The 66,171-nt window shown below is 49.7% G+C and overlaps 4 protein-coding genes across 4 annotated transcripts; 3 read left to right on the top strand and 1 right to left on the bottom strand.

Annotated features, from left to right (window-relative positions):
• Nucleotides 1-14,430: 14,430 nt before the first annotated feature.
• Nucleotides 14,431-21,741, top strand: RNF222 (ring finger protein 222). Its single transcript, XM_032321594.1, has 3 exons — nucleotides 14,431-14,551; nucleotides 18,486-18,681; nucleotides 19,470-21,741. The coding sequence occupies exon 3, from the start codon at nucleotides 19,494-19,496 to the stop codon at nucleotides 20,112-20,114; it is 621 nt and encodes a 206-aa protein (XP_032177485.1). The 5' UTR covers nucleotides 14,431-14,551; nucleotides 18,486-18,681; nucleotides 19,470-19,493; the 3' UTR covers nucleotides 20,115-21,741.
• A 4,473-nt stretch (nucleotides 21,742-26,214) lies between these two features.
• On the top strand, nucleotides 26,215-31,588 carry RPL26 (ribosomal protein L26). Its single transcript, XM_032321081.1, has 4 exons — nucleotides 26,215-26,329; nucleotides 27,256-27,428; nucleotides 29,001-29,141; nucleotides 31,417-31,588. The coding sequence occupies exons 2-4, from the start codon at nucleotides 27,261-27,263 to the stop codon at nucleotides 31,543-31,545; spliced, it is 438 nt and encodes a 145-aa protein (XP_032176972.1). The 5' UTR covers nucleotides 26,215-26,329; nucleotides 27,256-27,260; the 3' UTR covers nucleotides 31,546-31,588.
• Nucleotides 31,589-32,679: 1,091 nt separating this feature from the next.
• Nucleotides 32,680-39,955, top strand: KRBA2 (KRAB-A domain containing 2). Its single transcript, XM_032321080.1, is given in 6 exon segments — nucleotides 32,680-33,242; nucleotides 34,720-35,326; nucleotides 35,328-35,365; nucleotides 35,368-35,424; nucleotides 35,427-35,513; nucleotides 36,266-39,955. Coding segments are annotated over 5 exon segments (1,500 nt in total). The 5' UTR covers nucleotides 32,680-33,242; nucleotides 34,720-35,264; the 3' UTR covers nucleotides 37,522-39,955.
• Nucleotides 39,956-55,082: 15,127 nt separating this feature from the next.
• ODF4 (outer dense fiber of sperm tails 4) lies at nucleotides 55,083-58,679 on the bottom strand. The gene is made up of 4 exons (XM_032321907.1): nucleotides 57,989-58,679; nucleotides 56,067-56,240; nucleotides 55,665-55,799; nucleotides 55,083-55,461 (listed from the first exon to the last, which is right to left on the bottom strand). Exons 1-4 carry the CDS (start codon nucleotides 58,437-58,439, stop codon nucleotides 55,277-55,279), a joined length of 945 nt encoding a protein of 314 aa, XP_032177798.1. The 5' UTR covers nucleotides 58,440-58,679; the 3' UTR covers nucleotides 55,083-55,276.
• Nucleotides 58,680-66,171: the final 7,492 nt, after the last annotated feature.

Here is a 66,171-nt window from a genome sequence, read left to right as displayed (position 1 = left end):
CTCTGGGGGCAGAGCCCTCCCCCTGCTCCTAGAAATGGGACTGAGAGCGGCTGGGCGCGAGTCATCACCAGGGAGCTGGTTAGAAATGCAGAAGCTCGGGCCCCACCGCAGTCCTACTGAATCAGAACTTTCATTTTCACAAAAGACCCAAGTCATTGGTTTGCTCTTCAAAGTTTTGGACGCACAGTGGTCCAATGTGAAGTGAATAGATGTGCTATACAGGCACCCAAAGGGAGAGCAATCATAGGAAAAACAAAATCCACGGGGCTCTTGATCTTGGGGATTTCACCTCTGGAGGAAGCACAGAACAAAAAAGTTAGGGCTTAAAGTTCCCTATGCCTCACTTTCCACTTCTAGGTGCTTGATCAAGATCTTGGCCCCCTGCAAGTCTGGAGGGCAACGGCGCGTCTTTAGAGCGCCACCTGCTGGCTCTACTTAGGTATGAGCCTACGTTTCTGCTTCCAGCATCCTGGCCAAGAGCCCCAGCCCTGGCTGAGCTCTTTCTCCGGGTTTCTCTCAGTTCTCGCCCGCCTGGGGGATCCACTGTTCACTACTCACTCCTCACTACTCCTGCCACCGGTTCAGATAACTCCTCACTCTGTACATAGCAGTAATGCAGTACCCCATGTTTGACCAATAGACATTTCTTGAGCTCCTACTGGATGCAAACCCTGACTTCAACCGGCCAGTCCTCTTCTGCCCAACATCAGAACAAGTGGTCCAAACAGGTGCTTAGTGTTCTGACGTCAAGGTTTAAAACTTGACTTAAAGCAAGGCTTAAAGATTTAAAACAGAAAGTATTCACAATATTTACAGGCATATGTTTCTATTTGCCTGTATTTATATCCGTCTAAAATCAGTAAGAAAAGGAAAGCATACAGCTAGAAAACTGGGCAAAAGATACAGATAAGATCATAGCAGAAGAAATTCAAATAGGTAAATAGAAATATAAATAGGTAAACCTTTCTTACATTCTCTCTTCTTTTTTTTTTTAAGTTTATTTGTTTATTTAAGTAATCTCTGTACCCAAGGTGGGACTCGAACTCATGAATTCTAGATCAAGTGTCACACGCTCTTCCAACTGAGCCACCCAGGTGCCCCAAGCTTTTCTTTCTTTTTTTTTTTTTTTCAAAGATTTTATCTATTCCTTTGACACAGAGAGAGAGAGAGAGCCATCGAGAGAGGAAACACAAATGGGGAGTGGGAGAGGGAGAAGCAGGCTTCCCACAGAGCAGGGAGCCCAATATGGGGATTGATCCCAGGACCCCGGGATCATGACCTGAGCCAAAGGCAGACGCTTACAACCAAGCCACCCAGGGACCTCTTAAATTTGATTTTTTTTTAAAGATTTTATTTATTTATTTGACAGAGGGAGAGATCACAAATAGGCAGAGAGACAGAGAGAGAGATGAGGAGAAGCAGGCTCCCCGCTGAGCAGAGAGCCCCATGCGGGACTCGATCCCAGGCCCCTGGGATCATGACCTGAGCCGAAGGTAGAGGCTTAACCCACTGAGCCACCCAGGCGCCCCTTAAATTTGATTTTTAAAATGATTCTCTTTTCCCCGTTAGTTTCATAATTATACATTCTTTTATTATTCTTTTAATGGCTATCAAGAAATTATGTGCATCTTTGAATTATTAATCCACTATAACTTCTGCTTTTCCCACTGCCCAGACAAATTGAGATTCTTACAATTTTACTCTACTTATTGCCCTCCTACCTTATGGTTATTATTGTCAGTTATTTTAATGTTTCACATATTTTTAAACTCCTAAGATATTGGTTTTTTGCACAGTCAATATTCATGTATTTTTTCTACACGTGTATCTCTTGTCATTCATTCATCCCTTCATTCTTTGCTCCCAGTGGGATCATTTTTATTCTGCATAAAGAGTGTCCTTTAGTAATTTTTATTTCAGTTCTCTTGACAAAGAGTTCTCTCTGTTTTCATTTGTAAACCTCTTTGTTCCCCCTCTTCATTTTTGAAGAATATTTTTTCTATATAAAATTCTAGATAGGCAGTTATTTTCCTTCACTCATTTAAAGCTTATAACACATAGCTTTGACTTCCACTGTCTCCTGGATCCCCTCACCTGTCTTGCAAATGAGCTATCAATAGTGTTATTACTCCCCTAAAAGTGATGTGTCTTTTTCTCTCAGCCAATTTTTTAAAATTCTCTTCATCTTTGGTTTTCAGAAGTTTTACCACAATGTGCCTATGTGGGGATTTTTTTATATTTATTTTGCTTGAGATGTGTCATTTGTTGAACTTGTGATTTAATGTCTTTCATTAAGATCGTAGAATCTGTAATCAGTAACTCTTCGACTGTTGCTTCTGAACCGGTCACTCACTCTCCTTTACTTGACTGACTCCAGTTAAATGTATTTAGAACTTTACACCACATTTCATATTCTCTGATGCTCTTTTCTTTTCGTACTTTCCATCCTTTTTCTCCCCACACCATGCTCCAGACTATTTTCTACTGACCTATCTTTCAGTTTACTAATCCTCTCTTCTGTTGTATCTAACCTGCTGTTAAACTCATCTATAGTTTTTTTTTTTTTTTTCAGTAATTGTATATCTCAGTTTTAGAATTTCCATTCAGTTTCCCATTCAATTTAAGAATTGCTTGTGGCGGGGGTGGGGGCACCTGGGTGGCGCAGTGGGTTAAAGCCTCTGCCTTCGGCTCAGGTCATGATCCCAGGGTCCTGGGATCAAGCCCCACGTCGGGCTCTCTGCTCGGCGGGGAGCCTGCTTCTCCCTCTCTCTCTCTCTCTGCCTGCCTCTCTGCCTACTTGTGATCTCTGTCAAATGAATAAATAAAATCTTTAAAAAAAAAAAAAAAAGAATTGCTCGTAGGGGTAGGGGAATGGGCAAAATGGGTGAAAGGGGTGGGAGGTCCAGGCTTCTGGCTATGGAGTGAATAAGTCATGAGAATAAAAAGCATAGCATAGGAAATAAATAGTCAATGACATTGTAACAACATTGCATGGTGACAGGTGGTAGCTACACTTGTGCTGAGTAGCATACCACATAAAGAAGTGGAGTCATTATGTTGCACACCTGAAATTAATGTAGCATTGTGTGTCAACTATACTCAGGTTAAGATAAAATTTTTAGATGCATCTCAGTGGTTCAGTTGGTTGAATGTCTGACTCTTGATTCCGGCTCAGGCCATGGTCTCAGGATGGTCGGCACCACACTGGGCATGGAGACTGCTTGGGATTCTTTCTCCCTCTGCCTCTCTCCTTCTCAAGATACATACATACATACATACATACATACATACATACATACAAATGGGACTACCAAAACCTTTAAAATTTTTTTAACTATTTCTAGTTAATCTTCTACTTTCTTGAATACATCGGAGTCCATGTAGAATAATACTAACTTTTTCTCCTTCGGGTCTGCCTCTACCATCTTATTTTTTCCCTTGGTTTTTGTTTATATAGTCTTGTCTTCTAGTGTATCTGTTAGTTTTTGTTAAATGCTGGATGCTGGGTAGAATGAGAAATTGCAAAGTCTCTGAATGATGTTATTTTTCCAGAAGAGATGTACATTTCTGGTTGGCATTTTTTTCAGGCAGCTAGAGTAGGGTCAAATTGTTTGATCCGATCAGGATTGAGACTTGCAGACTCTGTATGGACTGGCTGATGTCTGGATTGTCCTTAGTTCTAGGTCATAGCCCTGCAGACATCTCAACTGAAACCCCAGGGTGTCAACCAGATTCTTCTTTTTGCCAGTTCCTGAACTCCAAATTTTGAGCACTGACAATGTCAAGACATTAGACCACCATTTACTGCTCATCCATGATGCCTCCCAAGCAAATCAGCAAATTCCTTAAGGAATTTTTTTAAGAAAAGCAGTAGAGACAATGCCCCTCACCTCAAAGTGTTTTCTTTCTCTACAGGATCCTGACTACTTAAGTTCTGTCCACATTGGCTACTCTCTGAAGTCCTTAAACAACTGTGTGTGTCAGTGTGGGTGAGCATGGGTGCTTATGCAAGTGATCTAATTTTTACATTGTTCTCTAAAGGAATTCTGGTCTGATACAAGTCAGTCTGTCTTGAACAGAACCAAAACTCAACTAGTACACATTTTTTTTAAAGAATAATTCAGGGGTACGGGGGTGGCTTAGTTGAGCATCTGACTTTTGATCTCAGCTTAGGTCTCGATCTCAGGGTCGTGGGTTCAGAGCTTCATGTTGGGCATGAAGCCTACTTTTTTAAAAAAAGGATAATTTGGACTACTCTGTGGAACAAAGACCATGTGGAGCTAGGTGAGGGAGGGCAGGGGTAGCAGGAAGGAAATGGAGAGGCTATTTTTCAGGGTTCTGAACAAGTTACTGATAGTGTCATGAGGTAGGATGTTGATGGTGGCAACAGAGAGGTGGAAAATTTCAGATTTTTTGTTTTTTGGTAAAGATAAAGTTAGAGTAGACAAAGCAAGGTGAGTGAGGATGACAAGGCAATTCTATATGCTGCTGGAGGGAGTCTAAACTGGTACATTTACAGAATGAAATTTGACAATATTTATCACAAGTATTTAAAATTATATTATACTGGGGCACCTGGGTGGCTCAGTGGGTTAAGCCTCTGCCTTCAGCTCATGTCATGATCTCAGGGTCCTGGGATTGAGCCCCACATCTGGGCTCTCTGCTCAGCAGAGAGCCTGCTTCCCTCCAACCCCCTGCCGACCTCTCTGCCTGCGTGTGATGTCTTTGTCAAGTAAATAAATAAAATCTTTTAAAAAATCATATTATACTTTGACTCATCAATTCCATTTCAATAACTACTTTAAGGAAACAGCACCAAGATTTTTCAATAAAAACACTGCCTGGAGCACCTGGTTGGCTCAGTCTGTCGAGTGACAACTTCTGGTTTCAGCTGAGGTCATGATCTTAGGGTGGTGGGATCAAGCCCTGGTGATGGGTTCCACACCCACTGAGGAGTCTGCTTCCCCATTCCCTCTCCCTCTGCCCCATCCCTGCTCACGCACACACACTCTCCCTCTCAAATAAATAAATCTTGAAAAGAAAAAATCTTTGAAAGAAAAATTTTTCCTGCAGAAATTTTTTATAGTAAGGGAAATTGAAAACACCTTAAATCAGTAAATTAAATAAATGACTACATCTATCAAAAATGAGGACATGGGGCATCTGGGTGGCTCGGTCAGTCAAGCATCCAACTTTTGATTTCCTCTCAGGTCATGATCTCAGGGTGGTGAGTTCAAGCCCCGCCTCAGGCTCCATACTGGGTGTGGAGTCTCCTTAAGATTCTCTCTCTCCCTCTCCTTCTGTCCCTCCACCCCTCCCTTCCTCTCTTTAAAAAAAAAAAGAAAGAAAGAAAGAAAAGGGGGGGGGCATAAAAGACTATTGGAGACCACAAGGTAACCACCAAAGAAAATCAGGTCCTAAAAGTATACAATGTGATCCCACTTATTATCTTATGATAATCATATATTATATAATACATCACTATTTCAACATCACCATATATGGTAAATATTACATGTAAATAGTCTGGAAGAACAAACCCCAAAACATTAATGGGCGCTCTCTGGAGAAGTGGCGTAGACTTTATGTTTTTCTTCTTCATGTGCGCGTTTATGAATTTTCTACATTTTTCCCCCAATGGCAAGTTTTTTGGTTTGTTTTTGTTTTTTGTTTGTTTGTTTGTTTTTTAATAATCAGAAAAAAATGTAAAGTTTTTTCACTCCCAACTCTGTCCCTGACTCTGGCCTTACCTTTCTCAAGTCCCAAGGACTCCCAACCCTCAGGGAGGCTTTAAGTTCCGAGATAAAGTGTGAAGGCTCAGCAGATCCTCCATCAAAGCCTCCCTTTGAACTCTCTTTCTCCTGCCACCGACCCCAGGAAGTGGGGAGAGGTTTCTTTTACACCTAGGGCGCCCTTCCCACACCTGTCCCAGAGCGCCTGCGCACCTGCGGTCGGTGCCCCGCAAGGCAGCTGTGTCAGTTTCGTGCCCCGCAAGGCAGCTGTGTGAGTTTCACATCTGCGAGAGGCAAGGGGGCGGGAGCACTCGCAGACCAGGTGCCTGGCAGGTGCACAGTCTTGTGCGCAGGCGCAGCCCGCTGGGACCTGCCTCCCAGCCTTCCTGCTCGCCTAGTCCGCTGCCCCACCCCTGCTTCTCCTCGGCAGGCACCTCTCACCCCACACCCCTGTCCTTGCCAGTTTCATCCTCGTTTCCAAGGTGTCTCCTCTCAGGATTCTTTTCATTGATTCCATTCTGTGGCTTCCGGGCCTAAGGGCTCTCAAGCATTTAAACTCAGCCTCGGGCTCAGCCTCAGGCGCCTTCTTTCCTGCTCTAAGATCTCAGGCCTCTGTCTCCCCCTGCCCGCCACTCCCGTGCCCCCAACCAGCCCGCCCTCCAGGCCACCATCCCTCATTCCTCTGTCCCGTCTCAGGGCATCATTATCTATGTGCATGACTTCAGGCGGTACGCAAGGAGAAACTTGCGGGGTCCACCGCCCCACTGTCTCAGTCCATGGAGCGTTAGACTCTGGACCTTTGGGTCATGAGTTTGAGCCCCATGCTGGGTATAGAAATTATTTAAAAAAAAAAAAAAAAAACTTTTTTCCAAAAAAAAAAAAAAAAAAGAAGAAGGATATTGTGTTAGAAGTGTGATTTCAGGGGTATGGGTGCTTAGGAGGCAAGAGTCTATATTTAAGTTTAAAATGTGATTCTAGGGGCGCCTGGGTGGCTCAGTAGGTTAAGTGTCTGCCTTCTGCTGAGGTCTTGATCCCAGGGTCCTGGGCGAAAGCCCCGCATAGGGCTCTTTGCTCAGTGGGGAGCTTGCTTCTCCCTTTTCTTCTGCCTGTCACTAACCCCCTGCTTGTGCTCCCTCTCTCTCTCTGTCAAATAAATAAAATCTTTTTAAAAATGTGATTCTCTATTTTTCAAGACAAATCAAGTAAACGGCTGTCCATGGGGCAGTTTGGTACGGCAAAAATCACTGATGACAAAATGCTAGGTAGTGAAGCCTTCCTCCCTCGTCCCCAGACTCACCTCCTGCAGAACCTGCTTGAGACCAAACTTTTTCAAAGACAGCATTGGTGAACAGTGGCTAAAGTAAGGCTCGGACACCCTGTAGTGGGCTCAGTCACCTGTCTCCAGCCAGATGGGAGGGTCTCAGCCCATCACGACTTTGAGGAAGGGACTTCTGTGTGGATTCCAAAGGAGTGTTGAGCAGAAAGTGTTAAAACCATGTTTCCTGAACTTGCCTGGAACACTGCCCCAGCCCCCAGACCCATGCCCTTGAGCTAGGCTTGTGAAGGTAGATTTATTCATTAACAAACATCGATTTATTGGGCTTGAAGGATACGGGGCCCCTGGGCTACAGAGAGGAGCCAACACCCCCTCCTTCAAGGTCTTAAAAGAGAGGGATGCAGGTGGGAGTGGCAGGTGATGAAGGAGAAAGATGTTCACACTGGGAAGGAAAAAAAGCATGAAAAAAATCACAGAGCCCCCAAGGCCCAAGGCCCTCAAGGGATCTGAACTGAAAGCGGCCTCATGGCCACGCTGCATGGTATGAGACAGCCAAGGAGAAAAGCAGTGCAGGCCTTGTGGGCTGGCTGAGCGCGGGCTTTGCACGGAGGGCAGTGGGGAGCCATGGAAGACCTCAGAGGGAGGGCGGGAAGGAGGGATGGGGAGAGACCTGTGAAAACACTCAGTGACTGCTGCCTACCATGCTGCAGTGGGGCTAAGGGGGCTGAGGGCCCATGGGGGAGCTGGGAATGCAAAGCAGCCCCTATTCCACCTACCAAGCCTGGGGCCCTGGCAGGGGACTGGACAAGGAGCATCTTTGTTTTCTGTTCAAAGGCCCCAGGTTTCGCCTGTGCTACCAGCAGCCCCAGACTATGTAGTAAATGGGGAGAGTCGAAGGGGTTTGATGAAGGGAAAAGGGGAAATAGAGATTTCAGAGGCTCCCGGGCGGGCTTGGGGGGAGGAGGTGAGCCCGGGAAATGTATAGGAGCAAGAATAAATGGAAACCCCAAAGCAGGTCCCAGAGCTGGCCGGCACGAAACAAGGCCAGGGTCCCACCATTGCACAGGGGTGCGTAGACCATCAGGGCTGCACCCCATTCTGAGTCCTCCCCGGGCTGCATGGTGTGGGGTGTGACCTCACTGAGGAGCCCTATGTGGCCGGACTCTGCTGGCTGGTGGCAGGGAGGGGAGCAGGGCACCCTCAGGATCACTAATGCCTTAGTCTCTGCGTGAGCTTCCCCGGGGACCAGAGGCTCCTCTGCTCCATACTTCGAGGGTCCTCTACCCTCCCTGGCTGGGCTTTCCCATCTGCCCACATTCCTCAGGCCAGTCAAGATGCTGATGAGTGGAGGCAGAGCGGGAGGAGGGTCCAAGATCCTACACACACACACAGACACACACACACACACTCTCAAGCAAAGCAAGGAGATACTTACCTCCTTCCTGGTCCACAGGCATCATTTAATTGCAACCTCCATGAGCATGCACAGGGCACGGCCCGCTCAGCCCCCATCCTCCACCCTGCCCCAGCCTCACCCAGAGCCTCCACTGCCTGAATATGGCAAGTTCAAGGGCCCCCACAGGAGCATGGTCAGCGGAGGATGATCATTGTCAGGTGTCTTCTCTCAGGACAGCAGTGCTAGCAAGACCAAGAGCCTCTGCCCCAGCACAGATCACCTGGATCACCTCCTTCCTTCCCCCTGCACCCCTTCCACTCCCCCCCTCCCACGGCCTCAGGATGCAGCCTGCAGCTTCTGGCTCCAAGTTTGCCACCCCGTTGCCCACCCCCTGTCCCTTTTGGCTTTCAATATTTGGGATGACTCACTTTTACTCTTCTTATCAAAGTTTTGGCCCCAGCACAAGGTTCTGAATGGCAGGAGTGACCCCATCCTCTTAGGGTGGGCCCTGCCTCGTGCCCCCCACCCCATCCCCACAGCAGGTGGAAAGATTGTGTGTGCCCCTGCTACTGGACACCTGACATCTCTCCGGGGGAGCAAGAGAGCCAGGACCTTCGGGAATCCCAGTCCCCTGGGGATGCTCCGGAGGGATGATGGGGACGGAGGAGTGTCTCTGAAAGAGCCACCCCTGCTCCCGGTCCCCGTACATGCAGCCTGGAGGAAAGAGGGAGCCCAGCTCCAAGTTGCCCAGGACCCTGGCCTCCCTCTCCCAAGCCAGAGGGTCCCCGACATTCCTTGGGTTAGTTGCTAAGCTCTTGGATGCCAAAAGCACACTGTCCACGTATGATCGTGGAGCTGCAGATTCAAGTAAGATGTAGATCCAGGTAAGACAGGCATGAGGCAGAAGCCTGTGTACAGTGCGCTATCTTTTGGGGGGAGGGACAGAGAAGGGATACAAATCAATTTCTGTATTTGCTCACGTAGGCATAAAGATAAAGAGGATTCGCAAGAATAACCACTAACAACAAGGGTCAACTCTTCTAAGAATTGTGGTAAACCCCCTAAGACATAAAACTCACCATCTTAGCCATTTCTGAGCATTCAGCACGTTCACACTGCCATGCCACCGACCGCCCCACAGTCCGTGGGCAGAACATTTTTCTTTCCCCCACACTGAGACTCTGGACGTGTTAAGAAATGACACTCCATTCCCTTTCCTCTAGTTTCCGGCCGCCACTGTTCTACTTTCTGTCTCCGTGCATCCAATGATTCTGGGAACCTCCTATAAATGGAATCCTGCAGTATTTGTCCTTTAGTGACTGGCTTATTACACTCATCGTCGTGTCCTCAAGGTGCACCCACGAGCGTGGGGCAGAATGTGCTTCTTGATGAAGGTTGATACTGTGTTTCATGTAGGTATCACACTGTGTATAACCACTCACCTGCTGGGGGACATGGGCTGGTTTCGCCTTCCAGCTCTTGTGAACTCTAAAGATGTTATTTATTTATTTATTTATTTGACAGACAGAGATCACAAGCAGGCAGAGGGGCAGGCAGAGAGAGAGGAGGAAGCAGCCTCCCCACTGAGCAGAGAGCCTGATGCGGGGCTGGATCCCAGGACCCTGAGATTCATGACCTGAGCAGAAGGCAGAGGCCCTAACCCACCGAGCCACCCAGGCGCCCCTCTTGTGAACTCTAAACACAAGTGTGCCAACATCTGTTTGAGTCCCTGCTTTCAATTATTTGGGGGTATAGACCTGCAAGTGGGATTGCAGGCTCCCATGGTAAGTCGACATTTGATTTTTTGAGAAACCATCATAATGTGTTCCGTGGTAGCTACCCCACTTTATATACCCCCGCCAGCAGGGCGGAAAGGTTTGAATTTCTCCACATTCTCAACAACACTGGTTATCTTCTGGGTTTTCTGTTTTGTTTTGTTTTTTAAAACAGCCACTCTAATGGGTACAAATTAGTGGTTACCTTTTGGGATACGCAGAACATGGTCAGTCAGGAAAGGAAAAAGGAGGGGAGGGAATCTCTACAGCAGGACTTTAAACTTTTTCTTTACTTTTTGTTTTTTGATTTTTTAAATATGTATTTATTTATTCTAGAGAGACAGGGAGGGCAAGAGAGAGCAAGCAAGCAGGGGTGGGGGCGGGATAGGCAGAGGGAGAGAATCTTCAGGAAGACTCCCCACTGAGCATGGAGTCTGACGTGGGGCTTGATCCCAAGACCCATGAGATCATGACCCAGACTGAAACCAAGAGTCGGATACTTTAACTGACTGAGCCACACAGGCGCCCCACATTTTTTAAATCATCTGAATGTATTACTTACTCAAGAAAGTAAATACTTTTTCCAGCATTTATTATGACAATTTCCAAATGTATGGCAAAGTTTAGAGTTTTACAGAGAACCCATACACACAATACCTAGATCCCACCATCAGCACGCACTATCCGCACGTTCTATCTATCCACTCATTTATCCATCCAATTTATTTTTTTTAAGATTTTATTTATTTATTTCGATAGAGAGAGACACAGCAAGAGAGGGAACCCAAGTAAGCGGAATGAGAGAGGGAGAAACAGGCTTCCTGCTAAGCAAGGAGTCTGATGTGGGGCTCAATCCCAGAACCCTGGGATCATGACCTGAGCTGAAGGCAGCTGCCTAATGGCTGAGCCACCACCCGATCCACACAATTCAAAAATTAATATAGACTATTGGGGCTGGATGGCTCAGCTGGTTAAGCTTCAACTCAGGTCATGATCCCAGGGTCCTGGGATCGAGTCCCACATTGGGCTCTCTGCTCAGCGGGGAGCCTGCTTCCCCCTCTCCCACTCCCCTGTCTTGCATTCCCTCTCTCGCTGTGTCTCTCTCTCTGTGTCAAATAAACAAATAAAATCTTTAAAAAAATTAATTATAGACTCTATTTTCCTAGGCCCCTCCCAAGACCTGCTACATCTCAAGGCAGGACCTTGGAATCTGTATCTTTCTTTCTTTCTTTTGTTTTTTTTAATTTCTTTTCAGCATAACAGAATTCATTGTTTTTTGCACCACACCCAGTGCTCCACGCAATCCATGCCCTCTCTAATACCCACCACCTGGTTCCCCCAACCTCCCACCTCCCGCCCCTTCAAAACCCTCAGATTGTTTTTGGAATCTGTGTCTTTAATCAGTTCTCCAGGTGATTCTGCCCCTGGAGACCCTCTGTCCTGGACCAGCCATTCATCTCCTGCAAGAACTATACCTCCAGTCATTCATGGGGCCACCATGGTCTCCAGACCCATCCTCCCATCCAGCGGGGCTCTTCCCCGGAACACGTATCAGTCCCCCAGCACCACCACCCCCACAGTGTGGCCCCAGACTTAGACACAACTCTCCAGTGTGGCCTGACCGGAGTGGAGGCCACCGGTCCCGTCCCTCCCTGAGCTGAAAACTAGCCTTCCAGTCTTTCGCCTCCATTTGTCCTCTCTGCTGAGAAGGACAGGACACTATAAACTGGGGTGGCGAGACTGGCAGGACCGGATTGACAAGGCCCCTTGAAGTAGGAAGTCTTCACGTTGTCCTCACCTCGTCAGCGTTCTCCTTTTGCTAGGACGATGACAGTGATGATAGTGGGAGGTAACATACAAGAGGTGTGGTTCCAGGCACATCACTTGCCCCCATTCACTGATCGTCACAATCCTACAGAATCGGTACTATTATCCCCATTTTTCAGATGAAGCAACCAAGGCACCAAAGGATTAAGCAACTTACCCAAAGGTACATAGCACATGCTATACTCTCTAGGTGGACCCAGAGCAAGTGTGAATGCTTGTGGAGGGAGTGGTCTTTATTTCCCAGAGGTCCTGCTATCAAATCCTACAGTGCAGATACTTCTGGTTCATGCACCTGTGATCTCAGTCTTTCCTGATGGCTAATTCCCCCCTCCCCATCAACACTTAACAGTCCTATGCCCCACGCTCTCGGGGCAAGACAGCTGGAGCCAACCTAAGAAAGTAGAGCTAAGGTTTCTCTGGTTGATACATTTACTCTCCCAGGCGTGTGTGTGTGTGTGTGTGTGTGTGTGTGTGTGTGTACATGCGTGCATGTACACATTTATGTATACACAGGTGTATGGAATTTTAAAAATTGCATTCTTATTTTGGAACATAAAACCATGAGAGACTACGGTCATAAATATCTATACATTCAAAGTAACCTTCAAAGACAAGCTTCATGGCAGGTCCAGTGGAAGAGATCCGGGGGCCACGGGAACTAAACGTTACCCCAGGGTCACATCACATTAGTCTAAAGACAGCCCAGCCTGGGTCAGTCCCCTCCCCTGGGGACACCCAGGGTATGGAGAACCCGTATTTGAGTCCCCTTTTTGGGAACCCCCAAAAGCCGTAGGCAGAGTCATGAGCCAAGCTACTGAACAGCTCCTCGAAGTGCTGATGGAAAGAGAAATCCGGGGAGCCCTCTGAGACTGGAGAGGCAGAATGAACTATCTAGAATGTCCAGTGCAATTGGGGTTTTAGATAAAGAACGAATCATTTTTTAGTATGTCAGTCCCCATTACTGGACGGAGCACACTTAAACTCAAAGTCTTTGTTACTTATCTGAAATACAAATTTTCCCCCGGGGCAGTCTGCATTTCCATCTGTTAAATCTGGGACTGCCTGGAACTCCTCCCCTTCCGCTCCTGGGGAAAGAACACGAGAGACTGTCTCGACAGTTGGCACTCAGCCGTGCCCGTGTCCATGGGTGAGGTGGCGGGGTGCACCACCTTGACTGTCCTCCCCAGCCAGCCTCAGGGTGCCCCTGGAGCCAGGCCACGACGGGACAGGTCAAAGAGGGGCCATCCTGGGGCACCCTACTGAGTCACACTCAGGCCTGACTGTGCCTTGGATCAAGAAGCTCCTTTTTTCAGAAGAAAACCAACTTCTTGAGAACTGGCCCTCCAGTCCTGAGAAAACTAGGAGGGCAATCCCTCAAATGGTTTCCCATTGTCCCCACCACCGTCCCCCTCTTTGTTCCTGCCTTATTCTTGATTTTTTTTTTTTTCTGATCACAAAGAAGCACACAGAGGCTGCTGGGTGGCTCAGTTGGTTAAGCGTCTGCCTTGGACTCGGGTCATGATCTCAGGGTCCTGGGATCAAGCCCCGCATCGGGGGGCTCCCTGCTCAGCAGAGAGCCTGCTTCCCCCTCTCCCTCTGCCCCCTCCTCCCTGCTTGGGCATTATCTCTCTCTCTCTTTCTCTCTCAAATAAACAAATAAAATTAAAAAAAAAAATAAAGACGCACACATCCAGAGTGAAAATTCAAATACCACAGAAATGTCTAAGTTAGAAAGTCCCACCAGAGATAACTACCAGTTGGATGTGTCTTATTCCAGATTTTTCTCTTGCAAAAGACTGTGTAATTTCCATAGATAGGATCGTATTTTACAGACTGTTTAGAAGCTTACCCCTATATCCCATGATGTCAGGGATTTCTTTCCAGGCGGGTCTGTGCTTCTAATTCATTGGTTTAATTCAGCCCTGTTCTTTATCTGCATGGTGTTTGGTCTTTGGGAGCTCTGAGCCCCTGTGGGTGATGGATGAATTGCAAATGCACGCGAACACAGCACCCAAATATTGGTATGCGACGTTGGGTGCCGTAGCCTCGCTGAGGGTAATGTGACCCCTCCCCCTGGGCATGGCAGGGGAGCAGGGGTGTAGGGGGAGGATCCCTGAAATGAGTCCCGGAGGGTTAAGGACGTGAGGCTAGCTTTCTTATTGCTGGAATGCAGAGACCCACCTGCGGGGAGCCTCGGTCAGAGGGGTCCTGGGTCACTGCCTCCATTGGGAGACCCATCCCTGGGCTCCCCCTCAGGCAGGGGGCCTAGCTCTGAGCATCCCCAGTCAAGATCACCTGACTCCAGCAGCCGCCGAACCCCTGGGCAACGCCAAGAGCCTCCTGACCTCAAACGGGTTGGGCGACATTCACTTCCCTTCGCTGTCCTCCCGACCAGCTCAGTCATTAGGAAATGCCTCGGCGGCGGCTGTCGCGGTGACAGCAGCAGGAAGACGTGCTGTCTGCCCAGCACCCGTGGGCGGTTCAGACCTGCTCCGCGGAGGACGCGGCGGCCAGGTGGATGCTTCTCTCCCTGGTCCCAGCCAAAGTGAGTCTGGGGGCCTGGCTTGGGGCGGGGAAGGAGCGGGATCCCACCAGCGTTTGGCTGAAACCAGAGTGGCACAGGGTGTGTGTGTGTGTGTGTGTGTGTGTGTGTGTGTGTGTGTGGTGTCTAGGGGAGTAGTCACAACCGAAGCTATGGGGCCTTGCTTTGGGAACCCAGGAGGGAAGCCCAGCTGCCTAGAAGTGTCCCTGCCCCGTGGGGCTCTCTGTCCCCGGGTTGGGGGGGAAGGGGAGGGAGGTGGGAACTGCCTGGGCTGCGGATACCCCCTAACCAGTCCTCACGGTGGGCTACTGTTCTGGGGGGGCATGCTGGGGGCTTCATGAGGTCAGCCCCCACCTTGAGCCAGCCTGGTCGTCCCCCTGCCTCCCAGGTGGCTGTAGTCACAACCCTGTTTAGTGTCACTCTGAAGAGGGACCCGACCAGGGTGAAGCAAGTTTCATGTAGTCCTTTTTTTATATACATGTATAAACCCCTTCACAAGGCACGCTGTACAAATTTAACATATCTAGTTGGATTCTGGAGCTCCTGTAAGGTATTTTTCTCCATGGATGCTTGTTGAATCGGGGTCTACACACAGGTATGGGGGCTGGGATCTCCTATTCCAGCGTCCTGCTCTCAGTGACCAAGGTCTGGACCGCCCTCCATGGAGACACATCCAAACCCTCACCAGAGGCGGCAGTCCCTAGCTCCCTAGGTCTCCCCTGTCCCAGCCGTGCAGCTTTGAACAAGTTACTTAAGCCCCGAGCCTCAGTTCCCTCATCTGTAAAATGGGAATAATATCTACCTCCCGGAGTTGTTGTCAGGGTTTTATGAGGAAGGATGCCAACCACATAATTAGTGTTCAATAAATGGTTGCTGTTATAATCATTTATTATTAGCTCGACTCTGGTCCCACCCCAGCTAGGAAGGCTTTCCAGGCCTCCTCTCCCAGTTTCCCAAGGCGCCAGTGGGGGTGTACCTTTCAGCACATAATGTCCACTTTGTCACTGAGCTAGAGTGAGCCCGAGCCCGAGCCCGATCCTTGCATTTCTCCTGCTGCCCTCACACCAGCACCCCAGACAGAGGCTGGCCCATGAGAAGATCTCAAGGATCAAGAACGAAATGGAATCAAGAGAAAGAGAGGAACGCGAGGAGGGAGAGGGCAGGGAAAGCCCAAGAAAGGGAAGCGAGAGAGGGAGGTGAGTGGAAGGTGCGGGAGGGTGACACTGTCCAGGCATGAGTGACATGTTGCTCCCAAAGCACAGGAGGAAGAAAGGTTTGCCCAGGGAGGCCACCAGGAGGGACCTGGGATGTCTTCTGCATGCCTGGATCCCTTTTACTTTTCTTCCACCTCCAGAATTAGAGGCTCTGCTCCCCCTTCCCCTGCTCATCCCAAGGAGGGTAGTGTTCCCTGACTCAACTAAATAGCTACCCACAACTCTTCCAATATTCTCTACATCACCTATGAAATCTCCTCTCTCCCTCTCTCTCTCTGCCGTCTCCCACTCTGTCACCTTCCCAGGTAACCTCAATCAAGCCTCTCTGGATCTGGTGGGTCTGCTCCCCTATAAAACTAGATTTAACTAAATGACCTCCAAAGTCCTTCCTTCCCCTAGCATTCTGTTAACGATCTGCTTTAATTCTCTTGTCTACCTTGATACCTATTTTTCAATTACCCAAAAGACTTCAGCTACTAACCACCATTCCTCCTTTAAAAAAAAAAAAAAGTCTTTTTCAAAAACAGTTACACATGTCCACTAGGCTTTAAAGCTGCTTGTCTCCAATGTCAAAGCTTAGTAGCTAGTACACAGCAGGAGCTCAATAACTATCTGCTGAATAATTGGATGGATGGATGGATGAAAGGGTGGGTGGATGGGTGGATGATGGATGGATGGATGGATGGGTGGATGGACGGATGGACGGACGGACGGGTGATAGATGGACGGGTGGATGGATGGATGGGTGGATGGATGGATGGATGGACGGACGGACGGACGGGTGATAGATGGACAGGTGGATGGATGGATGGGTGGATGGACGGATGGACGGACGGACGGGTGATAGATGGACGGGTGGATGGACGGATGGATGGGTGGAATTGCCATATGCCTGTGGGACACTGAAATGCAGGGGGACATGTTAGCCATGGGCTTAAGAGAATCATGGTCTCCTTGAGAAAATCCCCATTTAGCTGAGACACCTGCCTGTGTGTTATGAAACAGAAATGACAGAAACCTTGGAATCACCATCTTAATTGTTATCTATTGCCCATCGCTTATCTAATCTCTCCTTGGAACTCTTGCCAAGTCTGCCCCAGGAGCCACAGATCTTCATCATCTTGTACAGTTATTCTAATACGAGGGGAGCTGCCCTCTGTCGGTGTGTGTGTGTGTGTGTGTGTGTGTGTGTGTTTAGTTATCTACATAATAAGGAACAACTGGGAAGGAGAGGGAGGGAGAGGAGGGTGAATGCTAGGAGGGGAGAGGCTTCGGCTGGTCTTAACAGTGATACCTACCATTTGTCGAGCATGTACTGTGTGCCAGACTCTTCCTTCATTAAATTAAATTAAATTAGCTCATTTAATAGCCTGAACACCTCCAGGGCCCCCTGATGGCTCAGTCAGTTAAGCACCCACCTTCGGCTCAGGTCGTGATCTCAGGGTCTTGGGATGGAGCCCCGTGTCGGGCTCCCTACTCCGTGGGGAGCCTGCTTCTCCCTCTCCCTCTCTGTCTGCCCCTCCCCCTTCTCATGCTAACCATCTCTCTCAAATAAATAACAAAATCTTTTTTAAAATACCCTGAACAGGGGTGCCTGGGTGGCTCAGTGGGTTAAGCTGCTGCCTTCGGCTCAGGTCGTGATCTCAGGGTCCTGGGATTGAGTCCCACATCGGGCTCTCTGCTTGGCGGGGAGCCTGCTTCCCTATCTCTCTCTCTCTGCCAGCCTCTCTACCTACCTGTGATCTCTCTCTGTCAAATAAATAAACAAAATCTTTAAAAAAATAAAATAAAATACCCTGAACAACTCTGAGAGGAAAATGATATTATTAACCCCACCTGTAAGGTGGGAAACAGGCTCAGGTTAAATAATTTGCCTGAGGTTATACAGACGATAACGGGTGTATCTAGGATTTGAACTCATTTCCAGAGTCTGAACCCTTGAAACCCTCAGCCCCAGCCTGGAGGGCCACACTGAACACCCAGAGACCAAAGCTTGAAAAGCTCTTGGTGTTGCCTCCAGGGTCCCAGGTCCGCTATCCCCACCTTTCCATATTTTTGCTCCTTATTCCTTATGGGACATTTTCAACTTGGCAAAATGCATTGAGAACCAAGCCAAGAGAAGAGAGAGATTCCAGGAAATTGATGATTTGAGAAGCTGTGGTCTTTTCTAGTAACTGGCCCTGTTCCCATTGGGTCATCTCTTGGGTCTGGAGGCTGGCCCAGATTTCTGTTCATGCTCAGGGGTCTTTTGTCTTCCTCCTTGATGGAAGAGAATATCAGTGACAGGTGATCACTGCTCCTTCTAAAGAGGCTGATCTAGAGGAGTTGAGGCCACACAGTTGTGATAAAGGGGACTTTTAGGATTTTATTTATTTGAGAGAGAGAGAGAGAGCACAAGCAGGAGAAGCAGCAGGAAGAGGGAGAGGGAGAAGCAGGCTCCCGGCTGAGCAGGGAGCCCAATGCAGGACTCGATCTCAGGACCCCGGGATCATGAACTGAGCCGAAAGCAGGCGCTTAACAACTGAGCCACCCAGGCACCCTGATATGGGGGACTTTTCAGCGAGGACACTTGGACCTCCCAAGCAGGTGTCTGCCTTCAAAGTCAACTCCTTGGGCAACTGTTGGACTTAATCCAACAATTCTGCCCTTGCTGAGAAAATCTTTGGGGTCACTCGTTTGCTCCCCGATCATGTTTAACACTCACCTGGTAACTTTCCCACCAGGCTTGGCTCCAAGTGACCTGGGCCATTTCCAGCACACCAGACATCTCCTCGAAGGATGAAAATCTGCCTTTACCAAGGTTAATCAGCCTTGGGCACCCAGTAAGAATCTGAAGAATGAGCCAGCTGGGGCAGGTGGAGGTCCGAGCCCACAGCTCTCGGCCGTGACTGCACAGAGGGCCAGCAGGCGTTTGGATGTGTAAGTTCTGAGCTTTGTTTTCAAAGAAGTCATTGCTTTATGGCCACGCTTAGCACAGAGGAATGTGATCCACGGCTGGATACCATCCAATGGACCAGCCGGTCCCTGAGTCAGGATTGGGGGGGAGGTAGATAGAGGAGGAGCGGAGAATCTCCTGGAAAATGACTACTCCAGGGCACCTAGGTGGCTCAGTGGGTTAAGCGACTGCCTCCAGCTCAGGTCATGATTCTGGAGTTCCAGGATCGAGTCCTGCATCAGGCTCCCAGCTCAGCAGGGAGTCTGCTTCTCCCTCCGACCCTCCCCTTCTTGTGCTCTCTCTCTCTCTCTCAAAACAAACAAACAAACAGACTCACACTGGAGACCAGGCTGAGTCTGGGGGAGCATCTGCTTCGCTGCCTGCTTCCCAGGGTGGGGTGGTGGGGACACCTGGGTCCTCCTGCCTTCACTTCGGCCATCAAAGCAGGAAGAGGCGAGGTGGTGACCTCACCCAGAGGTCCCTGTCACGGCTGAGGGGAGGGTATCCGGCAGGCTACACCGGCAGCACATTCCATGCGCCTTGATCTAGAGTCTCAGAGGGGCTGGGGTTTCTCCTTATCGGTCTCCCAACCCCCCTTCCAGAAGCACCCCCTCATCTCCTCCCAAGGGGCCTGGGCCCAGGGGCCCCCGTCTTGGTGTAAGTCAGGGAGGCCCCCCGGAGGAGATGCAGGGAGGCAGGAGATGGGAGGTGCGGGAGGCCCTGGGAAGGAGGGAACGGCCTGGCCACGGCTCACCGCCCTTCCCTCCCACAGCGGAAGGGCCTTCGCAGCGTGGCCATGTCCGAAGGGGAGAGCAAGGACAGCTCCGGCAGCGAGTGCCCCGTGTGCTACGAGAAGTTCCGCGACCTGGAGGGCGCCAGCCGCACGCTGAGCTGCGGCCACGTGTTCTGCCACGACTGCCTGGTCAAGTACCTGCTCTCCACGCGCGTGGACGGCCAAGTGCAGAGAACCATCGTCTGCCCGATCTGTCGCTATGTCACCTTCCTCAGCAAGAAGAGCTCCCGCTGGCCCTCCATGCTGGACCGCAGCTCGCAGACCCTGGCCGTGCCCGTGGGCCCGCCCGACACCCTGGGCCACACGAACCCTCTGGCCGCCGCCCAGCAGGTGTGGAGGCCGGCCCCAAGCCAGGGCGCCCCGCTGCCCTTGGACCTGCCACCGGGCCTGGCCCGGGAGCCGCAGATCTTCGTCATCAGCCGTCATGGGATGCCCCTGGGGGAGCAGGACAGCGTACTGCCACGGCGCAGCCTGGCTGAGCTGTCCGAGGCCTCCCCAGCCCCCAGCTCCGGCCGGGCCTTCTGCTGCCGCTCGCGGGCCCTGCTGCTCATCACGCTTGTCGCCGTGGTGGCCGTGGTGGCCGCCATCCTGCCCTGGGTGCTGTTGGTAAGGAAGCAGGCCTGAGCGCCGCCCTGGGCTGAACTGGGGTACGGGGCGGCGCCTGGGAGGGGTGAGGCCCCTGGGGACGGGCGGCCTGGACGGCGTCCTCACCCTCCACTCCACATGCCGGCTCCCGTCAGGTCAGGGAGGCTGGGGTTTGACGATCCCTGCGGTGGAGCTGAGCTCGGGGCCCAAACGCCAACTCTACGCTCCAGACCAGGGTAGAAAATGGGGTGCCCCCCCCAGAAGCAACAGCTGTGCCCCTGCCCTAGAGGGGCTGGTATCTTCTACAGATACTCTCCCTTCCTCCAGGCAGGAACTGAGCAAGGTGGGAAGCTGGGTGGTCCCCTCCTTCCTGTGGGGTCGCCAGCCCCAAGGCGCCGTCCCTATCTCCTGGGTGACCTGCCTGAAGCCAAGTGGGGCTCTGTTGTGGCTGGAGGGGGGCCCAACAGCAGGACTCATCCAGGTCAGAATTCCCACCCAGGCCTCTCTAGCTGCCTCTCCAGAACCAATAAAAGGGGCGGCTCAGGGGCCAAAAGCCCCTTGCCCGTGATCTCAGCAACCATCCACGACCCTCACCGTTGGGCCAGCATATGTCTTCCCACCCCAAGTTACCAGCCTGGAAGGTCTTCACTGGGGGAGAAGCTGATCTCAGAGGCTGTGGTCCAGGATCTCTGAGGGACGTAATGGAAAAGGGTCATCCTGGGGAACAGGGGGCTGAGGCTAGCAAAGTGGCCCACAGAGCCAGAGGTCTCCCCCAGCCTCAAGGAATGGTTGAGAATTTGAGTCCTGGGTTCTCAAGGATGCACCAGCAGTCAGGGCATCAGTGGGGAGCCTGATGGCCGAGACTTGAGTCAGTGGAGAACTATGTGGGCACAATTAAGCCCTGGGGGCTCCCACTTCCCTCCCAGCCCAGGTCCTCCTCCTTCTCATGACCCAACCACTCATTAGAGGTCACACCAGTTGGGCCAGTTTCCCTGGGGCGGATTCCCAGCTGGGCTGGGCGAGGAGGGTGGGGAGGGAAACAGCTGCACTTGTCAGGGACGCCACTGTCACCACACAGGCTGAACCCCAGGTCCTGCCGACCCCGCCCTGGACGGTGCTGGGGCTAGGCGAGGAGGGCCACTCGAAGAGCCTCGGATCGGGTCTGACCTGGGGGGGGCGAGTCACTTGCCAACAGCTGTTTTCTGTTCGCAAAGGCCCATAATCTTTATTTGGGGATTAAAAAAACAACTAAAACGTCCAACTCCTCTCTCAGCTAGGTGGTTTCTCACCACCTCCCCGGGGGGGGGGGGGCTTGCCTCTTAGCTGTTTCCCAAACCCCCATAGTGGTGCGCATTTGGGGACCCCTGGGGGAGGGGATATTTGGGACCCAGAGAGGGCTGATTTAAAACACTTAACTTCTGGACTTCTTTATGCTCTTTTCAAGACCAGAGAAGACCATCGGTGCTATTGGGGGGGGGGGGTGAATACAGGTGGATTCGTGGAAAACATATTTATTACAGGACTAAAATGTTACACTTACAAAGGACTAAAAATGTTACACTTACAAAGACTCGAATGAGTCCTGCAGCGTTTCCATATTGTCGGGTGGTGAACTGTAGATGGTACTTCTTTTATTTTCAAAGGATGCCAAGCAGCTATTTTTTAAATAAAGCTATCTATTTTCTCAAAGCTTCCAGAGACATCGCCAAAGCACGTGGGAAGCCCTGAGCTCTGACATTCTGGATAATTCACATTCGATGGGAGAGACAGCTCCCAAAGACACAGGCAAATGGGTCTTAAACATTTCGTCAGTCACACTTGTGAAAGAAATGCAAATTAAAACTTCTGCGGGTATACCATTTTTCACCTCTTTTCACCTCAAACGCTGAAAGATTCAAAACCCACTCTGGTGCCAAAGCTAAGGGAAAGTAGGGGAGGTGGTGGGGATGTATACGGGGAAAACCCCACAAAGGGAAATTTGACATTAACAATCAAAACTTCCACTTTGATCCAGCAAGTCCTGTCCTAAAAGTGTATCATCTAGATAGACGTGCATATATCCCCATAGAACGTCTCCAAGAGACAATGGCCAATGGGATAAATGTGGTGTGGAACATTGTGGAAGAGAGGGGGAATAAAAATTCATGTTCTTATGTGCTTATGTATGCATTAAGAAATTGGGTAGAGCACGCAAAAAATTAATAACAGTGATTAACCGGGTAAGGGGACGAGAAACTGATGGGACGGAACGGGGATGATTTTCCCTTTCCCTTTGAAACTTTTTAAAAAAATTCATTTGAGGGGCGCCTGGGTGGCTCAGTGGGTTAAGGCCTCTGCCTTCGGCTCGGGTCATGATCCTGGGGTCCTGGGATCGAGCCCCGCGTGGGGCTCTCTGCTCAGCAGGGAGCCTGCTTCCCCCTCTCTCTCTGCCTGCCTCTCTGCCTACTTGTGATCTGTCTGTCAAATAAATAAATAAAATCTTTAAAAAAAATTCATTTGAGAGACAGTGTGGGAGAGCACTAGACGGGGGGAGGGTCAGAGGGAGAAGGAGAAGCAGACTTCCCACTGAGGAGGGAGCCCAACTTTAAGCCTGATCCTAGCAGCCCGGGATCATGACCTGAGCAGAAGGCAGACCCTTAACCTGCCAAGTCACCGAGGCACCCCGTCCCCTTGATACTTTTTGAAACAAGCAAACGTCCTATTTATTCAAAATTTAAACTGAAGGGGCTCCTGGTTGACTCAGTCAGTTAAACGTCTGCCTTTGGCTCAGGTCATGATCTCGGGGTCCTGGGATCGAGCCCCACATCAGGCTCTCTGTTCAGCAGGGAGCCTGCTTCTCCCTCTCACTCTCCCTCTGTGCTCACTCTCTCTCAAAAATAAATAAATAAAATCTTTTAAAAATTAAGCTGAAAAATGCTATTAGATGCTAAAAAGAGATCTTCAGTGAACACACCTGTTGCCCTGTGAGGTTCTGGCCCCGAGAACATTCGGGAGCCGCCCGCCTACCCATCGTGCTGAGAGTGTCAGCTCTTGGCTCGGTGGGGCTGGTTTGTCTGGTTAGTGCTGTGACATCGTCTGCTAAACAGGCACACCAGGAAGGAAGGTAGAAAGCTTAATACTTGACTCAGGGTTTCTCAGTTCCTCTGGACTTCTCTTTGAGCCGGATCATTTAATGTGATAGTTTTGGTTTTTCTCTACCCTTCCTTTCCTTCATCAGGTAAAAGCTTTTACTTTGAACAACCCCCCTGACATCATGATACTGCAGGAAGATACCGTTCATCAAGAGACAGACAAACAGGGGCACCTGGGTGGCTCAGGAGGTTAAAGCCTCTGCCTTCGGCTCAGGTCATGATCTCAGGGTCCTGGGATCAGGCCCTGCATCGGGCTCTCTGCTCAGCAGGGAGCCTGCTTCCTCCTCTCTCTGCCTGCCTCTCTGCCTACTTGAGATCTCTGTCTGTCAAATAAATAAATAAAATTTTAAAAAGAGAGACAGACAGACGGAAGCCTGGGATTAAACATGAACTGTTGCTCCTCTCTTCTGCCCCTTGTCCAAGGGCATGGCACTTATGCACACTTATTGCTACCTCACAATAACCTTTTCTTTTTTAAATTAATTTATTTATTTGTCAGAGAGAGAAAGAGAGAGAGAGAGCACAAGCAGGAGGAGCGGCAGGCAGAGGGAGATGGGAGTCCCCCATTTGGAACTCGATCCCAGGACCCTGGGATCATGACCTGAGCCAAAGGCAGACACCCAACCAACTGAGCCACCCAAGCATCCCGCTGTGGCACAGAATACCAGGGTCCCATCCTCACTTTCCCGCATCCTCCTTTCACCTGGTACGAAATAATTCTCAACACAAACTCTTTGTAGATCCAACAGGTGGTGCTGGTACAGACCTCTGGGCCTTGGCTTGGGTGGATCTCTGCCTACAGAACTCCTCCCTAGCTTTCCAGAAGCAGTTCAAGGCTCACGGGTGAAGAGCTCCCCACGCCCCACCGCTGTCAGAGTTGACCCATCCCGCCGTCTTCCCAGTGACACTTTGCTATCCCTATTTGTCCAGTGGGCTATTTCTCCCTTCTAGACACTGTGCTCCTTCAGGGGGAGGCTAGATCTTCCTGATCTCTGGATCTCAGTGCCTGGCCTACGATTTGGTAATGAGTAAGAGTTGGAGAGATATATCAAGAACACCTGCATGAAGGCGGGCAAGCAGGAAAGAAGGAAGAAACAAATGGGATGGTTTGGGGGCCAGGGACAAAGTTGAGTCCGAGGGACTTAGGTTGTGGTACAGCTGGTTTGTCTTAGGGCTTCACAAAGACCAGCCTTGAGACAACCCCGAGGAGTCCAGTTAAAAAGACGTGTTTCAAATCATGTAGGAGGCACGGAAGGAAGAGAGAGGGAGCAGCCCGGCTAGGTGGCCCAAGGGTCGCGCAGGGCGGAGATGAGACATTTTATGCCGGTAAAAATTCCACGAGGCTACTCATACTTTGCACCTGTGCGTACGATCTGTACCCTGGCAATCTTCACACCATATAAAGTGGTTGTGCTCTCCAAATGGTGGCCTGGAGGTTTAATTTCAATGACTCAGTGTTGCATGGGGGAGGGAGCTCAGGAGTCCTCCGGAGGGAAGGGTGACAACAGAGAATGATGGGCAGATTGAGGGAACAGAGCAGGCCTTTGTGGGAAGAGAGGAAGAGGATAGGGGAGACCTAGAAGAGGGGCTTAGCCAGAGCCTGGCTCGCTTGGTCGGAAGAACCCTTGACTCTTAATCTTGGGGTTGTGAGTTTGAGCCCCATGTGGGATGCGGAGATTACTTGAACAAAACTTAAAGAAAAAAAAAAAAAGGCAAGAAAGAAAGAAAAGAGGGGGTTGGGGGAATTAATAAGAACAAGAAAGAGGATAAGTCTGCGAGGACCAGAAAGAAAGACAAGGTTAGGAAGGCAGGGGCAATCAGCGGCTCCCTGGAACTTCTAGCAACCCAAGCGAATTCAGCTCAGCCCGGAGCCCCACGGGCTTCTCCCTGAAGGTTCTTCCCTCCAGCCGCAAGGACCTGGCTCCTGGAGACACTACGTCAGGCTGTTTCCCATCTCCAAGCCCTCCCTCCAGCGATTCCCACTGCCTCATGGAGCTAATTTTAACATTCTTCCAAACTCAGCCAAGGGTGATCTCACCCCAGAAGTGTTCCCTGACCCCAAAGCTCTCTGCTATTCCTGCCACACAGAAGCACCAAGGGCGGGGCGCCTGGGGGGCCCGGTCGGTTTAGTGGCTACTACTAGGTTTCAGCTCGGGTCTTGATCTCAGGATGATGATGAGATCCCGCCGAGCAATGGGCTCAGCATGGAGCCTGCATAAGATTCTCTCTCTGCCTCTTATGAATTACAACGACGTGCGTGTCTTTGCCTCCAGGATTCCGCATCACTCCGTCAAGGACAAGGCATTATTCATCCGACAGAAACGGATCCCCCACCAGGTGCGCGGCCAGGCAAGCCGCGGGAGCTCACCGCCCTCCCGCACTCCCCGCCCTGCCCCGCAGCCTGCCCCCGCGTCCGTTTGCGGGCGACCCCGGCCCGCGCCCCCGCTTCCATCAGACCCCGGACCGCAGGGCAGCGGGCAGTAACGATCGGAAAGGGACGCAGCTCTCTGCTTGCAAAGGCCTCGCTCCGAGTGTGGTCTCGGACCCGGACCCGGGGCATCACTCCCGAGCTCGTTAGACAAGCAGGTGCAGACCTCCTGGCGCGGGGCGGGGACGATCTCGGGTCCCCGCCCCCGCAAGGCTGGCGGCCGCTGCGGGGCGGGGCGGTGGAGCGCTTCCAAAGACCCGCGCACGCGCGGAACCGGTGTGACGGGCGGACGCAGGCCCAGCGCCACCTGGCGGCCACTAGTAAAACCTGCCCTTTCCCGGCGAAGGAGGCGCCGGCTTCTTCACCACGCACCGGAACAGCCACACCCTGAGCAGCCCCCGCCACCACCCGCCCAGGAACGACCCTTTCCGGAGCACCCACCTGCAGAACCCAGACTTCCCAAGGGAGGCACCAGGTCCTGGAGAAGGCGGTTTTGCCGTTTCCTGCAGTTCCCCTCCAAGCCGCCGGGATGCACTAGTTATCAGTTTCTTTCCCAGTTTCCTCCTCATGTTCAAACCCCGCGCCTCTCTCGCGCCAAGAGATGATCGGTCTCGCGAGATCTCTCGGCAACTTACAGAACCGGAAGTAACGTGTGGATCTCTTCCCTTCTGCGGCCATCGCTGAGGCTCCTGTGGGTGAGTTTTGGCCGTGCAAGCGCGAGAAAATCCACGGCCATCCGTTGGCGGGCGCGATGTCTTTTAACCCCGGGGGTCCGACACTCTCCCGGCGGATGAATAGCACCCAGGGAAAGGGGCCGGGATGGCCTCCATCTGTATTCCCGCAAGCCTGAGGGCCGCCGAGCTTGGGAATGGCGGAGGAGAGGGGGGTTTGGGAACCCCGCATATCGGTTCCTGGAGGGGAAGCGTTCTCTGGGGATGGAGACAAGTCTACTAGGTGTAGTTCCTTAGAGATTGTCTGGAAATAGTTACCTGGTAAAGCCAGGGAACTTGGCAGGCCGCGCTCGCCCAGAAGAAGGCTTTTTGGACCCGAGATGCGCAGCCCTGCCCAGGCTTGGGGACGGAGGAGCCGATGGGTTTTGTGGGGAGCTAAACGCGCTCGCGCCCGGGTCTGTAGTGGGTTGACGGTGGTCGGTCTCTGCAGAGTGTGATGTTGAGTGAGTGAGTTGTGGGTCTCCGTTGCCTTCACGCATCAGGGGTGCGAGTCCCGTCTTGACTACCCGGTGATGCAGGAGTTGGAGGGTGTGAGCTAAAGCAGGTGTGTTACTGATGGGGAATTACTATCGTTATTATTTTAGACTTTATTTATTAGCACACGCGGAGGGAGAAGCAGACTCCCCGCTGAGCAGGGAGCGCTCCGCGGGACTCCATCCCAGGACCCTGGGATATGACCTGAGCCGAAGGCGGATGCCTAAGGGACGGAGACCCCGGGCTCTCGGGAATTCTTTATCCCATCAACAAATACAGAAAATCCCGCGGTAGACTAGGATCGTTCCCGGGGCTTTCTGACCTGCCCAACTGGCAGTGGTGCCGTTACCGGTGTGGAAAGTGGACTCGACCGTGGTCCCTTAAGGGCTGACGCGGCTTCTGACTTTCCTCTTCAGCCGAGATGAAGTTCAATCCCTTCGTGACTTCCGACCGGAGCAAGAACCGGAAGCGGCACTTCAATGCGCCGTCCCACATTCGCAGGAAGATCATGTCCTCCCCTCTTTCCAAGGAGCTGAGGCAGAAGTACAACGTGCGGTCCATGCCCATCCGGAAGGATGACGAAGTGCAGGTCTGGAGCGCGCGGGGGTCTCGGCGGAGCCCGCACGCCGGGCCCGGGAGAGGGATTGCGCTCGGGCCGCGATGCGCCTGAGACGCGGCTCCCAGAGCAGGAGGGCAGGAGGGAGCCGTAAAGTCAAACGGGAAACCGTGTCAGTCGTCCCAAGCACCAGAATCTGGGCCAGGTAACCGGAAGAAGGGAGGTGGTTCCGAACCAACGCACTACTTTGTGAGGCGCTTTTTCTCGGTGCGGTTGGTCAGCAGAGATGTGAGGACCAGTTCGGGTTCTGTCCGAGTTAAAGCCCAGATAGGGGAGCCCTCCCTGGATCGTAGTTTTACGTGGTGGTTTTATGTTTGCCGGTGGACACCTTGTCAGGTCGATTCAAGTGAAAATTTCTGTACGTGTTTACTTAGCTGTAACCTGCAGCTGGGGATGACAGGATCGAGGCCCGGCTCTAGAGCAGCGTGTGCCTGTCGCCAGTATTGATGGGGTTAGCGGGCGTTTAGGTAAAAGGCCAGTCTCCAGATGGCCATGTGGGTTGACACCCACCGTTGGTTGCCACTGTACTAGTGCGGGATTTGTCGGTGCTTTCAGGACGTGGTCTTGGCTTTCAAGATTTTTTTTAAAGATCTTATTTATTTATTTGATGGACAGAGATCGCAACTAGGCAGAGAGGGGGAAGCAGGTTCCCTGCTCAGCAGAGGCCTTAACCCACTGAGCCACTCAGGCAACCCTCAAGGTCTCTCTCTTTTTTTTTTTTTTTTAACATTGACAGACTTTATTATGGGGGTTCCCACCTGGGAACCCACCCTCAAGGTCTCTTAATGTGAGAAAATCTGCAGCTGGAAAGAAACATCTGTGCAGAAGCACTTTGGGTTACTTCCAGAGTGACTGAGCATCACTGGGACTCGGGGGTGGGAAACTGGACTTTGGGAAAGAATTGGTTCCCACACATCCTTGCTGCTGCCTGCCCTGACACTGGGTTGGACACGTTAATGGGTTGTAAAATTAGTCTTGTGGCCTCTTGCCTCCTTCGATGCGGAGTAAAGTTCCTTGTTGTCCACCTGCTACTAAAGCCAAAGTGGGGTCGTGTTTTAACCTTTCACGAAGCTCGCAGCTGCTTGTGGACCACCAGTTGATGGATGTGCTGTCCATCACTGGATTTATATGGGGACATGGTTTATTTGCAGGTTCAGGCCAGAGAGAATTATTGGCACGTTTCCGCTAGCCGTCCTGTCTTTGAAAATTGAAAGGTCTCACAGATCTCGTCGAGTCTGTGACGTTTCCATGATCTGTAGCTTTCCTAGATCCCAAGGTTGTTTTTTGTTTTTGTTTTTGTTTTTTTGTTTTGTTTCTGTTTTTAAGATTTTGTTTATTTATTTGACAGAGTTCACAAGTAGGCAGAGAGGCAGGTCGGGGGGCAGGAGGAGCAGGGAGCTGAGCAGAGAGCCTGATGTGGGGCTCGATCCCAGGACCCTGAGATCATGACCTGAGACAAAGGCAGAGGCTTAACCAACTGAACCACCCAGATGGCCCCCAAAGGTTAATCTTAATATTTCTGTTATTTTTGAACATAACGTTTAGGTTGTGCGAGGACACTACAAAGGTCAGCAGATTGGCAAGGTCGTCCAGGTCTACAGGAAGAAATACGTCATCTACATTGAACGAGTGCAGCGAGAGAAGGCGAATGGCACAACCGTCCATGTGGGCATTCACCCTAGCAAGGTAGGTGTTTCTTAGAGTGCCCGAGAGAAGAGAAGGAATTTACAGGAGGTGTTGGCAAATGTGGTTGCTTGTTCGCAGGGCCCTCCCAGAGAACTAGAATCCCTGATTTTAGAGGTTCTAGAAACCAGTCTTAAAAGCCAACACAGTATTTGAATGGAGTTCTAGAAATCAGGCTGAAATTTTTTATGAGATCAAGGCATCTTGACCAGTCATGATGTATATTTAATGTATCTTCTCCTCAAAAGCTATGGTGAACAAATCTTAAAATCTAGGAAATAGCGTAATTTTTCTATTAAATGGAGCTGATGCCCTGTTCATTCTCAGTATTAAAGCTGAGTAAGCAGGGGCACCTGGGGAATTCAGTCAGTTAAGTGTCCAACTTTTTGGTTTTGGCTCAGGTTGTGACCTCAGTGTCCTGGGATTGAGGCCCCCAAGTGGGGCTCTCCACTCAGCATAGAGCTTGCTTGAGATTCCCTGTCCCTGTGCCCCTCCCACTAATGCACTGTCTCACTCCTGCTCGCTCTCTCCCCACTCCCTCTAAAATAAATAAATAAATCTTATAAAGTAAATAACGCCGGATAAACAGGATGTCAGTTCTACAACCCTGTAAAGTATTAAGCCATTTACAAATGGGGAAAAAACCGAAGCCTACAAGCTAAGATCTCCTGGATAGTGGTAGTGTCTGAGCTAGCATAGAAAATCTGGTCCGTTTCCCATGCAGGTACCTGTCTGGAACTTGGATGTGAATTCTCAGATACTGTAACTTCTCGCTTCTGGTTTTTAAAAGATTTTATGATGCTGCCATAAATCTGTTTCCAAACTACAGGAAAGTTGGAAGGATTGGTGTGGCAATACTCCTGCATCTTTTTCACTTGGAATTCACTATTAGTGTTTTCCTGTGTTTTCTTTACCTCTCTTCCCTACCCCTAGTGGATTACCAGCGTGGTGATGCTTCCCTCTAATTCCTTTAGTATGTGTCTCTTGAGAGCAAGGACTTTGCTGTTCTCTGGCCTTCACCAGTCCTGTGTCTGTCCCACCAGTAGATCGGCTACTATCCAGGTCACCAGCCCAGTGATAGCTTCTTGGTCTTTTCCAGGTAGCACAGTGTAGGTAGGATGTTAAGTTTCCTTCACTGTGGCTCGGTGATTGTCTTCATCTCTTTATTTCAGTCTAAGGACTCAGACCTCTAAAGGCAGAGGACTCTGGCCCGGACCTCAACACCCAGTTGGCTGTTTTGCATTTTAGCTTGAATTTCTGATGGGTAACATCAAACCTAATGTGTTCAGACTTCTGATTCTGTCCACGGTTTGCCACCAAGACAGCAGCTTTGTCCTCCCAGTTGCTCATTTTAGTAGTGGGAGTAACAAAGTTGTAGTCTTTCAGCAAGATTAGTGATTATGATGCAATATTGTCTATATATCACTACTGCTGATCATATCTGTAGGACTTAAAAGTCTGTAAGTTGCCTTTTTTTTTTTTTTTTAAGATTATTTATTTATTTGACACACAAAGTGAGATCACAAGTAGGCAGAGAGGGAGGCGGGAGGCGGGGGAAGCAGGCTCCCCACTGAGCAGAGAGCCCGATGCGTGGCTCGATCCCAGGACCCTGAGATCACAACCTGCGCCGAAGGCAGAGGCTTTACCCACTGAGCCACCCAGACGCCCCAGTTTGTAAGTTTATACCTTAACATCTATCCTGTCTGCCATCCCTGGCTGACCATTTTAATCTTGTGACAAGTTTGACTTTTTACAATAGTACCTATCCCTGCCATCATACAGTATTGGTCTGTCTGATGTCTCTCACCATAATGTGCTCAAGGTTTCGGGTGTCTGAGTGTAGCCTAACTGTAGGGCCTTATTTGATCACCCTATAGGATTTAGCCCCTGCTCACCAGCAGTCCTTAGTCTCCCCCGTATTGCCTGTTTTTCTGTATATCAGAGTCTGACATGTATCCACGTCTTTTGTTTTCTCACTCCCCATACCAAAGTACAGGCTCTGTGATGGCAGAGATTTCTTTTTGGTGGTTTTGCTGTGTTCCCAAACCTGGTTCAGTGCTCTTTGCCCCTGTTCCTCGCCTTCCTTCACAAGACCTAAATTACCATCACCTGGAGACCTTTAATTATTAGATTTGTCTCAAGAAGAATCTATACTCTGGTTTTGTGAAACTACATTTATACTCCAACTTGATTCTCAGGTTACGGTAAAAACAACAATGTGTATGACTTGATTAGCTTGTGAAGCTGGTAACTCTAGAAGTGTTTTGTTGCTCTGCAGGTGGTTATCACTAGACTAAAACTGGACAAAGACCGCAAAAAGATCCTGGAACGGAAAGCCAAATCTCGCCAAGTAGGAAAGGAAAAGGGCAAATACAAGGAAGAAACAATTGAGAAGATGCAGGAGTAAAGTAGTCTTCTTTGTGACTTGAAATAAAAACTGTTAAAATGAAGAGCCTTTGCTTTCTGTGTGGAGCTTGGGGATAACACCCCCCTGCCAGCCGGTGGGTTTTCCGGGAAGTCGGGTGGCATTTGCTACTGGAGGCAGGTCTCCCATCCTGGGCCTTGACTGTGCTAAAGAAAAATACTATCTAGGTAGAGAGGGCTTTCCCATTTGAGCACCAACTCTTTAGTCACCGAGAGTAATGAGATTCTGCTAACATAGTGGGGGTGTCTCCCTTATTAGAGCAGGCGGTAATTGGGGGGCATCATGGCTCACTGAGGAAAGCTCAGATAAAGAGACCTGTGGGCTACGGCCGAACCTGCTATCTCCCTGCTGCTGGGCGACGACTATGTAGGTGTGCTTGTGGCGTGCTGCATGTAAGTGACACTGCCCACGTGCTGGGGCTTGAGTACAAGTGAGGAGCCACCGCCCCCAGCTGTGCTCATCCTTTACCATAATCTCGCGGGCGCTGGTGCCAGTCGCGCCAAAACCTCAGAGCGCAAATGCTTACGTTGCAGTTCGAAGTAAACGTTCCTCTGAAACGTGGGTTCCCGGGGCTCCGTGAAGAGGCGACCGCAAGGGACAGCCCTCGCGCCTCCGGCCTCGTTCCTTTCCCATGAAGCTTCTAGATGCAGAATGAGGGATGCAGCTCACTTTCCTCACTTCCAGACCGCGGGCTTTGCAACAGCGCGAGGGACGGGGTCAGCGGCTCGCTCTGCCAAGGTCACGCGTGGGCCGGCCGCAGGTAGCCCCAGCCCCAGGGACCGCGGAAGGACAGGCGGCGAAAACCCCTAGCGGGACCCCGTCCCTCCGGGAAGTTAAAAAGATGCCCGGCGGGGGCGGGGCTTCCGGCCGGCGCGGAGTGGCTTCCGGTGCAGGCGGCGGCGGCAGGGGAGGGGAGGTCGGGCCCCGCACGCCGCGACCCCCAGCGCATCCCCCTCACAGCCCAGGCCTCCGGCCTGGGTTTGGCGGCCGTTGATCCTCCCCGCGTCTCCCGGCCTCGCTCATTTGTTCATCCCCGAATTCGCCGTCCTCGCGGGGGTCGGGGGCGGCGATCGGTGGGCGGGGCGGGGGGGGGTGCAGACGAGCCTGGGAGGCGGGGCAGAGGGGGCCAAGCCGGAGGGAGTACAGGGAGGAAGGCCACGCACGCAGGGGAGGTGGTGCCCGCGGCGGGTCTCCAGGAGCGGGCGGGACGTCTGTCGGGGGATGCGGGGAGGCTCTGCTAAGTGCTTCACCTGCGTTATCCCCGCGTCTGCATCAGGAAACCAGTACGTCCCCCTGTTGTGGCTGAGGGAGCTGAAGCCCAGTAACTCCGCCCGGGGCAGGGACACACCCCTCAGCCCTCCCCTTGCCGGCCTCGCCCCTGCACCTACACGGGAAGCGTCTGCCTACGGTCCTCTGAGCATCTTTTGTCTCGCCGGATCCTTGGCCGTCTGAGGGAATACCGCCCGGTAGAGGGATCAGCACCTACCTACCTGCGAGGTTGTGTACGCCCGAACCAGTCGACGACGAACACAAAATCAAGTGCTCCAGAGACCGGGCTGTCCAGAGGACGGAGAGGTGGCAATCGGCTGGAGTCGCTGGACCCATCAGGAAGGCGGCTGAGTTCACAAGACCAACGAAAGGGCCTTCCAGGTCTGGGACGCCGAAGCAAAGACTCACAGGTGGGTGAGGACGGGAGATGGCTCCAGCTTTCCCTAACCAAGGTCATGTATCCGTAGTTACCCCGCCATCACAGACCGCGTCAGGAAGCTTGACACGGTTCTATCCTGCTGCTATGGAACAGGTGCTGAAAACCGAGACGACCGCAGGGAGGGGCAGATAAGTTGGACACGTTTGTAGAGCGCTTAGGGACGCTGGGAAGCAGGAGAGTGCGGGCTCTTCTAACCCGACCTGCGGCAGTTGTTGCCAGGCAGCCAAGTTCCCAGGATGGCCAGATCCTCCCCTTTTCCAAGAAGGGCAGCCAAGATTCCTCTATGAAATCCCATCTGTACCTTTAGGTAAATCGTTCTCATTTCTCAAAAAACAAACACTGATGGACTAACCAAAATAGGCCCGTTAGCAAACTGTAGCGTTTCCTAGCATATTGTGAGGACCGTATCTCAGATTAAAGGCTGAAATTTTGAATCTTTTCGCTATAAATTACTTCCAACCTGTCTTCATTCTTTTATAGGATGAATTTGCAGCTTTTGCTTCCCTTGCAGTCCCCTGAAGGGCCTCAAATAGCAGCCAGGGCAGCCACTCAATTAGAGCTGCTGGTTTCAGGGTGGAGTCTGGAAAGTGCTTTTCTGGATCCTGCTGAATATCTCGTGGTCTCTTCTGAGGACCTTTGGCTGTGGGATGATAACATATTCCTTTTAAATGTGATTAAATGTGACTGGTAGGGGCGCCTGGGTGGCTCACTCCATTAAGCATCTGCCTTCAGCTCCGGTTATGATCCCATGGTCCTGGGATAGAGCCCCACGTCGGGTTTCCTGCTCAGTGGGAAGCCTGCTTCTCCCTCTGCAGCTCCCCCTGCTGTGCTCTCCCTGTCAAATAAATAAATTCTTATAAATAAATGTGACTAGTAGATGAAACAAACTGGTTTATGTACTGCAGAACTTCTCAGAGCCTTTATTTTTAAAAAAATATTTATTTGAGAGACAGTGGGCACTTGTGAGCAGGGAGAGGGGCAAATGTAAAGAATCTCAAACAGACTCTGCTGCGGAGACCCACGTGATGGACCCTGAGATCACCACCTGAGTTCAAAACCAAGAGTCAGATGCTTCATCAACTGAGCCACCCAAGTACCCCCTCTGAGCCTTTAAAATGTCCATTTACACTGAGGATCTTGAGCTCACACTTAAACAGCATTTGCAAACATTCTATTTCTTCAACACTGAAATGTATGTTTTCCACATATATTAATCTGGATGTGTTCATTTAACGTAGGTCCTCTGTTTTTCCCCTCAAAAAAAAGTCATCAGAAAGTCAGCGGTTTTACAGTCAGCAGAGTCTTAGAATCAGGAATGTTCTGTGGTCAGCCAGTGATGCTGAACACGAGAGTTTGAAGCCTTTTTAGTGGAGAATCTTCCAGACCTCAGCTTAACTAAGACTGTTGCTCAGAGCTTTGAAGCCTTTTCAACTTTCTCTGCTTTCCAGGGTTCTGCCCTGCCTCTCAGCTCTCCCTCCGATGGTGGCATCCCATGGATTTTGTTTTCCCCCCTATTGCCATTACTCCTGTTTTCATCACGTGAACTCTTCCCCTGGCCTCATCGCCATCCTACAACCCGGAGTGGTTCTAAGGAGTCTTAGTTGACTCTCAAGTTCTCTCCCTGAGGAATTCTCCCATCTTGGTGGGGTGTGGACCAACCGGAGTACCTCTTTTTGGCATAACGAGCCCCTAACAGACCTCTCTGCACATAGGTGGAGTTTTTCCATTTCTGGAAACAGACAGACCCTGCCGCCTCTAGTCAGAGCCGTCAAGCCCGTACTGGAAGGGGTCTCCAGTCTTGGAATGCCCAAGTTCATTTGGACTTTCTGCTTTGTTCTGGAAATATGTGCCTCAGTTCAGGCAGAATCAAAACTAATCTAAGCCTGCAGACCTCCCAGGAGGGCAGAACTTGTTTCCTCACCCACGAAGCTGGACTCCTCTGGTTGGATAGGAGACCATTTATTACTTCTTCTGCCTTCCTTGTAACAGTCACATGATCACACTCCGAGTCACTGATGCTGGCGTGCCTTCATTCCTGGTACCCTCTACTGTCTCCCCCAGTCCTGCTGCAGCCACTCCTTAGCCCAGGCCCCGAGAATGGTCCCTGTGGCACCAGCTGGTGTCATTTCAAGCGGTAGCAACATCTGAGGATATGCCAAATATGGCCAGTGTTTGAGAGCCTCTGGGAAGGCCTGCTGCATGGACACGATGCTGGACGGTTATGAGACCATGGTCCCTCAGGGTAAGGACTCAGTCTTCACTCACTACTCCTGTGTGCTGTCACCAGGGGGAAACTGTCATTCAAAAATTTCCCAGCACTTTCTCCTTCATTCTCCTAAAATGCAGACAGACTCTTCGGCCCCAAGAAATCAATTACATTGATTGTGGGAAAGCTAAAAAAGCCCCTTCCTGGGGCTCCTGGGTGGCTCAGTGGGTTAAAGCCTCTGCCTTCGGCTCAGGTCATGATCCCAGGGTCCTGAGATCGAGCCCTGCATCGGGGTCTCTGCTCGGCAGGGAGCCTGCCTCCTCCTCTCTCTCTCTCTCTCTGCCTCTGCCTACTTGTGATCTCTGTCAAATAAATAAATAAAGTCTTTAAAAAAAAAAAAAAAGCCCCTTCCTGGTGCTAACTTCAGGTTCAAGTTTGTGGTTATCATGGTGCCTTCCAGCAACATTCTCCCATTTATTTATATTATTTTAAAAGTTACTGAATGCCTGAACGCCTGAAGCATTTCCATGTATCCTCTCTCCTACTCATGTAATAAATAAAGACCAGTTAACTAGGTTTCACTTTATGAGCGAATAGTTTCATTCACTCTGCCTAAAGTCTAAAATTACTACATATTTCTATATATATCTTAGTAACTTTATTCCTCTGTGATCTTCCTTTTCTGTGGTGGTCTTCAAAAATCCGATGAAGAATGAGGAACTGGCAGGGAAAGTCTCCCAGAGGGAATATCGGGGATTTTAACTCTGTTTTTTCTCTCCCTGTCTTAGGCTCCTTCTTACAGTTGTCCACGATGCCCCAGAAACCTGGAAACGACCCTCCTCATGTGTTCACTACAAGTGACACGGAAACAGAGATACGTCACATGAGAGAAAAATTTCTTGCAAGTGTGACCAAGTTAGTTGAAAGCAAAAGTTACAACAGTAAGGTATTTTCCAAAGAAAAGTACTTTCAAACGATAAAGGAAGTCAAAGAAGCTAAGGAAAAGGGGAAGAAGTCCTCGCGTGACTACCGCCGTGCGGCAAAATACGACGTGATCTCTGTGCAAGGCACAGAGAAACTGATTGAGGCGACCCACGGAGAACGCGACCGAATTCGGTATTACGTGCATAAGGAAGAGTTGTTTGACATTCTCCATGATACACATCTCAACATTGGACACGGCGGGCGGACACGCATGCTCAAGGAGCTACAAGGAAAGTACGGGAATGTCACCAAAGAAGTCATCGTCTTGTACCTGACGCTCTGTAAACAGTGCTACCAGAAGAACCCGGTACCCAAGAGAGGTCTTACTCCCAAGCCCATGCCTTTGAAGGACACTGACTCCAGGTGCCAAGTTGAGGTCCTGGACATGCAGTCAAATGCCGACGGTGAGTTCAAGTTTATCTTGTATTACCAGGACCACTTAACCAAGTTTATTATTTTACGGCCGTTGAAAGCAAAGCGGGCCCGTGAGGTGGTCATTGTTCTCTTGGACATCTTCACGATTCTTGGTACACCTCACGTGTTAGACTCTGGCAGTGGCGTGGAGTTCACAAACCAGGTTGTGCATGAGCTCAGTAAGGTATGGCCAGACCTAAAGATTGCCTGTGGTAAACAGCGCCCTGGCCAGGGCCCAGGCTCCCTGGAGCAAGTCAGCCACGATGTCAAGAACATGGTAAGGGCCTGGATGCAGAGTAACCGCTCACGTTGCTGGGCCGAAGGCCTGAGATTCGTACAGATGGCGAGGAATCAGATGTTTGATGTGTCCCTGCAGCGAAGTCCATATGAGGCAATGTTTGGTTTTAAGGCCAAACTCGGGCTGTACTCTTCGCACTTACCTCGGGAAACTGTGGCCATCTTACAAACAGAGGAGGAGCTGGAAATTGCTGAAGAACAGCTAGAGAGTAGCCTTTGGATGGGGCAGGAAGAAAGGACTGAGGTCGCAGCAGACAGATCTGATGTGGACGAGGACCTCGATCCCACAGCTCCAGAAGCAGCAGAGCCCAGCACCTCACAGGGGGCCCCACGTCTCTTTTGCTGGTGACCAGGCACCTGCTGAGTGGGCGCCATATGGCCCTTGGGGAGCTATCACCAAATTCCCTGGGGAAAGGAGCTCGAAGGGTAGACCTTCCCATCAGTCAAATTGTCCATGGAAGTCCTTGCTTGAAGGGACAAACCTGGTGAGGTCTGTGACCTGGGGCCACCATGACAAAGGACCGCAGTCTTGGCAGCCTAGAACAGCAGGAATTTACGCTATCGTCCTTCTGGGGCCAGAAGTTCAGAATCGGGGTGTCGGCAGAGTCTGCCTCTCCTGGAGGCCCTGAAGGAGAATCCATTCCGTGCCTCTGGCCTTTCTCTGATGGCTGCTTGCAATCCTTGGCTTGTACAAGGCCAGTCTCTGTCCCATCTTCCTGTGGGTCTCCATATGTGTTCTCCTTTTCCTTCTCTTAGAAGGACCCATTGGATACCAAATCCATGTCATTGGGTTTAAGGCCCACCCCATTTGAGGGTGATCTCATATCGAGAGCCTCCCCTAAATTATATTTACAAAGACACTTTCCCCAAATGTGGTCAGAGTCTTAGGTACTGGAGGTTTGGCCCTGGGCATAACTTTCTGGGGGACAGAGTTCTACCAGCTACCGAGTGTGCTTGCCTGCAGGATGTGAACTGATGGGGTCTTACCAGTGAAGCTGGTGGGGGTGCCCTCCCTATTTCTAGTACGCATTCCTTCTGCCAAATCCTGCTCCTCAGACAATATCCGAAAAGACAGGGCACAGAGGAAAAGATGGAGATGAAGGACAAGTCATGAGAGAAGATGTTGACCCAGCACACCCTGGGGACTGGCCACCTCAGCACCTGCTCTCTATTTCCTGCTTCAAGAAATACCATAGGTGCCGTCCCACCTCTCTGAACAGCATGTGCAGGGAACAGTGTGACCTGCCTGGAACATACTTTAAAAGTTGGCCAGAATTAAGACATGGCTAGGGTTTCAGTCTGAGTCTGCCAGTTGTCTATGCCTTAAGAATAGCAAAGCATGTCTTTCTGGAACAGGTCAGTACATTCCAGGAAGTGACCAGTCGCCAGGGACTCTGGAGCAAAGGGCAAACATGGGCCAGATGTCCCTGCTCTGGCCAGAGGAGACTAGAGCAAGGGCCAGTCTGGGTCATGGTTCAGGGTAAGGAGAGCTGACTTGGACAAGGAGAAGGACAGTGCCTTGGATCTGGGTTCTGCTGTGTTCCTATGGCCGAGACCAAAGCCTAGCCCACTGGAGATGTTCTGGGAGGATCTGTCGTGGGAACGAATAGTTCTGCAGAGGTGACCACGGGAAGGAGAGGGATCTGGTCTTTATTCCCCCGTGCACTCTTCCTGCGTATCCTGGAGCCATTCAAGCCCATTCTGATCACTCCCTGAGCCAGTTCCCTCCTCCGTAAGGGGCAGTACCCACCCCTACCCACAGAAGGGGCAACACTGCCTGCCTCACAGGGTGTTGTGAGAACCAGAGAGAAAATGTGGGAAGGGCTTTGTCTAAACGCTGAATTAGTTGTCCTTGCTACCAGTGGAGCCCATCCCCCACATGAAAGTTGGAGGCCTCTGCCCTTCCTCTGCTGGTTAAACAGTGGTACCTGGAGGCTACATAATTATTATTAGAAAGGAGGTGACAGCACCTTCCAGCTTGTTCCGGGGGAGGAGGGGAATCCTGTTCCATCCTTGGCAGGGACCTCACTCTGCACTGCTTCTTTGTCACTCACCCTGGCAGGGTCTGGGAGGCCCAGCTTGACTCATGTTACCAACGCTCTTGCTGACCTACTGCCTCGTGGTTGCCAGGCAAACCAGGAACTGCATTGTGGACCCAGGCAGGGGAGAGGTGAGATGAGGCACAGCGTCCCAGCCTGTCCCAGGGAGGGGCTGCAGAGAACCCAGGTCTCCCGAGCTGCTGCATCTCCACTCTTCCTTCCCCTTTTCCTTCTTAATGCTGGTGGTGGGAGAAGAGTTAGAGGTGTACACTGAGACCTGCTGTGGCCTTACTCTGCGTTTCAGCATCTGGAACAGAAGCTTCCAGGGTCCCACCAGCTGCTTGCAGCGTGCAAATGTAGTTCGTGTGCGAAACTGAAAACTATCACCACCATCACTCTAGGAAACCAGGTTTCACATACATCTCTGGAAAAGCTGGAAGATCTAGCCACACCAGGCCTGCATCTTTGCATCACAGCGGAGTGGAGCTCGGTGGCAGCCCCCAGGGGGCAGTCTGTGCATGCGTCCTTCAGTCCTCCAGGTGGCCACTGTCAGGCCCCCACAGAATATGGCCAGGTGCATTTCTGTGGCCGTTGCTGGACAAAGACACGTGAAGTCAGAATATGAACCAAGGCCAGAAACCGACCTCTGTTTGCTTTAAGAATTTTTTATAAAAGTGGCATTCCAGGGGCGCCTGGGTGACTCAGTGGGTTGAAGCCTCTGCCTTCGGCTCAGGTCATGATCCCAGGTCCTGGGATCGAGCCCCACATCTGGCTCTCGGCTCAGCAGGGAGCCTGCTTCCCCTTTTCTCTCTGCCTGCTTCTCTGACTACTTGTGATCTCTGTCTGACAAATAAATAAATAAATAAATCTTAAAAAAAGAAAGAAAGAAAGAAAGTGGCATTCCACATCAGTGAGAGGGGTGGCATTACTCCATTAATGTGTTTAAGGAGGGAACACATGAAGTCTGATTCCAAAACAGGAAAAGAAACTACAAAAGTGTTGGGGGAAATGCGGGACTGTCGTGATCTTGGAATGGAGAAAACCTTCCTAAGCACTACAGGAAATTCAAAAGCTGTAAAAGAAAAAGCTAATACACTTGCTCTTCATGAAAATCTCAAACATCTATGGAAAATCCTGGTTTAAAAAGTGAACAATGGGTGCCTGGGTGGCTCAGTGGGTTAAGCCGCTGCCTTCGGCTCAGATCATGATCTCAGGGTCCTGGGATCGAGTCCCGCATCAGGCTCTCTGCTCAGCAGGGAGCCTGCTTCCTCCTCTCTCTCTCTGCCTGCCTCTCTGCCTACTTGTGATCTCTCTCTGTCAAATAAATAATAAATAAAATCTTAAAAAAAAAAAAAGTGAACAAAGGTAAGTGACATTGGGAGAAAATACTTGCAACACCTAAAACATCCTCATATTTTAAAAGTTTGCTTACAAATGAATAATGAAAAGAGGAGCCAACAGTGAGCGAGCAGAGGCTAACAGAAGGAAAAGAAACAGGTAATGCTTCACGTGTCTGCGTGTACCTGCGTTGTGTTCGAAGAACCCCGAGGCTGTTTGTTTCACAAAACAGACTCAAGTTATTTGGGAATCTTAATGTTCTCCACTGTGCAGGTGGGAGAAGAGACATGGGCCTAGTGATCCTGTCTTGATTGGACAAACCTTACAGTAATCACCTTACAGTGATTACTAGGTTATTTTCAAGACCGCTGTACTCATTTCCCACAGCTGCCACCCCACAATGAACTGGGGGGCTGACATAACAGAAATGTATCGTGTCACAGTTCTGGAAGCCAGAAGTCTGAGATCAAGGTGTCCACAGGTTTGGCTCCTTGCCAGGGCGCTGGGGAGACTTCCGTGCCTCTCCTAGTTTCTGGTAGCTTCAGGTGTCCCTGGGCTTGCAGATGACACCTTTGCATCTGTGTGTCTGTCTCTGTGTCCAAGGGTCCCCTTCTAATAAGGACCCCATCATTGAATTGAACAATTAGGCAGAAGAGGAAATGTTGCTCAGAAAGGGCATCTAGCCCAAGACTCAGACCCAAGTCTTTCCAAGTCTGAGGTCAGCTCTTAAAACCACCCCTCTTGCTCATGAATTTCTAGGGGTGCCCATTGCTCATGGGAAAATGGCTTAAACCTGATAGCCCAACTTGATGTATAAGCTGGCACACAGTGTGGTCCCGACTTAGGCACAAGAGCAGCTTTGGTTCCACTGCCCTTGCGGTAGGGAGAGAGACCACCAGCCAGTCTAGGTCCTGCTAGAGTCGCTTATACTTGCCAAGACTTGGTTCCCTCAACCCAGAACAGATGACTGAACCGGCCCAGATGAGTGTTCTTCCTGCTCTCTGTGTCATATGGAAACTGTCCTCTCCCACTTTCACGCTTCCTGCCTCTCCCCAGACCACCATGCCGAAGCTCCCCATCAGGGCTCATGTCCCTGCTTCCGAGAAGGTGACAAAAGATGGGAGATCCAGAGATAGATGCTTTGTTCTCCATCTGCCACTTTATCAGAATTAGCTTTTTGTTTTGTTTTAAAGATTTTATTTATTTATTTGACAGAGATTACAAGTAGGCAGAGAGGCAGGCAGAGAGAAAGGAAGGGAAGCAGGCTGCCTGCTGAGCAGAGAGCCAGATGTGGGGCTGGATGCGGGGCTCCATCCCAGGATCCTGGGATCATGACCTGAGCCGAAGGCAGAGGCTTTAACCCGCTGAACCACCCAGGCACCCCTATCAGAACTAGCTTTATGTTATGGGATAAAACCTGCTTTTCTGCAGCTCTCGGAGAAAAGGGACACTTTCTTCTGGTATTTGTGAGATGCTGTTCCCAGCGGTTTTGTGAAGCCAAGCATCGGAGTGCCCTTAACACTGAGAGAAGCGAGGGAAAGTGCCTGAGGACCTGACTTACACAATTGCTTCCCAATTATGTTGCAAGCTTTTTGGACATGAGGGCAACAGACCATTAAAGCACGGCTTGCCAAGGCCAAGTTCTATCGCTATGCAGGTCAATTACCTCTGCCCAGTTACCTTAACCTTTTCCAGTCCCATAGCTTTGGGTTGTAGTATTTGAAGGGGGAGGTTTTGATTTTGTTTTTAAATGTTATTTACAAATCTTCCCACTTGGGGCGCCTGGGTGGCTCAGTCGGTTGGGCGTCTGCTTTCGGCTCTGGTCATGATCTCGGGGTCCTGGGATAGAGCCCCACGTCGGGCTCTCTGCTCAGCGGGGAGCCTGCTTCCCCATCCCTCTCTCTGCCTCTCTGCTGCTTGTGATCTCTGTCTCTCTCTGTCAAATAAATAAATAAATAAAATCTTTAAAAAAAAAAATCTTCCCACTTGATTGTGGACATTATACAGAAATCAATTTAAAACCTGAGATACTTTGAAATATGAAAGAGAAAGAGTCCTTCCCAGGACTCTTGTTCCAAAAGTTAACCAATGGCAGAATCTGTTTGTCCCTGGAATCTTCTTCTGAATTTTGTCCAGAATCCTATCCCTTTGAATGTATTGAAATGTGGTTTCTCTTTTAGTTCCTGGTTCCTTTTATTGTTTTTATCTTGGCGCTAATCTTTGTTTACCCAGGTTCTGACATTTTTACCCCAGAATTAATTACCCCAGATGGTCTGCTCTCCTGTGTTTTCCAAGCAAACAAAGTGGGCAGGAAATAAGAGTTTCCTGAGCAAATCGGCCTTCCGTTTTAGTATGAGACTTTGCCTTTCAGAAGCTTGCTTCTTTCATGTCTACTTCTTCTATTTATAATTGATTAAAGATTTTTTTCATTTGGATCTAATTAGATTTTACCTTCTCCCAATTCACAAGTAGTCCTAATATTTTGCCTTTTGCTTCCCTGAGTCTCTTTCGTAGAATCCACTGTTCTGTTTAAGGTCAACTGTAACATCCTTTTTGTTGACCAGCTCCTCACTCAGACCAGCTTCTCCACACCTGGAACTTTGGCTTCAGATCTCTTCTCTTCTTCTAGGCTCTTCTAGGCATTTCCCTTGACAGGACCATGTGCGTTAGCAACCGATGAGCTCTGAGGAGCCTTGCCTCTTGGCGTTTTGCACAGATGGGTCCCTCCTAACTTTGGTGAGTCATTCAGCAACCAGATGTTTGCTTTTCTCCCCTCTCCACTCTACCTCGAGCCCAGAGTGTGCTGTGCCCTGAAGGAGAGCACCTTTCTTTCTGCCTTTCCATGAGGCAGGAATCCTGGAAATGCCCCCCTTACGTTGCAGGGACCCCCACCAGGATCTTCCTTCCAAGAGTAACCCAGATCACCAGTAACAACCCAGTCGCAGAGCCCTCTACCTGAACTAGGGTTGGGCCAGGCTAGACACCTGACGGCTGCCTCCCCTACTGGCAGACACTTTCTGTACCCGGAAGAGAGCCTCCACACCCCCAGTCCTCTGCCCCTCACTTCCATCCATTCAATGCCTACAGACACCTGCTGTGTGCCAGGCGTGCTGGCCTGTGGAGGCACCACCAAGCCAGGGATCATGGTAGCATACCACATGCTGATACAGGGACACGGCAGAGCCTTCTCAGCCGTATCAGGGGCTCTGTGAAGGCCCCGCATAAAGGCCACTGAGCGGGGTGCTGAAAGAGGGTGTGCGGGCTCACCCTTGAACATGCCCCATCCCGCCTACTGTGTATCAGAGGACTTCTCGAAGGTGGGATCATCCGCAGAAAACCCGACCAGACGTCATCTTAACCCAGCGATCAAATGAACACCTCCAGCATTTGTCCGACCCAATGCTTCTGCGACATTTATACCCAAAATGCATTACGTGGGTCTAATTACAATGAAACGAGAGATAAACCCAGATTGAAGGCCATCCTACAGACAGCTGGCCTGTGCTCTTCAAAAAGGTCAAAGCTGGGAAAGACAAAGACTGAAGGAAATAAAGACTAAGGAACTGCCCCAGGAAAAGTGGGCTAAAAGACATGGCAATGCGGGGCATGATCCCAAACTTTCTTTTGTCGTAATGGACACTGCTGGGACAGTTGGCAAATCTGAACATTGCCTGCAGACTGCAGTGTTGTTCCGTCAGTGGTAATGTCCTGATCTTGAGAGCTGTGCTACGATTATGTAGTTTTTAGGAAATACACATGGGAGTATCCGCGGGTAAAGGGGCACTGAATCTGTAATTTATTCTCAAATGGTAGTAGAGGGAGAAAAAAGTGTGGGGGGTATGGGGGGGGAGGGAGAGAGGGAGAGAGAGAGAGGCCAGGGGAGATAAAGCAAACGTAGTCATGGTAACATTTGGGGAAATCTGGGTGAAGACTATAAAGGAATGATTATACTGTCCTTCCAACTTTTCTATAAGTCAGAAATGTCTAGAAAAAAATTTTTAGGGGACCCTGGGTGGTTCAGTTGTTTAATCATCTAACCCTCGGTCTCGCCCAGGTGGTGATCTCAGAGTTGCAGCATCGAGCCCCGTGTCGGGCTCTGCAATCACCAGGGAGCCTGCTTGAGATTCTCTCCCTATGTCCCTTCCCCCGTGCATGTGCACTCCCTCTCTCTCTCTCAAATAGATGAATCTTTATTTTTCTATTTTTTTTAAAGATTTTTTTAAAGATTTTATTATTTGACAGAGAGAGAGAAAGCAGAAGCAGGGGGAGGAGCAGAGAGGGAGAAGAAGAAACAGGCTCCCCACTGAGCAGGGAGCCCGATGAGGGACTCGATCCCAGGGCCCTGAGATCATGACCTGAGCCAAAGGCAGACATTTAACAAACTAAGCCACCCAAGTGCCCTCCATTTATTTTTCTTTTAAAGTAATCTCTACACCCAAGGTACACTCTACACTCACGACCGTGAGACCGAACGTCGCACACTCAAGGACTGATCCAACCAGGAGCCCCTGCAGTGAGTCAATGTAGAAAATAACAAAGCTGCAGAGTATTAAGACATTAGATCAAAGATACAAAGACTGTAAATCCTAACCTATATCGAGGGAAAAGGGCCCCAAAGCAAGATGTATATACTTGTGTGCTAAAATCTTTCCATTACTTTTCTGTCACGATTATTGTAAAAGTTTCTCTTGCAGGGTGCCTGGCTGGCTCAGTCCCTGGAGCCCCAACTCCTGATCTCAGGGGTCGCGAGTTCAACCTCCACCTTGGGCACAGAGATTACTTAAAAATAAAACCTCTTTTCTTTTCTTTTTTCTTTTCCTTTTTCTATTTCTTTCTTTCTTTCTTTCCTTTTTTTAACATTTCCTTAGTTATTCTGACGTCATACATGAATTGGTGTCCCTTACGCAGTATGGGCAGCTTCTTCAAGCCTTGCCATCTGATCATCATCTGAACCGCGTTAGGAAGCCCCAGCTCCGTGGGTTTGCGAGGGTCTCCGTAAAGGGAGTGACTTCGGCTTCACCGTCTCTGTCTTTCTCTAAAAGATTTTATCTGACCGAGAGAGAGGGAGAGAGCGCGCGCCCACAAGCAGGGTCAGGGGCAGGCAGAGGGGGAAGCAGACTCCCCACCAAGCAGGGAGGCCGATGGAGGCGTCGATCCCAGGACCCCGGGATCACCACCGGAGCCCAAGGCAGACGCTACACCAACTTAACCAACTCGGCCACTTAGGCGTCCTGTCACTGTACGTTTCTCTTTCCCTTTCAGCCAAAGGGGTTGTACGATCAGGACAGTCTCTGCTCTGCTAAGGGGCCGGAGACCCGAAAATCTTAAAATCCGCCAATCCGGTAACGACCACGCTAAACTCTCTTTCACACCACATACTGTAGTCTACACGGGTCCCATAACGAAATTCCACAGGCTGGGGGTTCACACGACAGACGCGTATTTACTCAGCGCTGGAGGCTGGACGTCCAAAGTCGAGGTGCTGGGCAGCCGGGTCTCCGGCGGGAGCTCTCTTCCGGGTCGGCAGGCGGCGGCCTCCCGGTTCCGCCCTCACGAGGCCTTTCTTCCTTGGTGCGCGTGCGCAGCAGCGGCAGAGCCAGGGAGGAGTTCTCCGCCATCTCTCCTTATGGAGACTTTAATCCTACCCGCTCAGCGCACCACTCCCGTGACCTCATTTAGCTTTAATTACTTCCCAAAGCCCCACCTCCAGATACAGCCACTGGGGTTAGGGCTTCAGTGTATGAATTTGGGGAGGGGGTGACACAATTCAGTCCACAGCGCTGCGCGGAGACAGCTCTGCGTCTCCTCATTCTGGGGTCCAAGGAGACAGAGAAGCCACCATCTTGACTGAAACAGGGGCAATAAGAACGCTAAAGAAGCTCGCACAGGCAGTTAAAGGCTCTGAACCGGAAGTAGAAGTGTGTCTGGCAAGCTATTGGCCGGATCGAGTCACATGACCCCAACCAATCACAGGGGTGCCAGAGAGCGCCATTTTAGCGTATCCCCAGAAGGCGAAGAGCTAGAGATTTTGGGGGAGCAGCGTTAATGGCCACTATAGGAAAATAAATGGCTACTACTGAAGCCAGCAGACTCTTTGGCTTAAAGTCACATATAGGAGATTGATTCGCAGCAACAGTATTCACAGTAGACAACGGGTGGAAACAGCCCACCTGTCCATCAATGGATGGGTGGATAAGCAAAATGAAATATACCCATTCAAGGGAATCTTACTCAGCCTCTAGAAAAGTGGAATTCTTGTGGTGCTTGGCTGGTGCGGCTAGTTTAGCGTCTGACTCTTGATTTCGGCTCAGGTCGTGATCTTGGGGTCATGATCTGAGGCCCCTGAGCCCAGGTAAGGCTCTGCACTCAGCTTGGAGTCTGCTTGTCCCTCTCCCTTGCCCTTCTGCCCCTCCCCCTGCTTGCCCTCTTTCCTTCCCTCTCTCTCCAATAAATAAAATCTTTTTTTTTTTGAAATGTGTATAGGGGCGCCTGGGTGCCTCAGTGGGTTAAGTGTCTGTCTTCAGCTCAGGTCCTGATTCTGGGGTCATGGGATCCAGCCCCACATGGGGCTCCTTGCTCAGTGGAGAGCCTGCTTCTCCCTCTCCCACTCCCCCTGCTTGTGGTCGCTCTCTATCAAATAAATAAATAAAATACTTTTTTTACGTGTGTATGTACACACACAATTCTACCTTTGAAACTAAATAATACACTATATTGAACTGAACTGAATCTAAATTTTAAAAAGTTTTTAAATGAATATATACATAACAACAGAGCTTCAAAATGCTTAAGGCAAAAATTGAACCAAAGGGAGAAGCAAGTAAATGTACAATAATAACAAATTAATAAATAATAATAAATCTAGAGATATTAACACCCTTCTCAAAAATTAATAGAACAAGTCACCTCCCACCCCCGAAAATCAGTACAGATACAGATTTAAACAACACCATCAACCAGCTTGGCTTAACTGACACCAAAACAGAGCACCTGGGTGGCTCAGTCAGTTAAGCAGCTGCCTTCAGCTCAGGTCATGATCCCAGGGTCCCGGAATCCAGTCCCACATGGGGCTCCTTGCTCAGTGGGGAGCCCTCTGTTCGTGCTCTCTCTCAAATAAATAAATGATTATGTACTTATTATTTATTAATAACTATTCATTATCTAACTTATTAATTAAAACTAGTTTTTCTAATTGATACTTAAACAACACTGTACCCAGCAACCGCAGAATACACATTCTTTCTAAGTGCACATGAACATTCATCAAAATAGACCATATGCTGGGCCATAAAGCAAGTCTCAACAAATTTAAAAAGATTATTATCATACAAAGTATATTATTTGACCATGATGATATTAAATTAGAAATCAATAGTAAGACCTTGAGAACATGCCCCAGTATTTGAACATCAAACAACACACTTCTAAATAACCCATGGGTCAAAGGGAAAAAAAATCACAAGGGAAATTAGAAAACATTTTATAATATAAATGCAATATACCAAAATTTGTGGGATGCAGGGAAAGCAGTACTTAAAGAGAATTTATTGACTAATTCTTATAAGAAATTTATATTTTTAACTCAAATTTTTAAAAAGGATGTAAAATCGATCATCTAAGCTTCTATTTTAAGAGGCTAGAAAAAGTAAGTAGTAAAAGGGGGGAAAAATAGCTGAACTTCTGGCCCAGATTGGGCTGGAATAGACAGATTTCTTATGCAGCTTAAACCCTGATCATTAAATATAAAACAAATACAAGAAGGTTCTGATGGATGGAGTCAAGACAGTCTTGCTAGGGATCTTGGATCCTAAGAACAACACTACAGTGAGCTTGCCAGGTTTTCTTTTTGCCCCAGAGTATCACAGACTGAGTGGTGGCCAAGCCCGCGACTTGGAAATGCCAATGGGAGCAAGCCAAAAGAGAGAGAAAGAGAGAGAAACAGTCTGCTCTCTTTAGCCGAAGGATCAGGAAAGAGGCAAGCTAGCAAGACAGAAAACTTGTAGAAAATGCCTGCCTTATTCCAGTCAAACGCCATGGAGAAAACCATGGCTCTTCTGCCATTCTCCAGCAGAGGTTGAATAGGGGAGCCTGGACTTCCACCCTTAACAGGATCTTTTACCCTCCCTTCCCCCCTCCAGCAGAGGTGGTAACAGACAAGACCTAGTGGGCAACCGAGATGTACATTTTGGCCAGGTGGTAACAACCCCCCACCCCCATACACACAGTAAGAACAGAGACCACATGGGCATTCTGGACTCCCCCCCCCCCCCTCCGTAATGACATGGATCTTCTCCTCTGTCAGAGGAGGCTGAGTGGGAAGCTGGAACTTTCACTATCATCCAGTGGTTAAAAACAAAACAAACAAAAAAAAGGCCCCACCTCACCCCCAACAGAAGTCATCTGTAGAGCAATATCAAGGCACCCTTCCCCCTCCCACCTAGGGAAGCCTCGTGGGGAACCTGAAATCTCACCTTTGACCAGCGGTAATGAAGTACCCTTCTCCCTGTCCAAAATAGGCAGGAGTGGAGAACCAGGACCTTTACTCCCACCACACTCTAGCAAGGAAACACTCCTTTTCTCCATGGCACAATGTCAGAGAGGGACTGCGAAAACAGATTTAAATACTATCCAGAGTCTTATGATGTAATTTTTAAAAATGTCCAGGATACAATACAAAATCCTGCAGCATACCCGGAAATCTCAAGTTGAATGAGAAAAGATACCCAGCAGATGACAACACTGAGATGACACAGCCCTTGGGATTGGGATTTTCCAATAAGGATTTTAAGGAGAGTCACAAACATGCTTCAACAAGCAATTAGAAACATGCCTGAAACAAATGAAAAAATAGGTCTCTGGAAAGAAATAGAAAATATGTAGAATGACTAAATGGAAATTTTAGAACTGAAAAATGCAATAACTGAAATGAAAATTCAGAGGATGGACTGAATAGCAGGCCCAGATGGTGTTACTGGTATTACTGGTGTTACTGGTTACTGGTCAAGGTTCAACCAACGAAGCAGAACCACTAAGGGATTTATTTTTTGCAGGTGAGAAGTCAGTTAAATATGCTATGTAAGACTGATGTTTCTGTGCCTAATTCTGGAACCTGAAGTTGTCGGAGTAGGCAGTCGGGAAGGAAAGATGTGAAAGTGAGTTCAAGAACTAAACTAGAACCTACAAGGCTGAGACAAGACTCCTGAGGATGGGCTGATACCTGTGCTGGTCTCCTACTGCCTCCAAGCCTCCAACTTTGACAGTGGGAGGGCCCTGTCTATCACCACGGAGTTGAACAGAACCTTGGCTCAGGAACTGGAGAGATGGAAGGAGAATTTGGCAGGAATTGGAAGAATTTCGGGTCTGGGGGCTGCCCCAAGCCATCTAGGTGACCCGGCAAATAGGCAGTAATGTACATGGGCTGAAATAGTGCCTTGTCATTTCCAATCATGCTGTCCTGTTATAAGTTTGATGGTATGATGTCCACAAATCCTTTAATACTGCCCCTTCAAGAAGGGCTTAATTCATCTCTTCTTGAGTTTGGGCTGGGACTTAGTGACTCTCTTCAAACAAACAGAATGCAGTGGAAGTGATGATGTATGACTTTTAACACTACATCATTAAAGATTGCAGCTCTCTCCTCTTTCTTGTAGATTTTTTTTGCTCTTGAACGTTCCACTTGCTATGTCATGAGAACTCTTAAGCATTCCTTGGGTCCACATGGCAAGACATTTAGACATCCAGCAAACAGTCCTATATGGGTGAGTCTCCTAGAAGGGAGACAAGCGTAGCTCCCGCCAATACTTTGACTGCAAATTCATGAGGGATGCTAAGCTGCAGCGCCCGCATTTTGTCCCTTAATCTTCGCCCGGAAGCCATGTTTGTCCAATGGAGTCAATCTCAGTAAGAATCTCAAGAGGCTACAGAGTGTCTCACAGAATAAAGTTGACATACATGTGGTCTATGGCAGTCTGCAAATGATAGAGACAATACAAAAAGAAAAGAGAGGGCTTTGGACCCCAAAATTCTACCAGCAGAATGTAGGCTGAGAAAATTATACAGCTACAAATACAGGCTGCCTTTTGTGGAAAGGAAGCGTGATTCAGAAGGTAGTGCCCAATGCCTCACAGGTGGAGCTCTGGAGAACATACAAATGGCCGAAAGGCACAGGAGACACGTCTTGGGGAAATGTGTTAGGAAAATCCAAATCAAAACCACAATGAAATACCACTTGCCCTTGACTAAAATGGCAAGAATCCAAAAGATAAATAATAAAAGTGTTGGCCAGGATGTGGAGAGCTTGGAACACTTACATGTTACTGGTGGGAAGGTAAAGTGGTACAGCTGCTTGGAGAGACAACCTGGCAGTTCCCCCAAGAAGTTTAACATAGAGCTACCATGTGATCCAGTGAGTCCATGCCTGGTTATACACTCTGGAGAATTGAAAACGTATGTATGAAAACTCAGACAGAAATCTTTACAACAGGGGCGCCTGGGTGGCTCAGTGGATTAAAGCTTCTGCCTTCGGCTCAGGTCATGATCCCGGGGTCCTGGGATTGAGCCCCCACATTGGGCTCTCTGCACTGCCGGGGGCCTGCTTTCTCCTCTCTCTCTCTGCCTGCCTCTCTGCCTACTTGTGATCTCTGTCTGTCAAATAAATAAATAAAATCTTTTAAAAAAAGAAAGAAAGAAATCTTCACAACAGCATTATTCATAATGGCCCAAGGGTGGATGCAACCCCAATGTCCATGCACTTACCAATGGATTTTTTAAATATGACATATCCATACAATGAGATACTATTCAGTACTGATACGTTTTACAACAGGAATGAACCTTGAAAACATGATGCTAAGAAAAGAACCCAGGCACAAAAAACTGTATTCATATGATGCCATTTATATGAAATGTCCAAAAAAAGCAAATGCATAGAAAGAAAGTGAACTAGTAGTTTCCAAGGGCTGAAGGCAATGGGGGATGGGGAATAATTAGAGAAGTGAAGTGTTCTGAAATTGGACAGTGGTGATGATTGCACATTGTGCATATACCAGAACATCTGAATTATGTACTTTAAAATGGTAATTTTTTTAAAAGATTTTATTTATCTATTTGACAGACAGAGATCACAAGTAGGCAGAGAGGCAGGAAGAGAGAGAGGAGGAAGCAAGCTCCTTGCTAAGCAGAGAGCCCGATGTGGGGCTCGACCCTTGGACCCTAGGAACATGACCTGAGCCAAAGGCAGAGGCTTTAACCCACTGAGCCACCCAAGCACCCCTAAAATGGTAAATTTTATCACATATGCATTATATCTAAAACAACAACAACAACCATGGAAACCGGTTCTGGACAGAAATAGGACTGAATTTTTTTTTTTTAATTTGACAAAGAAAGACAGCAAGAGAGGGAACACAAGCATTGGGAGTGGGAGAGGAAGAAGCAGGCTTCTCACCAAGCAGGGAGCCCAATGTGGGGCTCCATACCAGGACCCTGGGATCATAACCTGAGCCCAAGGCAGACGCTTAATGACTGAATCACTCAGGTGCACCAGGACTGAATCAAGGAAATTTCAACATCTTCCCAGCTGGATTCCAAAACTGCTATGGACCAGTGACCCCTGTGTGCCTCTCATTCCTCCCCCACCCCAGCCTTGTTATTGAATTGTAATTAACATACAGTGTTATATCAGTTTCAAGTGTTCAACATAATGATTTGACAATTCTCTACATTACTCAGTGTTCATTATACATCACTGTGGCCCTTTTTAAGCAGTAACGTCTGTAATGATTATCCCTTGACTGTACCGCTGTGTTTTCTGGATATGTGGGGAGATGGTCACGTCGTGTCTCTATAGTTCACAGACATTCAAAGTGAGAACAACTGTGCTTCAGGCATTACATACAAAGTCTCATCTTGCATCTGGACCTAATTTAGGTGATATATGAGTTTGCTAAGGCTGCCGTAACAATGTACCATAGACTAGGCAGTTCAAGCAAGAGAAATTTATTTTCTCACAGTGCTAGAGGCTAGAAGTCCAAGATCAAGTGTAATAGGTTTGGTTTCTTCTGAAACCTCTCTTACCTGGCTTGCAGTTGAACACCTTTTCGCAGGGTCCTTCCTGTGGGCATGCAAGCAGGTGCACCAGTGTGATGAGGCTGGATCCTGCCACAAGCTCCCTTTCTTGCCCTCCCCTGACTATAACCTAGTAACCTTTAAATGCACTAATAAAACTCCCTCATACATTTGCCTGTGTGCTCCACCCTGACCCAAATAAAGACACTTGGCTATGGGTCCTCACTCTTTCAGCTCCCCATCTGCATGGTTGAGCCTACTCTCTGGGCACCCCTCCTATGTGGCCTCCATATGGAATATCATGCCTCTTTCTTCTAGGACCCATGGATGTAATGAATCCTTCACTTCCATACACCTCTCTGAGTGCATATTCCACAGTCTTATTGGAGAAATCCTTAAAGACCCATTAGGACTTAGTTCCTCACAACACAGTAGAATTTTGAACTTTCAGCTGATTGATGCTCTGTTGGGATGTGGATTTTCAGGGCCTTGAGAGAGGTATATGTGTGTTGCAAGGGGAGGAATGTAAATAATTTGTGACCAGAAGGTTGAATATGGTGGTTTTAATGTAATCTACAGATTCTTGATACATTTCCCCTTCAGAGGTGAAACTTAATTCCCTTCCTCTTGAGTGTGGGGTGAACTTAATGACTGGTTTCTGACAAGTAGAATGTGGTGAAAGTAAATGTATTTCTTCCAAGACTATGTCATAAAGGACACTGGTGCTTCTCCTCTTCCTCCACCTCTTCCTCCTTCCTTACTCGTAGATCGCTCACTTTGCAGGGTGGGGGGCATTATCTTCAACAACCTAACAGCCCATGAAGAGGCCTTTGTGGCAAGGAACTGCCAACAGTCATAGCAATGGAAGTAGGTCCTCCAGCCCCAGTCAAGCCTTCAGATGACTCTAGCCCCAGCTGACATCTTGACTATGACCTCATGAGAGACCCTGAGCAAGAACCATTCAGCTAAGCTCTTCCAGGATTCCTGATCCCGGAAACTATATGAGATAATGTAATGTTTATTATTTTAAGCCATTAAGTTTGGGATGATTTGTTATCTAGCAATAGATAATATACTAAGTCTTTATCAAAAGAGAGAAACTATAGACTGGAAGTTTAGTCCCCTTTATTTATTTATGCTACCTGCCTAGCCTCTGTAGGCATTTGAGTTTATGACTTCTTCCAAATTACAAATTCCCTTTCTCCAAATATATATCTATATATATCTATATATCGATCTATATAAATAGATATATCTAGATAGACAGATAGATAGATATCTGAGGTCATGACATCCCTCTGTTTGATGTCCCTTCCCCAAGGATGATTAATTCAATAAGCCCCTCGATAGATCCTTGCTACCAGGGAGAAGGAGCATAAGGGGGACCATGAGTAGGGATTTGCGGAATGCCTGTTCTGCCCAAATTTCAAGCCATTGTATCCGATTCTTTGCTCAGAATGTTTGCTTGGAGCTAAGTTAGGAATCCTACTACTGCTGATCAGGTCTGATAAAAATAAGAATTTTAAAGGAGCCCCAAAACCAAAGAGAAATTGTTCATATAGATTAGGTTGAACTCTGTGAAGCTGCTGGCATTTAACTGCTAAAACAGCAGTATCGTGTGGTTCAACCTAATAATGTAGTTTCAACATATCCAGTCCACTCATTATTTGTCCTTTCCCTCCTCTAGCTGACTGGCATGTGTAGAGCTATGACAAAGATCAGTTACGGCTGCTCTCTTCGGAGGCCAGCCTTTCTGGGCAGGATGTCTGAATCCCAATAGTCATCACCAGTGCTGCCAACAGTGGGTGATGCACCTGTTCGTGAGACTCAGGTTATAACCCAAAGGTGCAGTCTGTGTCTTGAGCTTAGAGCCTGGCTCTAATGTTTTCCTTCATGTCATGTTTTAGTCCTGCTGTTACAGGGTGGAGAACAAGGGAGGCTTAGGAGGGGAGCGGTAGCAACCAGGTAAGGATGGTGGAGGTGAAGTGGTGGTGGAGGTAGTGGTCCAGGTGAAGTTGTGATGGAGGTGAAGGCGGAGATGGTGGTACCCAGGCACAGGGCTCTAGGACTTCTCCGTCACCTGATCTGGACACAGAAGGTGGGATGGCTGCCCCGTGCACACAGCACAGCCACACCCCCAGATGACCTGCCTCTTTGGGCCAGTTTGCTCTTGAATTGTTCACTCTGAATAAAGCAACTAGTTCACAAATGATCTCTCCCTCCTGGTCACTCCCCTCGACCCACTAAACATGTTGGAACAGTGGGGACAAAGTTGAAAGAGGCTTAGCTCCTGAGAGGAGTTTCACCTGTGTCCAAGTGCGCTACGGGAGAAATTGGGCAATTCTGGGAACCCAGGGTGCCAAAAGGCTCCTAGACAGGAACGATTGGGAAACAAAGTTGTTCTTTCTCCCTTCCTCTCCTTCAAGTTGTTGTCTTATCTCAAAAACGGCCAGACATGATAATAAGAGACCATTTATTCCACTTTACCCAAGCTATAAGCAAATAGGCACCAGGAGGAGAAGTACTACCCTCCCTCTCTAACTCCTGGCAGTGATGGGAGGCCAAGCCCTGCCACGCCACCCACCCCAAGGTTGTGAGAAAAGGATGAGGACAGGGATTTGGATGAATGGGCAGAACGTGGCGCCAGGATTTCCGACAAGTTTACAGAGATGCCTCCTTTTGCTCAGGATCCCGGACGTCCTGCTGGTCGCCCGAGCTGTGTGAGACAACCGGCTTCATCTTCAAGTTTTGTTTGGGGCTGGAAAAGTTGCTACAGAGCACGGTGCCAGCGGGACGGTTCAAAATCACCCTCCAGAAATGTTTATGGTTGAAGTAGCACAGGGCCGCTGGGAAATCACAAAGGGATGGGGGAGAGGAAATTTGGAGAACTGGAAGAATGTGGCCAGCGAGGTGAGGCCAAAGGAAAAGGCAATCTCTAAGAAATTGTCCCTGGGAATTACCAGCCTGCCCCCACCAACTGCCTCCCTGTACACTTCCTCTGTCCCAGCCACCCATGTCTTCTCCTTTCTGGGGCCCTCAGGCCACTCACCACAGGTGACATAGAGGACAAACACCAGCCAGCCTATGAAATAGCTCCAGCCAATGGGGACTGATAAATTCTTCTTCAACTCAAAGATCCAGAGGTTAATAGGAAACAACATCATGGTGAAGAAAATAAGGAAAACTAGGAGACAGGAACCGGAGAGAGCTCATTCTTACCTGAGGACCCACAGGGATTTTCCTTCACCTGCTGGGATGCACCCACAAACCACCATCCACCCCTCCAACCCCACCTCTCCAGGGACAAGGAAATGGCAGAGCTCAGTTCTCAAGGATGATCAGTTCTGTTTGGCCAAACCCCTGCCCTACCCTCAAAGAAAGAAAAATGGAGAAGGACCCGGAAGATGTGTCTGGGGAGAAACCAATGACCATTTACAGAGCCATGGGGTACCTTCAAAGAAGCTCATGATAGTCCCAACCCAGCTGAAGCAGGGCAGTCTTTGAAGACCGGGTATGTACGGCAGGTGCAACCAGATGGTAAAGAGAAAGCCCAGCACCAGCGTCAGGCAGAAAGTTATCACGGCCGCCCCGAAGATTGGGTGATTGGTCCACAGCTTGTAATTATCTGGAGAAAATGAGAAACTGGATGAACATAAGATTCACAAAGGGAAAAAATATATAATTGAATGACATGAGAAAAGGCTAACTAAAGAAATGCACATTTGGGGGCGCCTGGGTGGCTCAGTGGGTTAAAGCCTCTGCCTTCGGCTCAGGTCATGACCTCAGGGTCCTGGCATCGAGCCCCGCATCGGGGCTCTCTGCTCAGCAGGAAGCCTGCTTCCTCCTCTCTCTCTGCCTGCCTCTCTGCCTACTTATAATCTCTGTCTGTCAAATAAATAAATAAAATCTTTAAAAAAAAAAAAAGAAATGCACATTTAAAAAAATATTTTATCTATTATTTATTTATTCAGAGAGAGAGAAAGAGAGAGAGAGCTCAAGCAGGCAGAGGCAGAGAGAGAAGCAAGCTCCCTGCCGAGCAAGGAACCCAATGCAAGACTCGATCCCAGGACCCCGGGATCATGACCTGAGCCGAAGGCAGAGGCTTAACAGACTGAGGCACCCAGGTGTCCCAAGAAAGGCATATTTTTTAAAAAGGTTTTATTTATTTATTTGACAGAGAGAGAGAGAGAGAGATCACAAGCCGGCAGAGAGGCAGGCAGAGAGAGAGGGGGACGCAAACTCCCCGCTGGGCAGAGAGCCTGACGTGGGGCTTGATCCCAGGACCCTGAGATCACGACCTGAGCCGAAGGCAGTGGCTTAACCCACTGAGCCACCCAGGCACCCCAAAATATGCATTTTTTAAAAAGATTTATGTATTTATTTTAGAGAGAGAGAGTACTTGCTGGGGAAAGGGTAGAGGGTTAGAGAGAGAAACCCCAGCAGACTCCTCATGGAGCACATGGCCCCATGCAGGGCTTGAGCTCATGACCCTCTGAGATCAGGATCTGAGCTGAAATCAAGAGTCAGACGTTTAGCCAACTGAGCCACCCAAGTGCTCCAGAAATGCACATGTGAGATAACAATGAAATATCATTTTCCCTCCTTAAATAAGCCAGGATTCTTTTTTTTTTTTTTAAGATTTTATTTATTTATTTGACAGAGAGAGATCACAAGTGGGCAGAGAATCAGGCGGGGGGTGGGGGAAGCAGGCTCCCTGCTGAGCAGAGAGCCCAATGCGGGGCTCCATCCCAGGACCCTGGGATCATGACCTGAGCGGAAGGCAGAGGCTTTAACCCACTCAGTCACCCAGGCACACCACTATCAAGCTTTTTGAAAGCGACATGGAACAGTGAAGGGAGACATGGTGTTCTAAGTATGGGAACTGGCAGTGAAGGGCGACGAGAGGCTGGGAAGGAAGGAACAAGCAGGGCCTGAGTCAGAAGAGGCTGGGGCCAGGGCCGGGGAGGGACAGCATCCTGAGAACTCCTCCCAAAGCTGGACCCTCAGGGTACACAAGCCTGGAGGAAGGCAATCCCCACCTCCCTGGAGCTCTTCTCCCCATATAACAGGGAGAGTTGTGTGATTAAGGAGTGATGCACCGGCACTGAGAGTCTATGCCCCTTGCAACATGGTGATAGCCCCAGATGAGGCTCAGAACCTTCCCTAAAGCAGTGATTTGAGTCAGGCAAAGTGATGTGGCCAGGATGGATGGGGACAGGAAGACCGATCCTTGGTGTTCTTCACCTGTGAAGCCATCTTGCGGGTCAGATCACTGTGGATGACCAGAAGGAGGGGACAAGGGCATGGGGTGACCCACAGTGACCAAGGCAGACTGGAGCCCTGGGGGTGGGATGGGGCTGGGGAGGGTCTCACCTTTCCAGTTTTCTGAGTGGAAACAGCCGTTGGATCTGCAGATCTCCAGGAGCCCCATGGACATGACGTGGGTGGCCGTGTAGATTCCGGCACTGACGTTGGTGGGCCAGCGCTGGTAGAAGCGGCTTCTAGAGGGGTCCAGCCATTTTTTGGAGAACACCATGACCAGCAGCAGGGCGAAGGCGACCAGGCTGAGCTCGGAGGCCAGCACCTGCGATATCCAGCGGGAGCTGTGGGTAATTCTCCACTGCAGGGGCAACACAGAGACCCTCCGGGGCTCTGAGCTCTTATCCTTGAGCCCCTGCCTGCTCCCACTGGGCTCAGAGAATGAGTTCTGTCCCCCGGCTTCTTGTTCCCTACTCTCCTCCACCCCCTCCTGTTTCTCAGCACCCCGCTTCCCTTCCAAGTTTCCAGTGTTCATCCCTTTCTTTTCCAGATGCAGGGAACTCATCCCTAAAGTCCCCTGCCCCCATCTTGCGCACCCTCTGTCTCCCCCTCTCCCCTCCACCCCATTCCCCCTCTCCCTTGTTGGACTCAGTCGTCCCTCATCTTGTAAATATTTTTATGCAGCAGAGCTCTTTGTACCACGGGGCCTGGGGGCAGGGAAAGCACAACCCATTCAGTAAGACAGGGCTCCTAACTGCCATGGAATATTCTTGAAGGGTGGGGGGGGGGTTCGTCAAGTGGGGGAGGGGCCCATGGGACAGCCCCACTCCTAAGAGTTATGGTTTCTGAGGGTGTCCCCTTCTCTTCCTGTGTGCTTTGCTCTGACCCTACCCACAAATGCTGGCAGAGCAGGAGGGAGAAGGCGCTTGTCCTCAGGGAAATAGCCTCCCTCCATTGTTCTTTGGAATTGTCTTCCAAAGTGGGGGGGGGGGCACCCTCTCACTGCCTCCCCCACCCTCTTCCCCTCCCTCCCACACCCATTTGTTTCTGGTGAACCCTTGCCATTCCCCTCCCTCTTCTCTGTACTTTCTTCCCTTCTTTTTCCCCTCAGTACTAGAAGGGGAGAGACATAGGTTAAGGAGGAGTGGGCGGGCATCGCACAACCTAAGATCTTTCTTTTTTTTAAGATTTTTTTTTTTTTTCCAGTAATCTCTACACCCACCGTGGGGCTCGAACCTATAAGACCGAGATCAAGCCTTGCATGCCCCACTCACTAAGTCAGTCAGGAGCTCCACAAGCTGAGATATTTTTTTTTTCTAACTTCCTTTTTAAGTTAAGAAAATAGTTAAGTTGAGTTAAGAAAATAGAGTTTAAGTTAAGTTAAGAAAATAGAAATGAGTCACCTGATCATGGTGGCTTCTGGGAGAAGAGAGACCCTGGGAACTCTCCCAAGAAAAAAGGCTTTTGGATTTGGGATGTGAGTTTGAATCCCACCAGAGCTGGTTTACGCTGTGGAGGCAGTGATATGTGTGTTTAAGAACACAGGCTTTGGGGTCCAACAGGCAGAGAGAGGAGTATAGGCTTGTGAACTCGCATGTACCCTCTAGCTTCTATGTGCCTCAGTTTACTGATCTGTAACACTGGGACAATGAGACTTGTCTCAGACTTGGTTTGAATATCGAATGAGGTAAAGAAACAGTAAGCATTCATTGCTTCATAGTAAATTCCCAGAAAGTGAGAGTGGTGACTGTTACACTATTAATTTTTTAAAAGGTTTTATTTATATATTTGAGAGAGAGAGACAGAAATGGCAAGAGAACCCAAATTAGCCTAAGCAAAAAGGGGAGTTCATCGTGAATCCCAAGGTCATGTGCTCACTAGACCCAAGTTACAGTTGGAATTAGGAATTCAAACCCTGTGAGAGCTCTTTCTTCGGTTTCTTAGTCCGTCCAGAGGCCATGACAAAACACCACACACAGGGTAGCTTGTAAGCAACAGAAATGTAGTCCTCACATTTTCAGAGGCTGAAAGTCCAAGTTCATCGTGCCAGCCTGGGCCAGTGAGGGCCCGCTGGAAGTCTTGGACTTCTTCCTGTCACGCTCATGTGGGACCAAGGAGCCCTGTGGGGTCTTTTTTATAAGACACTGATTCCATTTGTGAGGACAGACTCCCAAAAGCCCCTAATCACCCCCGCCTAAAGGCCCCAGTTCCTAAAAGCATCACCTTGGGGTTAGCTTGCCAACACGGGAATTCTGGAGCCACAGACAGTCTGGCTCTGTGCCTGCTCATCCCTGAGCGTCCTTCTCCTCCTCACCAGACCAACCTCCTCTTCTCCTCTGGTCCACACGATGAGAAACGCGACCCTCACACTTCAAGTTGTCTGTCTTACTCCTTCAATCACCAGAGCAGAGACCTCTCCGTGCCAAGTCTGCACGCAATCTGGCCCTGCCAAGGACAAACGCCATCCTTAGAACCCTCGGCCATGGTCAGGGGCATCCAGGTCAGGAGGCTGAGCAGAGCTGGTGATCCTCAGGATTTTGTTTCCTTCCTTGGATCTGTTTTCATTTTCCTGGAATTTCTAAGAGTTTCTCATCCTAACAAGCAGTTCTAACGGTAACACAAAACAACACAGGAGAATTTTGGAAATATAGTATCTCCCGAAAAACGTTAACTCCCAGAAGACTATGCTGTAAACACGATACCATTTTTATAGAGCTTGTAAACAAATACAGCAAAACAAAACACTATTTAAGCACACATACTACTATGATGGCATGTAAGTTTTTAAAAATCAGCAGAGGGGCACCTGGCTGGCTCAGTCAGAAAGGCGTGCAACTCATGATCTTGGGGTTGTGAATTCAAGCCCCATATTAGGTGTGGAGATTACTTAAAATAAATAAAAACGTAAACAAGACTCAAAATAAAAATCAGCAGAATGATAAATGCAAAACATAGAATAGTGGTTATTTTATTTCACAGGGGAGGCAAGGGAATGGGACCAGGAGGATGGCCCTGGTACATACATGTTATTGGTAATAGGTTATTGGTTCCTGAGTTAGGATAGGTGCACAGATATTCATTATATAATTATCTCTTATAACGAACGTGTAATTCATATGATCCCGTGAATGTACCAGGTCCTGTTTTTCAAAAGGTAATTAAAAATAGTCTAAGAAAGGAAATGCAATCTTAGTGATTACTAGGTCTGCAATGAAAGCTATTTATGTAGTCACAATATATAAGGTAAACACTGTTAATTGAGTTTCAACTTTTAGAATCAACAGATGGACAAAGCACGGAAGACTGAACTATGGCTACAAAAGTAAACATAGCTGTTATCAGCCTTGATGTTGTCCAAGTAAACACTTAGAAGAGGTAAACTGGCAGGTGGAAGGAGGAGAAGAGAAATGAAGGGAAGGGTGGGGGGACCTGGCAACAGGGTCTCCACAGAAGGATGTGCAGGATGTGCACTGCACAAGAGCACACAGCTGGGGGTGGGGTGGGGGGTGAGTGAGAACTGAAGTCCAGTCTGCATTCTGCTCAATAATTGAGGGCCCTCCAAGGGGGCTCCACTGAATGGGAGGAAGAAGTGCTTTGTTCAGTATCACGTAAAGGTGCCACTCCCCCCAAGACAACCACCCCAACATCCATTCTGAGGGGCTGCCTTTTAAGCACAAGGTTAGAGGCACAAGCAGCAGCGTTCCAGCCAATGACATGACTGTGTATCAGTGGGGGCTCTCTGGTTGCAAGCACCGACCCAGGCTAAGTTAGGCGAAAAGGAATGTCTTGGGCCAGTAGTGAGCGAACCTAGACTCAAACAGGAAGCCGGATGTCCAGTCCAGGCTAGCAGGAGCCAGGGGAGCACAGGAGAATCCTCAGCAGGAGCTGCCCCCCTCCCCTGCTTACTGCTTCCCCATAGAATTCCCCACTAAACCCCCTCTACCCTTGTCTATTTCTGATCAGGATTCTACATCCCAGAGTCCGCATGGCCTCAACTGTGTCACCTGCCCACCTCTGAGATGGGAAGGCAGATGCCCTGACCAACAGCCCACCAAGAGCCACATGGACTTGGAGAGGGACAGTTCCCCAAAAGAAAGGAAGCCAAGCACTCAAAAAGTAATGATAATGGGGGCACCTGGCTGGCTCAGTCAGTGGAGCTCTCGACTCTTGGTTTCAGGGTTGTGAGATTAAGCCCCACATTGGATATAGAGATTACGTATTTTTTTAAAGATTTTATTTATTCATTCATGAGGGATGGGGAAGGGGGGAGAGGTAGACGGAGAAGTGGGCTCCCTACTGAGCAGGGAGTCCCACAGGGGCTCATCCCAGGACCCCAGGATCATGACCTGAGCCAAAGACAGACGCTTAAGCGACTGAGCCACCCCAATGCCCACGGGTGTAGATATTACTTAAAAAAATAAAAAATAAAAATAATGATAACTTGCTGACACATGAACAGAGTGGAAGCCAGAATGGCGTACAAGGCTGGAAGCTTTCCAAAAAGGAAAGTGGCCACTGTCCCACTGGTGGCATGGGCCCCTGACATCCCTTATAAGACAATAATCCCGGGGCCTGTGTGGCTCAGTCAGCTGAGCGTCTGCCTACACTCAGGTCATGATCCCTGGGTCCCTGGATCAAGCTCCTTGCTTGGCAGGGAGCCTGCTTCTCCCTCTGCCTGCTGCTCCCCTCCTGCTGGTTGTCTCTGTCTCTCTCTCTCTCAATTAAATAAATAAAGTAAAAAAAAAAAAAGCAGAATTATTAGCTATGAGAGAATCAGAGATTAAAACCGTATGAAGGGGCTCCTAGGTGGCTCAGTTAAGCATCTGCTCAGATTGTGACCCTAGAGTCCTGGGTTTGAGCCCCGCCTGGGGTTCCAGGCTCAGTGGGGAGTCTGCTTGGAATTCTCTCTCTTTCCTCCTCTTCTTCCCTCTCCCCCTCCCTTTCCCCCTCTCCCTCACATCTCCCTCCTCCCCCTCCCTTCTCCCCGTGCTCCTGCTCACAAGCACTCTCTCAAAGAAAGAAAATCTTTTTTAAAAAATTAGAAACAACCCAAATGCCCCCCCAGTAAAATTGATATATCCATACAACACAATATTACTCAACAGTGAAAAGTAATGACGTACCTGGATGAACCCCAAATACACTAAGCTAAGTGAAAGACTACAAACTTGAAAGTCTACCTGCCCTATGATTCCATTTACCTGACATTACAGGGAAGGCAAAACTACAGGAGACAGAAAACCGATCAGGGGTTGCCAGAGGCTGGAATTGAGGAAGAGGTTCACCACAAAGGGCACAGGGGAATTCACCAGGGTGATGGAAGGAAGTCCTTCGTTTCTCAGTTGCGATGGTGGTCCATGACTAGTTATGTTTGCCAAAAATCTCTGACTTTTACACTGAAAGGGGTGAATTTCTCTGAATGTAAATTGTACCCTAAAAATATACCCTAATTATGTATAGAATTTTTGAATCACTATATTGTACGCCTGAAATTAACGCTGTATGTTTACTAAAATGAAAATATTTTTGAAAGATTTTATTTATTTATTTGACAGACAGGGATCACAAGTAGACAGAGAGGCAGGCAGAGAGGCAGGCTCCCTGCCCAGCAGAGAGCCGCATGCGGGACTCGATTCCAGGACCCTGAGATCTTGACCTGAGCCAAAGGCAGAGGCGTTAACCCACTGAGCCACCCAGGCGCCCCCTAAAATGAAATAAAAATGTAAATAAACAAAAATGAAAAATGTATGAAATGTATGAAAAATGTAATATATATTATGTAATATATATAGTATGTGATATATACGTCTATATTATGTAATATATATGTATATATTTTTAAAGAGCAGAAAAAATATTATATTTTACAAATAGCAAAAAAGTGACTTCTGGGAGGCCTGGGTGGCTCAGTTGGTTAAGCAGCTGCCTTCGGCTCAGGTCATGGTCCCCACATCGGGCCCCTTGCTCGGCAGGGAGCCTGCTTCTCCCTCTGCCTCTGCCTGCCATTCTATCTGCCTGTGCTCGCTCTCCCTCTCTCTCTCTGACAAATAAATAAATAAAATCTTAAAAAAAAAAAAAGTGACTTCTGCGCTCTCCGGTGGGCGGGTGGCATAATTCCCATCAAGACCGATGCTGGTTCTTCGCAGAAAGAAGAGCCGGACAGAGAGCCACGCCCAAGAGCTCGATCGGGATGGAGGAGGAGCTGACAGGTGAGGTTCTTGCAGGCCCCAGAACCACACTGGGAGATGGACGGACATAGGGCAGGAGCGAGAGCCGGGCGGTCGCTGGGGACCGCCCAGGAGCCCGGGGATCAGGTGACCCGCACGCGCCCGCAGTTTGCGCCTCAACTTCTCAGGGGCTCCTCGGCGGGGGCGGGCCGCCTCCCAGGCCCTGCCATGCGCGAGGGCAGATGCCCCGAACCCGGAGCCCTGCGGGAGGACCCCTCAGGCCGGGAGGCGGGAAGCCAGCCTTCCCAGCACCGGAGGTGCTGGTCCGCACGGAGAGTGGGGCGGAGCCGGACGCGGAGGGGCGGGGCCATGACTGGGGGCGGGGCTAACCCGTGAGCTCCGAGCCCAAAGGGTCCGGGCCACGCCGCGCCCCCCGGGGGTGCCTGCCTTCAGCGCGCAGTCGAAAGCGGAGTTCTGCCCCTCTGCGCTCCCAAGGCCTGGCCAGACGCGCTCTGGGGCCGCGTGGTGGGGAGTCTGCAGTTTGGATTGGGCGTTCTGGGGACCGAGGTCAGGGGTTCGCCGGGCAGGCGGAGGAGCTCTCGGAGGACACTACCTTTTGCCCCGATGGGAGTGCCTCCCTGGTGACCTGGCTAAGCCTGACAGCAGGAACCATCACCATCACATACCCCTGTGCCTGAAGAGAGAGGGAGCCCTGTGAGGAAGGAGGGAAGGGAGAGAGAGAGCAGCTTTCAGGGTTGGACAGAGAGCCAGGCTGAAGGGCTCTGGAAAGGATCTCAGGGAGGTGGGAGGGCTCAGTGGGGTTAGGAGAGGGGGGAGAGCTAGCGAGCAGGCTGTGAGGAGGGGGTGACAGCTCTTCTCATCCACCTGCTGCTTGTGGTCGTGGCTGAACCCCGCCCCCCCGCCACGACGGCGTTGACCCAGAGCCATAAAAGGGCCCGTGCAAAGACCCTTCAGTGCCCTGTCCCATCTTTATGATCATTGATCATCCACTCGCCAAACACAAAGGCCACAGACATGAGGGGCAGGGCTGTGGGTGGAGAAAGGGCTTATTGACTCACGGAGACTCCCAACAAGGGCCCAGCTTCCCCACTCTGTCCCCTCCTGCACCTTTCCTAAGTCTGTGACAATATTTGTTTCTTCCATCCCCCCAGCATGGCAGAATGTGAAGGAATGGGGTAATGCAACATGTGTCCCCGCTACCCCCTCCGCCATGCCTGGAGTGGCAGACTGGGCAGCCCTGAGAGGGGCCTTCTCCCCTGGACCCTCCTACCACACCTCCAAGAAAGTTGCCCAAAGCACCCAGAGGGGCAGGAAGGAGCTGCACAAAGAGGGAGAGGCTGATGGACGCCTGGGGGTGTGTGGGAGGGAGAGGGGAGGAATGCAGGATGGAACGTGTGACCCATCGCCCCCAAGTACCACCTCTACCGCCTCCCCGCTATTCCGCCTCCTCTGTCTTCCTTACCCGGTCCCATTCCTTCCCTCATCCACTCTCTCTGCGTGCACGGTGGCCCTCATTCCTGCCCGCACCCCTTCCCCCTATGGTTGATGCTGAGTGCCCCGCCCCCCCCCACAGGCCCGCAGAAGGCAGACCCTTCCAGGACTGCACAGACACACCCAGGTCACCCCTCCCTCCAACATAAAGAGGCCTCCAAGGTAACAGAAACATGCCAACCCCTTCCCTCCCTGCCTTTTCTGTCCCTTTAGGGACATGTGGCTGCATTTTATGTGCCTTGTGTCCCCAGAACGACACTTGTCCTCTCCCCATCTCCCCATTATCCCAGTATCAGGACATCTGAACCGGAGAATGGAGACATCTGTAGGGACAGGAATGGGGGAAGCTGGGAGGGAGTGTATAGAGGGTACCTGTGTAGCTTTGGGTCAGCCTCTGCATGTCTGCCTGTCTGGCTCAATATCTCAGAGGAAGAAGGGAGGATAGTAGAGAGTGGGGAGGGGCTCCCCAACCAGAAAACTTAAAGGAGCATGTGCACCAGCTCCCTCCCATGACCACTACCTCCTTTTCCTGGACTTCAGGCCCCCTGTGGCCACACCTAGAAAGCTCCCAGGGCTGCTTCCTTCTTGTCATTCCCAGAATGTAGGCTCCTAGAGGGC

Source organism: Mustela erminea, chromosome 18 (assembly GCF_009829155.1).
Source record: "Mustela erminea isolate mMusErm1 chromosome 18, mMusErm1.Pri, whole genome shotgun sequence".
NCBI lineage: Eukaryota > Metazoa > Chordata > Mammalia > Carnivora > Mustelidae > Mustela > Mustela erminea.
Note: the sequence above shows the minus strand (reverse complement) of the source record. Positions and strands in the feature narration are given on the sequence as shown.

Bases quoted from the DNA above. Each gene is read 5' to 3' on its own strand.
- RNF222 (XM_032321594.1), top strand. From the start codon at position 19,494: ATGTCCGAAGGGGAGAGCAAGGACAGCTCCGGCAGCGAGTGCCCCGTG.
- RPL26 (XM_032321081.1), top strand. From the start codon at position 27,261: ATGAAGTTCAATCCCTTCGTGACTTCCGACCGGAGCAAGAACCGGAAG. The intron at 27,429-29,000 runs GTCTGGAGCGCG...CATAACGTTTAG, and splicing joins GGAAGGATGACGAAGTGCAG to GTTGTGCGAGGACACTACAA. The intron at 29,142-31,416 runs GTAGGTGTTTCT...GTTGCTCTGCAG, and splicing joins TGGGCATTCACCCTAGCAAG to GTGGTTATCACTAGACTAAA.
- ODF4 (XM_032321907.1), bottom strand. From the start codon at position 58,439: ATGAGTTCCCTGCATCTGGAAAAGAAAGGGATGAACACTGGAAACTTG. The intron at 55,800-56,066 runs GTACCCCATGGC...CCTGTCTCCTAG, and splicing joins TATCATGAGCTTCTTTGAAG to TTTTCCTTATTTTCTTCACC. The intron at 55,462-55,664 runs GTGAGTGGCCTG...GTGATTTCCCAG, and splicing joins TGTCCTCTATGTCACCTGTG to CGGCCCTGTGCTACTTCAAC.